The sequence below is a fragment of the Lactuca sativa genome, chromosome 8, assembly GCF_002870075.4.
Source record: "Lactuca sativa cultivar Salinas chromosome 8, Lsat_Salinas_v11, whole genome shotgun sequence".
NCBI lineage: Eukaryota > Viridiplantae > Streptophyta > Magnoliopsida > Asterales > Asteraceae > Lactuca > Lactuca sativa.
Genome location: NC_056630.2, coordinates 75,053,290 through 75,125,378, shown reverse-complemented (window position 1 = coordinate 75,125,378; position 72,089 = coordinate 75,053,290). Strand labels below are relative to the sequence as shown.

General features: G+C 35.5%; 3 protein-coding genes and 1 long non-coding RNA gene across 5 annotated transcripts; 1 reads left to right on the top strand and 3 right to left on the bottom strand.

Moving 5' to 3' along the window:
• Positions 1 to 6,484: 6,484 nt before the first annotated feature.
• On the bottom strand, positions 6,485 to 8,904 carry LOC111903120 (uncharacterized). The gene is made up of 7 exons (XM_023898909.2): positions 8,749 to 8,904; positions 8,134 to 8,201; positions 7,774 to 7,836; positions 7,612 to 7,659; positions 7,460 to 7,513; positions 7,292 to 7,352; positions 6,485 to 6,735 (listed from the first exon to the last, which is right to left on the bottom strand). The coding sequence occupies exons 2-7, from the start codon at positions 8,173 to 8,175 to the stop codon at positions 6,644 to 6,646; spliced, it is 360 nt and encodes a 119-aa protein (XP_023754677.1). The 5' UTR covers positions 8,176 to 8,201; positions 8,749 to 8,904; the 3' UTR covers positions 6,485 to 6,643.
• A 36,026-nt stretch (positions 8,905 to 44,930) lies between these two features.
• Positions 44,931 to 46,790, bottom strand: LOC111903107 (uncharacterized). Of its 2 annotated transcripts, XR_002854054.3 has the most exons (4): positions 46,682 to 46,790; positions 46,489 to 46,554; positions 46,074 to 46,118; positions 44,931 to 45,292 (listed from the first exon to the last, which is right to left on the bottom strand). It is a non-coding gene; the product is annotated as an uncharacterized LOC111903107 (long non-coding RNA). The 2 variants fall into 2 exon arrangements; XR_002854052.3 differs by lacking the exon at positions 46,682 to 46,790 and having other exon boundaries at positions 45,004 to 45,292; positions 46,489 to 46,675.
• A 3,787-nt stretch (positions 46,791 to 50,577) lies between these two features.
• On the top strand, positions 50,578 to 51,691 carry LOC111903090 (casparian strip membrane protein 1). The gene is made up of 2 exons (XM_023898879.2): positions 50,578 to 51,015; positions 51,325 to 51,691. Exons 1-2 carry the CDS (start codon positions 50,671 to 50,673, stop codon positions 51,556 to 51,558), a joined length of 579 nt encoding a protein of 192 aa, XP_023754647.1. The 5' UTR covers positions 50,578 to 50,670; the 3' UTR covers positions 51,559 to 51,691.
• LOC111903099 (photosynthetic NDH subunit of lumenal location 2, chloroplastic) lies at positions 51,661 to 52,445 on the bottom strand. The gene is made up of 2 exons (XM_023898888.3): positions 51,930 to 52,445; positions 51,661 to 51,842 (listed from the first exon to the last, which is right to left on the bottom strand). The coding sequence occupies exons 1-2, from the start codon at positions 52,401 to 52,403 to the stop codon at positions 51,744 to 51,746; spliced, it is 573 nt and encodes a 190-aa protein (XP_023754656.1). The 5' UTR covers positions 52,404 to 52,445; the 3' UTR covers positions 51,661 to 51,743.
• Positions 52,446 to 72,089: the final 19,644 nt, after the last annotated feature.

Below are 72,089 nucleotides of genomic sequence, written 5' to 3'. Positions count from 1 at the left end.
TAGCTAAAATGCTAGTTGTGACATTACATGAGAGTGGTATTATTATAGTACACATATGAGGACATGAACTTGTTACCTTGCTGTTGTTATGTCTTGATATATATATATATATATATATATATATATATATATATATATATATATATATATATATATATATATATATATATATATTATTTTATATTTTATATTTTATGATAAACTTTTGGATTTGAATTGGAATGTTACAATGAGTATGGACACCCTTTGACATATTGTTATATTTCCAACAAGTAAATTATTACTCTTTCATATAAAATGATCATATTCATGTTTATATTCTAATATTCTATAATAGCCATTTAAACGATGAGAGTTCCGACTTTCCTAAAGGCTAAAGGGTCATTTTCATTATAATGGAATAATCTTTGATTTCCACAAAGGGAAAGCCTCATAAATATGCCCAAATGACAAGGCCATTAGCGAGAGGGCACTTCTATTTTTAGAACTATAAGTTATTGATATTCTGGGTGTCATTAATCCGTATATACCTTGTTTTTTTTTTTTTTTTTTTCTGGGATGTCAAAAGTTTATTAGACTATTCTCTGTAGTAAGGTGTGTTAGAAAATGAGCATTATAAATTCAAAAGAGTAAGAATTATGTTGTACAACCAACCAATATAATTAACTTTACATTTGTTGTTTCTACTAAAAATCCAAAAAATAATCAACTAAAGCTCCCTCTTTATGGGAAACATATGTAACCTTAATAAAGAAAATATCATTATTATGATCAAACATGAGTCTTTTGTTTAAAACACTTTGTTAACATCCTAATTAGGTCAAAAGACAGAAGTCACTATTGGTTTATCTATCCAATGAGCAAGTTGTTTAGTTTGAAATTCATATGGTGTGACAACTCAAAAACTAATGAATCAAAGCATGTTAGAAAGAGGACCCTAGGTCATTCTTGGTCACATGGTTGTCCTTTCAACCTATTTAATCTGTCTCTTCCTTTTTTAAAGTATTAACACATTTTTATTGTGTATATATTTTTATTGTAAAATAGAAAATCCATGTGACTACAAATTCTATCATCTTTGTAATTGACCATGCCAATTTATTATAAGTATAATGTTTATTTCGTATAGATAACAATAAATTCATATTTCATAAAGTTTAATTGAACAAACAATAAATATCAAGATTAAAAACATAGAGCACTCTTACAAATGGGACCTTACCTCACATGGACTTGCATTAGCAAACTTAGTGCACTCATCTATCATTTAGGACTAAGTGCCCCCTTTTTTATTCTCTCTCTCTCTCTCTCTCCATTATAGTAAACCAATAAAAACCCATTCAAAAATAAACATTTTCTTGTAATTTAAAAGGTTTTAATTAAAATGCAGTTGTAAAAATATTTATTTTTGTTAACATTTAGATATAGGCTAACAATAATAAAATAATAAATCACTATCGAAAGATACATAACTAACAGATATATAAAATAAGCTTTTTTAACAAAGAAAAAACTATAACTTCAATCTTTACGTATTATTTTTCACTAATGAACATAATCTTCTTTCATACGTAATTATTATATCTACATACATATTGCAGTCAAATTTTCTAATGCCTTTTACACTTACCAAATATAGAAATACCAGTACAAAATGTGTGATCAAATCTTTGTTTTAACCAACAAAAAGAAAAAAAAATTCATTTTTAAGAACATTCAAGGCCACATTAGCTGGGCAATGTGCTTTTGACGATTTTAGTTTATAAAAAGAAAATCGAATTAAAAAAAAAACAAACAAACAAACTCTTAATTGGAAAAGAAATACTTCAAATAAATTTGAAAGTTTTAAGGCTTTTAACTATTTTTTATTTTTTACTTAACTCTATAAAAACTTCAGTTTCCAACTCCGAACTTTGAATTTGCAAACCCTTCCATAAATGGTATCATGATTCATCACACAAAATCCAAATATTTCAAGTTAAGCAATTATGGCAATCGTATTTATGGTCTTGTAACAAGTTAGGCATAATAATCATAAATGCAATGATAATTTATTACTTTGTACCATATGACTGTTTCATCATATACTGTGGGTAAGAACTTTGGTCCCACCCAAAATGAAGGGTAATGATAAGTGTTTTCAACCCCCCACATGTCTTAAAAAAGATGTTTGTAACAAGAATTAAATGTATAGTTTAGGTTGCATATTTATGAAGGGGATTCTTACAATGTTAGCAGAAAAAGTGTACCTATTATTTATTTCTTTGGTCCAACGTAGCACACCAATCGGGAGATGTCGGTGGTTGCATCAAACTGAAATTGAATTTGATGTCGGGTCAGTTCTGTTTTGGGTCTTTTACTTATGAGTTAATGTCATAAAATAATAACCGATAGTAGTAAATTTGTTTTTTTAAGTTATTTATGATTTAACTTTATCAAATAGACCTATATATAACTTTTTTGGGATCTCATTGCTCCATTTAGGGTAAATTTTATTCGGATAACCTAGTATTGAATCGTTCATGAAGTCTGGTGTATAACGTATTCACTTATGTTTCTTTGGTGCGGACTTAGCATTGTGTCATTCAATATGGTAGAGTTATCTGGTTGAAATTCATTCGAATGATTTAATGAGAACCAAAAAAATAATTTGTTATTATTTCACAGTATTAGATGTTAGTGGAAATGTATCATCCGGCCATAGATTGAGTGTTCGGACCATACTTGGGATGATAGGGTGGATGGAGCTGTGGTTGTGGCGGGGTAGACAGTCGGCGGTACTGCTGTGGCAATGGATCCGCTTAGCCATGATACCACCAAATGAAGACAATTATGGGTTAATTTAGACACAACTCTCTTTCTACTGTCTTTATGTTTTGGTTATTTTTACTTAATGCATTAAAAGTTGTATGGAAATATCTTTTTTGTTTTTAATTATTTTGTAAATTAGTTTTGTATGTTTTTAGTATTTTAGTGAATTAGTTTGGTATTTTTTTTTAATTAGTTTAAAATAAACATATAAAGTGGATTGGAATTGATGAAAAAAAATGAGTTTTCATAGTAGAATGAGATTGATGAAATTAAGAAGAAGAAAAAACTGATGTCACAATGATGTAAGTAAGTAGTGGATTGAAAGATATGAGAAAAATAGATACCTTCCACAACAATGATTTTTTTTTCTTATTAAAAAAAGAATATTCATTCGGTTTCTAAATTCAATAAGCAAAATAGCATCCACAATAACGAAGCTTATTATTAAGCTTTTTAATGATCCACAATATGAGAGATTTTTTCATCAAGTGACCATTAATATGTAATTATATTACTCTATTGTATTAGTATAAGTTTGTTATTTAATAATTTGTTGAAAATTATGGGTCCCACTGTAATGATTGTAAATAGCTCAGATCAAGAACTTATTAAATCTCATTCGGTTTGAAAAAAAAAAAAACTCGGAAATGAAGAAACTTGTAAAAAATACAGTTTTTAACTTTCGAGAGTTTATTTGACACGACAACCCATTGAAATAACAAATTTGATGAGTTTTGTTACATTACCTCAACCGTTATATCATGTTACTATGATTAAAATGCATTTGTTTGTATATATTTTATGCCAAGAGGCTTAAAATTGAGTTTGAACATTTCCATTTTGTAGTCGTTCTTATTGCAAAAATTAAATTTATCTGTGGGTAAGTTGTTTTGAGATGTTCCACTTTGTTATTTAGAAAAAACAAATTTGGAGTAGATTAATTTCTTTATCTTGGGCTTATATACATTTATATGTTATCGCTTTTCAGCATTTATTTTATGGGCTTATAACTAGTTGAAAGATGATGTTTGATGGGCAACAGTCGAAGAAACTGAAGGCCCACAACTCGTATGGTAGTATTATAAATTCATTACAGAAATTAAAATATATCTTTCTATTTAATAAAAATAGAAGGATATTTGATTTCTCAATTGATAATATTTAGTTTCTTACATTAAGTTCAAGGTTGCAAGCTAGTGTGGTATACTTTTCTTATATCCCTGATGTATATGTATTCATTTATTTTTATCTACACAAGTCTCCTAATAATAATTAATTGTCATTCTTAATATTTACATTTTTAGTTAGGCTTACACCCTTGGACTCTTAACCTCCATCAAATTTTACTAAATTTATAATATTAACATCCTTATACATATTCGTTTCGTAATGGTCAAACCTAAAATATGTAAATATTAAGAAACTTCTTAAATAAAATACTCTCCGAAAAAGTGGTGTTCCAAATGTTATTATCATTAGAAAGACAGAAGGACATGGATAAGATTTTTGACAAGATAAGGTGAGTGAAAAACATTTTTTAGATGAACAAGAGGGTGAGGTGGAGGAAAATTAGAATGTTCATAACCATGAATTAGAATTCGCGACCATTACCTACAATAATGTATTTGTTTAAGTTATTCGATTTGAAATATGGACATTGCGTATATAGCTTGGGCAATGTTGGTTGGAGAATATGAAAATGGCAAAGGTTTGTTCAATATTGTAGGCATATTGAGGTCGCAATTCAAGAAGTCTTGTATGGAGTAGATGGTTTGGTCCAAGATGTCGTTGCACAAAAGGCATCATCCATGGTGTTTGGGCCCAAGCCTATGGTGAAAATGGGCCCCAAGAAGGTTTGTTATGGGTGTTGGACAAAGATCCGCCTCCACAACAATAATCATCGTTTTGACCACCGTGGACTCGGGATTTTTTTCGTGGCAAAATTGTTGTGAGGGGTTAGGAAGAGGGGGTGCAAGAAGAAGGAAAAACGGAGGAGGTAAGGGGATGGTGGTTAGTAAAGTTGGGTAGCAACATAGGGCGATTGTTTCACCTTGTGAGTTTCTTTAAGAACCAGTGTGGATCCTCCATCATAGAAGTGTGGTAGAGGATCTGACCCTTGAGTGAGTGTGACCAACCATCATAATTTTCGTTGGAGAAATCAAATATTCTAATACCTTTTATTTCCACTAATCTTCCTACTCATTAGATTAAGACAAGTGTCAAAAGCAAGAAAGAAGATTAAGAGAAAAAATTAGTGAATTACACATGTCGTTATTTTATAAGAGTAGGAAGATAATTTGAACAAAATGTAAGAGGATATTTAATTTTTCTTTTCATTGAGACGGTAATGAGTTGTAAGACTAGCCACTGCACCAAAATTAGATAAATATTTATTTTCCTTATATATAGAGAGATCAGATTATGTATATATCGCAACATTGGGAGATCAAAAGAAATAAGATATATAATTATAGGGGTGTGCGTTTGGACCTCCGAATGGATGAATGTTGATTTACAAGAATTGGTCTGGTTATTGGTTCCTTTGAAAATGCAAATTCGGTATGGTTTTTTACCAATTCGGTCGGGTCGGTTTCGTGCATTGGAGAGGAATTTTAAAAGCCTCAATAGATTGTAATTTATGAAATTTTTAAAAAATGCATACATTATTCGTTTGAAGTCGGATTGACAAAATATTTTTTTTAGCATATAGTTTAGAGTTTGAACTTGAGTTTGGCTGCAGTTTCATCATTTTTTGTTTCATATTCAATGAGTCCCCCCCCCCCCCCCCCCCAACCCTACGGAAATCGGGATATCAAAATTGAAATATTTCAGTCTTTTAGTTGCTACTTCATGACTTGTACCATACACAACTAATATTGTACCAACTCAACGAACACAAGAACCGGAAAAACTGAACCACTACCGACATAGTATGCCTTCACACCTTCACAAGTCCATAATTTTTCCTCAAATGTTCAAGACCTGATTAGGATCAATCATAATGCTCACCCCTATATCACTAATACATATGCAAATTTTTAGAGTGTCTTTATTAAGCACATATTATTACAAGAGAAGCGTTTTCAGCAATTTTTGTTTTAAAAATTATTTGTACTTTTATTTAAATCCAATTATATAATATAATCGAAGATTTTGATTAATCTTCTAAATGGCAAAACACAAAAAATCCCAATGCTTTTTCAAAACTTTATCGATGAAGTTCTTCAACTTTGTTTTGGCATGACTAGCGTTTAAACCCTCAAGACTTTATTTGTCTTGTTCAAAAAAATATAAATGTTACCAACACAACCGGTTGTGTTAATAATCCTATTTCAACAATTCAAAGCATATATAAATCAACAATTCAAAACACATATAGGGCTTTAATCACTACAAAAAGAAAGTTAATGAACTAAATGAACAACGTGGTTTAGTGATAATTAATCATTTGAGATTTAAACACTCAAAATACAGTTTTCCAGTATTTGAATCTCACATGCTTGTAGTTCTAAAAAAAGATGGACAACATTATAAAAAGATACGTTTTGGTATATGAATGCAGTTTAATAGAATGAGAAATAAAATATCCAAAATGGAAAATCTTTGTATCAACTTGAATTAGAATCACCCTTTTACTAATGGATATAGCATGAAGCATAACAATAAAAAGCAATTCAAACAAAGATTAAGCAGCTTATTATTGCCTGATGGTAAAATTCTCGAACATACAACAATATGATATATAGTATCATCAACCTGACCAAATGTTTCCAAAGCACATATCTAGTAACATTATGCATCATACAATCGATCATAAAAATGACAAAGTCACTTAAATCGGTTGGTCTTCATCTTTAGTATCAGACTTTTCATCATTATCCATATCCTCCTCCGAGGCATTATGATTTCCATTACCACCATCCACTGTAAAAAAAAATGCAATTTGTTTAAAATGTTTAAACCGTTAGGGAGTTCTAGATTCAAAGCTCAACATATAAAGAGGTAAAAGAGACTGTGTTTAGCCGATGTGGGACACACCAACACACAGTTTGAGACGTAGGCTCGATGAGATTAGATTATATATGTTGAGCCTTGAGGTGTGCTAGACATATGCTCTGATACCATGTTAGATATGTATAGTTCTGGATTTTCTTTCTAAAAAAGCCCTTAAGAAGAGAGTGGAGACTCCAATATATTCAGATAGACAGATGGGACACAGTATGTGTCCCATCTGCCTCTATATATTAAAGTCTACCCTCTCTCCTTTTAGGGCTCTTTTGGAGAGAAAACCCAGGACTTTACATATCTAACATGGTATCAGAGCATATGTCTAGCACACCTCAAGGCTCAACATATATAATCTAATCTCATCGAGCCTCTGTCTCAAACTGTGTGTTAGCATGTCCCACATCGGTTAAACACAGTCTCATCTGCCTCTTTATATGTTGAGTCTACCCATTCAACATAAGGATCAACCAACCTTCTTCGCCTGCAGGGGCATAGGCAGATCGCCTTGAGCGGGATTGCTGTTGTGGTGTCGGCTGATAATAGAAGAAAAAATATTAGAGAATCACGTTTCTATATTAGGAAGTAATTTTTGGTTATTCTAGTTTTATAATTTCTAAGTTATTAAAAAAAATCAAAATACCTGCAATTTAGGGCGGAGTGCCTCTAAAGGTCCTTTGCTCTTCTGTGATCCTTGCTGTTGCACAAACAATAACCACATTTGGTTATTACTCCATAATTACTCGTGCTAAAAGATTATAAAATTAGAGTTGATAAATTTGATTAGTCAATTACCTTTCCCAATGCCCAATCAGCAGAATCGAAAAAAGCCCGGTCATGATCCTATCCAAGATTTGACCAAGAAAGATGTCAAAAATCAAAACTGAAACTTTATTACCCTTTTTTCTTCCCAATTTTTTTAAAAAAAAAATAGAAAGAAAAAAAGGAAACTTTTACCTTTGAGATCAAAGGGTTTTTCTTTGGCAACAATCCTCCGTACTTTTTCTTGATTACGGCTTCCTGCACAACACACAAATCTTGCTATAAATAGATTGTAAAATGTTACAATATCATCCGAATTCAAAGAAACTATTTATAAATGGATAGATTTTTCAAAATATAATGTTCTAATAAGGGAAAAATTGATTGTAAAATGTTACAATTCACAAGATTTTTCAAACTACAACGACTTGATAAGATAAAAAAAAATAATTAAAAACTACAAATGAAAGTAGGATGCTATAATACACATAAATAAAAGTACTTTGCTATTTCTTGAATTTACCCCTAACAAAAATCTAATGTGTGAGAACTTACCTCCTGCTCCTTTGAGGGCATGGGGTTGTTTGTTTCAGACATTTGAGCTTATCGAATTTGCCCAAGACCTATCATCAACATAAGCATTTAGCATCGATTAATGAAAAATAACATGAAACATGAAAGAATCCATGATTCCAAGTTTCTATAATCGATAGGACATTGTACGAAAACCAAGATCTATCTCATGAAAACAATATTTAAATTCTGATTTATGAATTAAGCTGCAATAATAAAGCACATACATCAAGAAAACACCAATCTTTCTCAAAAACGTAAGATCTACAAGTTTAAGCAACTTCGAGTAAGAATTTCTTCATAAATTAATTTACCCACAAAAAAGAATCACACGATAATTCCGAAGTTCGAATCTTTAAGTGAATTAAGTTGCCATTAATTCAATAGACGAAGCTCCCAGTTCACTGATTGCAAACATTAATCAAGAACAGACAGAAACAGAGACATGTATATGATTAAGAAAATCCCAAGTAGAAATACGAAACTAATTCAACTATATGGGTAAAGTTTGAAGTAATTACTACTAATCTGCTGACGGAATCTTGAAAATAAGTAGATTTGAGGAAGAAGATGATGATTTTATGTTTGACTTTTTACCTTAGTCGATGATCCGAAGGAAATTGGCAAAGGGAAATCGAGATTTCTTTGTTTTTTGAAGGGAGATCAAGATTTCAGACAAGGTCTTAAGAGTTTCGTTCCCAAGAAGTAAAATAAAGAATAGATTAAATTTTACTTGTTAATTGAATAAGTTGTTGTCACTTGTCAGACGAGATCAAGAAATATTTTAGCCCATCATCTTAAGTGGGCTAGGTGTCCATTTTTGGATAATGTGGGATCACATAGCAATCAAACATTTATTTGAAGCCAATTGAGATTTTATTTATTTGATTTATTTTTAGGGTGTGTTATGTTGAAAGTTTTTAAAAGTTTCATTTTATTTTTTTTAGAAAAATTTTGAAAAAAAATAAAGCTGCGTTGAAAGCATTATTTTTCATCTTTTATTTTAAACTATCCAAAAGCTACTTCAAATAACTTTTAGAGTAAATTACACGAATGGTCCCTATGGTTTGGGGTAATTTGCGCATTTGGTCCCTAACTTATTTTTTTAACTCGGAAGGTCCATACTGTTTGTTTTTGTTACGCGCTTGGTCTCTACTGTTTGTTTTTGTTACACGCTTGGTCCCTGTCTTACCTAAAAAGACTATTATTTAAATTGAGAAAAATGACGGGATAGGTAAGGTAAGGTGATAGGGTGGAGTTGGGGGTGTGCTTATTTAAAAAAATTAAAAAAATCAAGGGAAAAGTAGTCTTTTTAGGTAAGACATGGACCAAACACGTAACAAAAAGAAACAGTACGGACCTTCCGAGTTAAAAAAATAAGTTAGAGACCAAGCGCGCAAATTACTCTAACCATAGGGACCATTCGTGTAATTTACTCTAACTTTTACATATTTATAGTTTTTTAGAGCATAGTTTTTAATTAAGACAAAACTGCATTTTTGGTCCGTGTGGTTATCCAAAAAGTGTGGATAAGGTCCAAAATGTTTTCAACTTGCATCATTAGTCCAAAAACTGAAACTTTTTGTGGTTTTGGTCCATGAAAATTTTAAAATTACTTAAAAAGACTATTTTGTCATTCCATTTTGTTTATTCCATTTTTTTATGTATTTCAATAATTCAGTAGTTGAAAAAAAAAGCAAATAGAAAATATTATTAGCACCCCTCCCACCCCTACCTCTTACGCCGATAACCCTACCCCTCTCTTACTGATTTAATCCACAATCACACACCGATACACATACATAAACTATGAGCATAATGAAGTTCTGGGAAAAGATTCTGCAGATTCAACACATATGAGCACACATAATGAAGTTTTGGAAAAACTGATGTTGATTAAACACACATATGTACACACACATACCTCTCTCTCTCTCTCTTGTGTCTCTCATTCTCTCTTCCTGATTCAACAAACACACACATACACATACTGATAAACCAGATTCAGAACATTGATAAGCCAACACCTCATTCTGTTACTCTCTTTCTTGAGGCTCTCATTCCAGCAAAGGATTTTCACCATCGGAGAAACCTCCAAGAGCGAAGCGACCATCAGTTTATGTGTGTAGTTGTTAAGATCCGAGATTTTAGGGTTTTTAGATGCTCATGTGGTGTCAATTTCTGTGTTCATCAGTGTATTTATGTGATGAAGGTCTAATTTTTAAGCACTTGTTCAGAACCATTATTTCCATTTCTCAATTTCTTGAAGGCCCACTCTCCAGATTCTGATTCAATTTCTTGAAGGTGCAATATACAGATTCTGATTCCTTACAATGACTCAAGTTCACCACCAAAGTTGTTGCGGATATGGATTTTAACTCGTGGTTGTTTTTATGTGTGATGAACCCAATAGAGAAAGGGAGGGGTGGGGTTTACAAATTGGGAGGGTAGGTTAAGATGCTTTAGAAGATTGAAACCCCATTTTTCATGAGAACTGGTTTTTGGGGGAATTCCATGTGAGATAAAAAACTGCTCCAGTACTATGGAATCATTTCAATGACGATGGTAGCTTAAGGTTTTTTGAGGTGGGTCTAAAATTATGTTACCTGGTGTTTTTGTCCTTGAAGGGATGATGAAGACGATGAGGGAAAGAGGGTTCTTCAAGTAGAGAGAGAGAGAGAGAGAGTGTGTGTGTGTGTGTGTGTGTGAGGGAGAGAGGGAGGGGTTCCCGGTGGAGAGGGATGGATGGGTAAGGATTTTATTTTATTTTTTAAACATTTAAATACTAAATTAATAAAGAAAATAGAAAAAAACAAATCAAAAGGGTAAAAGAGTCATTTCAAATTGTTCAGGGACCAAATCCATGAAAGTTTATGATTTTGGACCAGTGGTTCAAGTTGGAAACTTTTTGGACTCCATCCACATTTTTTTGCTAACCACATGGACCAAATTTGCAGTTTAGTCTTTAATTAACTTTATACATTAAAAAACCGATTATTTTTATAGTTTTAATTAATTTTATATATTTATATTTTTTAGAACATAAATAATAGTTGCTAGTTACAACTTTCTGCTTCTGGCTATAAGTTACTAACTTGTAGTTTACAAGTAGTTGTGCTACACATGTCTTTATTTTTGTTTAAAAATATTTATGGAAAATTTAATCATACAGGGAAAATGCAAAATACAATATAGATAAAACTGTAAAATTGGTCTATGTGATATGTATTTTTTTGGGTTTTCGCCCAAAACTTGATTTTTTTTTTTTGCTTTGTTGTCATTTTATTATGTTTCTATGTGGAAATAATCATGTTAAACTTAAAATGACTAATATATCAATTTGTTTTCCTTATTTTCTTAAACACTTTTATCTTTTATTTTAATATTAATATTATGATAAATAAAGTGGGGTTCTCTCTCTCTCTCTCATCGAAATTTCTAATGAGATTCACTTCCATTTTCTCTATTTAAGTTTTTATCTTCGATCAATCCACTCCTAATAACACTGTAATACCCACTTATGATGAAATGTTATGTTAATATGTTATCAATTTCATCTTCGTGTTTTGATTTCTTTGTAAAAATGTTGTCTAGATCATTTTAATTTGCTCAATCTCAATGATAATTATTGTGTAAGCATCGCCCTCAGATCCTCAGAATCATGGCAGTTCACAAAATTCTATCGAGTGTCACCTCCGGTCATCAGATCGTGGTTATCAACAAATGGATATTTCAATACAACTCGTATTGACTCTGTAATACCTGTATTACATGACACTTTTATTCCATTACATGAAGAACCCTAGTAAAATTTATAAATAGGAAGTGCTTAAATGAAGCAGGTTTTCTGAGAAGTTCATTACTTGAATTTGTATACAGGTTGATGGTAGATGGAGATGAAGGGTTTAGTAGGGTTTTTTTTTTTGTTCAGTTGGGTTTTTTGTTTATGTGTATGTATGTTTTTTGTTTGGTTGAAAGATTTAAGCTTTTTGTTTCGATGAATTTTGGGTTCATGGAACAAATCAAAATGGTCAAAGCATTTAATCTAAAGAAAAGTTAAATTTGTCCTTCTGTTGAAAAAAATGTGAAGAACAATAAATTTTAGTGGAAATCAGATAAAAATGAGGGTGGAATGAAGAATGGGTGTTTGTTGAATGCCATATATGAAGTTTGTTGATGAACTTAATTCATATTCGATGTGGTACATGATGAATGAGAGAGAGAGAGACGGAGAGAGAGGGAGACTCACTTTATTTATTATTATATTAATATTAAAATAAAAGATACAAGTGTTTAAGAAAATGATGAAAACATATTAAAAGAGCATATTAGTCGTTTTATGTTTAACGAGGATCGTTTTCATATAGAAACATGATCAAAAAGACCACAAACCCAAAAAAATCGAGTTTTGGACGAAAATCCAGAAAAATACATACTACAGGGACCATTTTGTAGTTTTGTCTAAAATATAACTCTAATACGACATAAATTCTACTTATAAACGAACTTACCCTTAATTTTAAAAAAGAGAAATTAAATATCCTCCTACTTTTGTTCCTACAAATCCTCCTACCCAATTAAATGATGACATGTGTCATTTTATTATATTAAAATATCATTAAATGAACATTATATGTGACACATGTCATCATTTAATTGCGTAGGAAGATTTGTAGTAACAAAAAGTAGAAAGATATTTAATTTCTCTTTAAAAAATCATCAAAAAAAGAAAGTATTAAAAAAAGCGATATAACAATTTAATTAACTAGAAAAAAAAACTACAATATATGGTTTGATCTTGATTATAACATGATTTTATTTGGAAAAACCTCTTCAATGAATGATCTAATGCTATCTATGAATTCAACATACGAAACGTCATGTTTTTATTATTGTTGAAAACATACATTACATTGAGAAAACAAGAGAAATGCATATGTTAGGATACACCAAATTAAATTATGAGAACTATTCTAACTTTAATCTAATTACAGTAGCTTCTTAAATACATCGATTATGATATATATATATATATATATATATATATATATATATATATATATATATATATATATATATATATATATATATATATATATATATATATATATATATATATATATATATATATATATAGAGAGAGAGAGAGAGAGAGAGAGAGAGAGAGTTAGGTTCAAGATTTTCTACTATATATTGTGTGCATGTAGGATTGATTCTAAACCAATCATTTCATTTATTTTAAGAAATTAATTAATGCATATTAAATGCTGAATATTTAATTAATACTTATTATATCTTGAACATGTAATATGCATTAATTAGTTTCTTAAAATAATTAAAATGATTGGTCCAGAATCAATCCTACATACGCACAATAGATAGTTAGAACAAAATAACCTAACCCTATATATATATATATATATATATATATATATATATATATATATATATATATATATATATATATATATATAGAGGGGGGTAAGTTCACATATTTCTCACATCTATTGTGTGCTTGAATGCACCAATAGGAATTTAGTATTAATTATATGTATATTAAATGATATCCATATTTATAATTCATTTTTATGGAAACTAATTAAATTCGTCATTAATGTCAACAATAATATTCTTTCAGAATGAATTCATATCTAGAAAAATGAGAGTGTATTCTAGTAGAATACACTCTCGTTCTTCATATATATATATATATATATATATATATATATATATATATATATATATATATATATATAGAGAGAGAGAGAGAGAGAGAGAGAGAGAGATGATCGGATGAGGACTCATTTTAAAGTGAGGACTCGTGAGGACACCTTAAAAAAATTGGAAAAAAAAATCTAAAAAAATACAAATCATAAAATAGAGCATAGTTCTATGTAGGATGCTAGTTGTTTTTGTGATACTTGCATGGAAGAACGGGGTGTGACCTTGGCAAATATATGAAATATGAAGAGTTGACCCCTGATAATTGTATAAAAGACCACGATCTAGCCCTTGTTAAATGTATTTAACATCAGATCCTTACCCCTGACATCATGTAGGATGCTAGTTTTCTTTTTGATACTTGCATACAAGACCAGGTAGTGGCCCATTACACTTGTATGTAAGACCCATATCTAGCCCTTGACATTGCAAGGAAAGACCATGATTTGACCCATGACAAGAAGCAATTGTAAGATGTAACGCCCGTAGATCAGGACTAGTCAATTTAGAGACGATAAGCGTCAAAAATGACTTTTTTTTGGAAAGATTATTTAGAAGGAGTAATCTTAACTAAGATGTAGTTTATGTCACGAGGTTTTCGAATATATAAAGAACGTCGAAATCGGAGTTATAACGAAGAAGTTATGACCTGTCGAAGTTTCGCGACAGAACCGGCACGACACAGCGCGACGTAAATAGTGAATTTACGTTAGAGCGATATTTATACAAAACAATCTAAATGAGAATTGAAGATCTCATCGATAGTAGTGCAACGACGGAAAGACGGACGAAAACGGATGTCAGACGAAGGAGTTATGAGTTTATAACGGAGTTTTCCTGTCTCGGCCTACTAAAAATAATATATAAGTAATATAATTATAATATATTAAAAATAAAGTCAAAACTAGCCAATGGAGTCTAAACGAGAGTTGTAGAGCATAATCTCACCTTCGCGTCGATATAAAGAACGTCGAAAACGGAGTTCGTATGCGAAAGTTATGAATTTCTGAAGTTCGGGGCGCGAAACCCCAAAACTGTCAGATACCACGATGTGGCAAGCAGTGTCACGACGTGGCTAGTCTTCTGACACCTCCGGGAGTCCCCCAGATACAACTTGCGATGACGCATGTAGTGACGACTAAGCCCACGACGTGGAAAAAGGTGCCACGACGTGGCAAGGGCAGATTTTGCCCTATAAATAGATTTGAAGGGCCAGCCGAGTTTGGTTGCTCATTCTCTCATCTCTCACCTGTATTGCATCGATTTATGTGCAAAGAAGTACCCCCCGAAGCCCCGGTATCAACCCCGAAACCTGAAGATTCCGAGAAGAAAAGAGTTTCCGAGCCGCAACTCTGTCCGCAAGAAACCCGGTGTGTGAAGATATCCCGGTTTCATCGAAGAATATCTACTTGAAGAGTCGTAGTGTTGTCTGTGCATCGTCTAATCAAGTGAGTGTATAGTCCCTTTCATAAACACAATTTTAATACAAGTATTGTTTGAATGTATTAAGTGTATGTTTTGGGTGAGTGTGTGGTTACTTTCTTCTAACACATAAATATTTAAGTATTTGATGTGAAATATGTGCTATGTGTTTATACATTGTTTGCTTATTTGAGATGAGTGTGGAATGGATGTTTTATATAGTTTTTAAATGAGTTAAACTGTATATGTATTTTATATCTACAAATATGTTGGGTAGTACATGGGTAGATGAGAGAGTTGGTATGTGATAAAATGATGAGGTATGAAAGATGATTAAGAATGATATTGGCATATGCACCAATTAGAGAATGTCATAATACTAGCAGATGCGCTTAAGAATAATATCGGTAGATGCACCAAGTAGTGAATGTCCTAATCCTGGCAGATGCGCTTATAGGATAATGTCGGCAGATGCGCCAAATAGAGAATGTCATAATGCTAGCAGATGCGCTTAAGCATAATGTCGGCAGACGCGCCAAATAGAGAATGTCATAATGCTAGCAGATGCACTTAAGCATAACGTCGGCAGATGCACCAAATAGAGAATGTCATAATTCTAGCAGATGCACTTAAGCATAATGTCGGCAGACGCGCCAAATAGAGAATGTCATAATGCTAGCAGATGCGCTTAAGCATAACGTCGGCAGATGCGCCAAATAGAGAATGTCATAATACTAGCAGATGCGCTTATAGGATAATCCTGGCAGATGCGCTTATATGATAAGGTCGGCAGATGCGCCAAATAGTGAATGTCGTAATCATGGCAGATGCGCTTAAAGGATAATGTTAGCAGATGCGCCTAATAGTGAATGTCGTAATCCTGGCAGAGGCGCTTAAATGATAAAGTTGGTAGATGCGCCTTAAGTAATAGTGGAATTTGTGTCTATTTCTTAAAGTCAATCTTTAGGAATGAATGAATGAAGGATAGGTGATTCTTAGGGTAAAACCTTAAGAAATAAAGAAGATAACGGGGATGGGTAATTGAGTTGATTGTTTGATGATTAAATATAATAATTATATTATTTTGGGTTGAAAACCCTATATGCTCATCAGGCTCCCAAGCCTGACCCACTTAGTTTTCTTTGCATTACAGGTAATGACACAAGAGTATAAGTTGGGGGACTTGACAAGAGGTTTTGGATTATAGATCAGTAGTTATAAAGAATTGTTGTAAGGTCTATTTTATACTGTTTATGCTTTTGGTCTGTATCGGAACATGACATTCCGAGATTTTGTTATTTAATGAAAATACATTTCTTAAAAGAAATGCTTTGATAAATGCTTATCCTATTTTTTTGGGACAAATTCCGCAACTGTTTTCTTTAAAAGATAACTCTGATTTTAAAACAAAGCATAAACAAACCGGTCTTTTCTGACCGTGAAATTGGGGATGTCACATAAGACTATGACTTGGTCCATAGCATGCACTACTTATGTATGGGATGTGGTATTTTGGGGGACTCGCTAAGCTTTGTGGTTATGGTTTTGCTTTTTAAATCTTTTTAGGTACTCCCAGTTCCAAATGGAAGGTCTGAATTGACTGCACAGCATCCCCTGATGGATTTTTCAACACTGATTATTATTGTTTTTCTCTGATGTTGAAAGATACACTTTACTTTAAATGGGTTTGGAACATATGTTGTATGGTATTGATGGTTTAAAAAAATGAATAATTTTTATTGGTACTTTTAGGAGATTGCAAGTTGGTATCAAAGCCTTGGTTTGAGGGATTCGAACACACTCTCCAATGTGTTTGTACTCAAATTAAGTATTTTTATCTTTTTGAAAGAAAATAAATTTTCTAATTTTTTTAACAAAGAAAGGGGTGTGATGCTTGCAATAATCCGAGCTCAAGTAAGTGATTCCCAAAATACCCATACATGTTGATATGTTATATGTGTTATAGTATGATATGCATGTTAGGAGTGAGAATAAGGAGCTGCTTGGGATTGCATGCTAGAATGTCTGTTAGGAGAGATGCCTTATGCTGCCTTGCCTATTTAGTTTTGTTGCTCAAATGTTATATGCTTTGTGCTTTGTAGGACTTATATTGATGTTAGTTAACTATTAAATGAATATGTTAAGTTGCATGCCACAAAGGTTAAATAGTTTTAGAATGATTGATTTGGCTCTATTACGCAGCTCTCGTTTGATTCTAACTATTGTAGAGGTGGATCTTTTAGTCGAAAAATTATTTAAGTTTTATTGCATGTAATTGTATTCATGAAGTAGTTAGTTGACATTAGTAGGAGGCTTTTAGCATCTGGGGGCAGGGTGAGGTGGGAACCGTAGGAGAGCCTAAGAAGTGATTTAGTTCAAAGGGTGCGCTGTTTAGCGATTTTTTAGGGGGTGACTTAGAGGATTCATGAAAATTCTTAAGGAAAGTATGCATAGGTGTGGAAGGTATTATTGGGAACATACTACTAAAAGCACAAGATCCATACTCGAATCAAGGAAAGTCACAAGGATTCCAAGGGATGAGTTTCTAGCATAAGGGGTTGAAGGTAAGGTTTGCATCTTGCCTTCTGAGGGATGAAGCATGTGACTGGTGGGAGGAGGTTAGTCATGCCTTGGGATCTGAGGTCATGGTAACCATGTTTTGGAAATTCAAGGTGGAGGTTGCACCTGCCATTAAGGTACAATAGTTGGCGAGGGAGTTTCATGACCTTGGCCAAACGATGGAGACTATGGCGGAGATCACTGAAACGTTCATGGGAAAGGGCTTTTCTGTTTCCACAGTATGTTGTAGGTGAAGAGATGAAAAAGATGAGGTATCTTGATATGTTGAGGGATGACATACGGGAGTTTGTGAGCATGTCGAGTTGTTAGACCTTGGAGGATATGATTGCCAGAGACTTGGAGGGAGAGATTGAGTTGGAGCTTCGGACGAAGCGGAAGTCAGTTTCACTTCAGTCAATAGAGGGCTCAGCAAAGAAGCCCAATACTTTCGTTTCACAAGCTAGCAGCCAACATGGTCAGGGCCAGTACAACAAGAGCTAGAAACCGTACGTTGGAGCGTGTTAAGCAGTAGGTTTGAGCTGCTACAATTGCGGAGAGATTGGTCATATTGGCTGGGATTGCCCCCAGGGATCGAGTCTGATCTGTTTTCACTAAAACCAAGTGGGCCACAAGAAAGCCGACTGCCCGATACTAACAAGTGGAGAGATGAAGGCACCTGCTCCAGCTACATTGAGGATTACTGATGGCCGCTAGTGCAGGATTAGTTTTTGTTAGGATCATGCCTTTAGGGACACCAAAGATTAGGTTAAGAGATACTTGAGCCACTCAGGTCGAATGTCAGTTGAAGGGTTGGTTAGCTCGTTGTACCAACCATTATCTTTAGTAAGGAGAACAACGGTTGTTGATCCATCAACCAACTTTAGAGTTGGTATGGTTATTTTCATATGGGTTTTGTTCAGTAGACAGTGAACCATTTGATTGGTTATATGTCCATTTTCAGTAGTTGGTTAATTCATTTTGTCATCAATTGAGATTTTTTGAGGATTTTGGAGTTGTATCAATGGAAGGTGCTATGAATGCATCAATCTTTCATCAAGTTTTGTGCAGTACAATTTTTTTTCTTTTGATGCATGTGTACCCTTGATCGTATGGTCATGGAATCTTTATTCTTTCAAGATCGGGTTGGTGGAGGTCTTGAAAAGTAGAGTCCAGACGCTGCAGCGATATTGATCAAGGGATTCATCGGTATCTCTTGTGCCTAGTAATGTCAAGCGTAGATGTTAAGAATCAAGTAGTGAAATTCAGGTTAGCTTGGTAATTCGAATGGTTATAAATTTCTCAGGGTGTAGCTGAATCCAAGTGGGGTAGAATTGCATGGGATTAAAGGAAATATTCCAAGTGTGTTCCAATTTGAAGTTTCATATCCAAGGTCAAGCGGATTTTGGTTGAATTGAAGCTTATGCAAGGGATAATTAGTCAGCTGTAATTGGGGAAGCGGGTGTTGAAAAGTCAAAGTTATCTCGTCCGAAGACATGGAGCATCAACAACAATGCATTTTGGGTTAATGACTATGTTCAAGTGGAGGGTTGTCCAAGGGCCTCTCTGCTTGTTCTTGTCGGATTAAGGCTTGGGGTTCGAAACACAACTTGAGCGCCTAATAGGGTCTGTCAGGCTAGGGGATTCAGATCATGTTGATTTTGGCTAAGTATCCTTGTATGTTGTTGGCAAGACCATGGGGTTGGCCTGGTAATTGCAGGAGTGTTGTAAGACTACGATTTGGACGTAGAGTTCACTAGGATAAGATAGGCCGTTATGGGTGTGTTGTAAGACTATAGTTTAGTCTGTAGCATGTACTAGAATGAGATAGGCTATTGTAGGAGTGTTATAAGACTATGGCTTGGACTGTATCATTCATAAAGTTGAGATAGGCTATTACAAGAGTGGTTGTAAGAATGTGGGATGGCCACAACATTCATATAGTTGAGGTAGACCGTTGGCTGAGTTGGGTCGAGTGCGATGTAAGACTACAAGTTGGGTCGAGTGAAACAAACTTGTTGTTGATCATTTTTGGTTGGTCAGTCGTCCTTTGTTTGGAATAGAGGTCTATTGGAGTCGTGTTGAAAGATAGGCTAGGATAGACTTTTTAAGTTAGGCTCTTAGTTGGAGTTGTGTGGTGCGACTGTGTGTAAGGTTGCCAACTTTAGCAATTGGACAAGGATTTATGTGTTTCAATTTATTACTAAATCAACAAGGGACTAGGAAAGTCTTGAGCAGATCGAACATGTGAATTCTTCAATCAACATGATTGATGTATACGTTGGTGTAGCTCTAGTGGTTGGGACTCGTAATGGGAGTCGCCTTTATATTCAAGTTCATGGTTGCCGACATTGGCGGGTGGTCATGAAATTTGTTTACAATTATCAGAAGGACGACATAGGACCATGGAGGTTTTGGTCGGCTCAAATTGTGGATTGTGGTCAACATGGTTTCAGATCGGGTGGTTTCTGTACGTCTGGTGGTCGGGGATAATTTAGAGTTTTCATGTTTCGAGTGAAGTAGTTAGTCCTTCTCTTTATGGCTAATTATGGTTTGTTGGTGTTCGTTTCTTTGATAGTTTGCGTGTTTTCTACTAAGTTTTGGCTTGGTAGCAGTGTCGGAAGGTGCTTGTCTATGTGAGGTGTCTTTGTTTTTCAGTGTTAAAAGGGATTCTAGTAGTTCATGCATTGTCGAATCATGTTTTAGATTAAGGAGATACATGAAAGGAATCATTTAAAGGACAAAATCTAATTTTAGAGGGGGAGATTTGTAACACCCGTATCCCATAATGGATCAATGTATTGCATAAAGGAGTCAAAGGCACGGTTTTGAGGAAAACTATTGGTCATGGCGTGACAAGAAGACTGTCACGACGTAGCATAACAAATAGGTGAAAGTGTTTTTGGATGGATGTCATGGCATGACAAGAGTATGGTTACGATGTAATGATAGCCGCAGTCCAAGCCTATGATCTTGTAGGGTTTCCCCCATATTTAAACCCCTAACCTCAAATTTAGGGCATCATTTCCAACCTCCATCACCCTTAAGAACCTTAAAGCAAACCCTAACACCATCTTCTCCACTTTTTTAGCTTACCTTTGGTGATTTGGTGCATTTGGAAGGAAGACGAAGGCCCTTGTGGCATAGCTATGTTTTAAATCCATGCATGTGATTGTGGTTCCATTTTTCATCATTTTGACCATCGTAACCTCAAGAAATGTGTTGAACATGCATGTCTACAAAGCATCAATTTTTAGAATGTTTTGGGAGTAAGAAATCCCTTGGGAAAGTTGGAATGGATGGATTAAAGAATTAAGGGATTAATGCATTAAGTTTCCCTAAGGGTTTACCTTGTGTTGTTTATTTGGAGGTGTATAAAACACCCGTTCATTGGCTGAGAGAGTCGTTAAGTGTTGACTTCTTCTGCAAGGTGGGTCTTATCACTATACTATGTAGGATTGATATGTGTATTTATATATATATATATATTTTTATACATTAGATTTTAATATTTTGGCCTTTATTATTCTCTTTTAGAACTAAAAAGTAGTCATAATGCTTTGAATTATGTTTTGCAGCTATTCGTTGTCGATAAAGCACAAAAGAAAAGACTGGAGCGGAAATCGGGCCTAGAAGCTAAAAGAAAGGAAAATGTTGGAGGAACGATTACGCCCCGCGTAAGTTTCATGTACGCCAAGCGTAAAGGCTAAGACGAGTTACGCCCAGCGTAATTCTTGATTATGCCCCGCGTAATGGCTGGCATCGGATAACTCCAATCGCGTATAAATCCTTAGTACGCCCAGCGTAATCCGACTTACGCCCAGCGTACGTAAGTCGGCTACAAAGGTTATAAAAGTCGATTTTTAGCTAATTAGAAGGGGGATTCGACTTTCAACCTAATTTAGTCGATATTAAACTTCTGTTGAGCCGTTTTGAGGGTCTAGAAGGCGGCCGGAAGGCTGTTAAGCTAACGGGAGCGGAGATCGGAAGGGTTGGAGAGCTGATACATGTCGGTAATCATATGGGTTGTTAACGTGACCATGTTTAGCATTCCATTGTGTTACTATTATGTATTTAGTTTCTGATTTGGGTGTAAAAACCTTTTACTTTGCGTTTATGATTGAATGAAGCTTTGATTATTAGACTAATTGCTATATTGAATTGTTTGTTTGTGGTTAATTTATCTTGCCAAGCTTGTTAAAAGATCCTTACGTATTAATGATAATTATTTGCTGTTAATTGTTAAGTGAATTGAGTTGTATGAACATCTGCTTGATTGCTTGTCTCTTATGATTTTGATGACCATCGAGATTATAAGTCTAGGAATAACGAATGTGAAACTAGGATTAACTTGGGAATAAGTAAGTTAATGTGTGAGCCTTGTTTGATGACCATCAACAAGAGGTTAATTGAATAATCAATTTGATTAACTATATTTACAAGTCTTGCTTGATACGAATTGAACACTAGGAAGCATGTTAGTTTAACCAACTGATCACTGTGTGAATTGACTTGTTTGCTAAAGGATTAGTTATAGTGAACGTGAATCTAATCATTTTAGGAATCGGTTAACATAAATAAATGAATTTGTGTATGCAATTGTCTATGTTTTTAAGGTGTAATTTATCTAAATCAAAGTACCTGAAGAGATTTGTTTTCCTGTTAGTTTATCGAAAGTTGTTAATTAATTGTTAGTTTGAGATTTATTAAACTATTTCTTTATTATTTTCGTGTGACCTGTAACCTATAATCAAATATATTAAATCAATTCACCACCATTCCCTGTGATCGACATCCGACATACCTAAACTATACTGTAATCTGACTAGGTACATTGCCTATAAGTGCATAGATAGTTAAGTTTGTTAGGTTATAAATATTAAAATTAGTGAGTACTTTTGTGCACATCAAGTTTTTGGCGCCGTTGCCGGGGAACGGCTTGTCATTAATTTAGTTTATTTGATTATTCGTTATTTGTTTTTAGTTAGTTTTTATTTTGATTTTCGTTGATATCATTTCACTTGTCGGGAAGGTTCTTGTTGTTATTTGCAGGAATTTAGGATTGTACACATTGCTTGACTTTACTTTTTTGCATGGGTTTCGAGGATGAAAGCAATTAGAGAATTCTTGACCTGCTTAGCCTACTACTTTGTTGATTTGTCCAACTCAATCCATGAGGCGTAGTATAGCAAGGCGTATTGTGGTGGTTAAGTGGATTACCGAGCTCTTGCTGTTCTTGACTAGTTAGGTCACTTCTTGTTCCGCTTTTAGTTAAAGGTGCAAAGAAAACAAAGGAAATATTCTAACAGGTCCCGAAAGTGGGTGTTTTGCAAACCAATTCTTGCGTGCAAAGGTTTTTGATCAACTATTGTTGTTTGATCTTGACAAAGACAAGTGACTATGATGTCTCATTTTTTTTTCACTCATCGGAAAGTCATCAGTTGCTGAAGAAATTAAAAAGAAAAATAATTGTAATTATAAGTCCCTAAATTAATTAGTTAAAAGAATGGAATTTCAAATAAAGAAAAGGAAATATTTCATTTAAATTATGCCCAGCGTACATTTAATGTACGCCAAGCGTAATTCGACCACGGATCGCGGATGCTTCTTTCCGGAGATGGGGTTACGCCCAACGTAAGTCGACGACCAGGTTATATCTATTTACCCTTTGACTTTTTTGTTATTCTTTCAATTCTCTTCTACTCTCGCATACGCTATAACGACGAACTTCTTCACAAAGTCCCGATTCTTCTTCTTTTCTTGTAAAATTCGGCACACAAGTAAGTTTTTCGGTTACTCAATGTTTTGGATTTGTGTTTAAATCGATGGAATAAGCTGCAAAATGCCTTTGTTCGAAATCTAGGGTTTATAGGGTTCTTAAATTAGGGCCGATTTCACAAATGTAGGTTTTGATTAGAGCTTGAATGGACCGATTTCCATCTATGGACTAAACCCTAGGACTTAATTTGTCCTTAATCCCGTGATAGACCCATCAATTTTAGCTCGGGGACGGACGCCAAGCGTACGCCCTGTAAACTTCGATTTTTTACTGCCCCTATGAAGTTTCCCTATTAATTGTTTGTCAATCTTGAATAGATAAGGAACTAACAGGGGATTGATTTATCTTGTTGGACATAAGTTTAAAGGTGGTCCCGATTTTTTTTTCCTACTGCCTTGGACCACGCAGTTATATGTAAGATATGGTCCCGTTTTCTCTACTACACTGCCTGCGTATATGCATAAATTGAAAGCTTTGTCATGAGTATTGATTTTAGAACCAGCAGAACACAGGTTCGTGAACTCTGGACGTACGCCCATTGTACGCTGGATGTACGCCCATCGTACAGACCATACCCAGCACCATTTCTTTGGTTTAAAAAAATTGTTAATTCTGTGAAATTTTGTTTGGTTTTGTGTTTGTGTTTATTTGTGCAGATTATGGCCCGAAGAACTCAACGGACCAACCCACCCGAGGATGTGACCGATCACCGTTTCTTACAATTTCCGCAAACGCTAAACGATGCAACCCGGGCACGATATGTCAACAGTTTGAGTTTGCTGCTCACCAAGGAGATCGACATAGCACCCTCATTTGACTGGGACTTGGCGACTCGGACTGGACTTGCTGCACTGATTCAGGATTTTTTGCAATACACACACTCGGACGCGAGTAGAGTGGATTTGTTTGTATGTCAGGGATGGGCACGATTGTTCAGGATCCAGAAGCCTGTTTATCGGGAATTTTTGCTGGAGTTCTACGCTACAGTTTCCTATGATCCGAGGAAGGCACCCAATGATAGGACAGCTTTTGCCTTCAGACTGGGGGGAGTGAGTCGGGAGTGCAGTGTCATAGAGCTTGCAACTCGAGTGGGTATATACACAGCAGATGTGACGAGGAGTGTCCACTTCCCGGCATTCCTTGCTGATTGTCTTACGGAGCGGCCAAATGACTATAACGAGAACACTTTTTGGGCCGAGATTACAGGGGGAGTTTATACGCCATCTACTGCACAGGGTAGGATGATTCGGTCTACTACCTACAGACTGCTGCACCGGTTGATTTCCATGACTCTCACGCACCACAAGAACAGTGAGAGAGTGCCTTCGACAGACTTGTATTTCCTATGGGCACTTGTTACTCCAGGGAGGCACCTGAACCTTCCAGTTGCTTTAGCCGCATACTTGGGACGGAGGGCTAGGGGACTTCGGGAGGATAGCCCGATTTGCGGAGGGCATTTTATCACGCGGTTAGCCCGATCATATCAGTTGTTGACGCATGAGATCACGAGATCGATGGTGTTCCACGATATGAGGCCGATGGGCCTTCAGCTGTTGGAGTCGATGCGTGTACTCGAGCGGGGCGGAGATGGTGTCTTGCAGGTACGAGCAGATGATGTGGCGGACGAGGAGGGTGTAGCCGAGCCATAGCCGAGATGGGTCCAACGGCGTAGACCTGCTCCTCGGGGAGCGTAGTAGGGACCTGAGCCGGAGATTGATATGCGCTACCTAGCTCAGGGCATTGACCGTCTTGAAATGAGGGTTCAGAACCTTAGTGAGTATGTTGCACATGTGGACAGGCAACAACAGTGGTATGGGGATGCGTTGACCGCATTCTTTGCCCACCAGGGGTTTCAGTACTCGGTTCCCTACCCTCCACCATTCCAGCCACGACATGATGGGGCTGGTACTTCTGGGACACAGCAGCATGATGATGGAGATGATGAGTGATTTAGTTATCCTTTTTATTTTTATGTTATTTTTAGTTTATTTTTGTGTTTCTAGTTTTAGTTTTTTTTTTTAATTTTATTTGGTATGTAATTAAACTTTAATTTAGGGTGTTTTTACTTTTGTTTTCCATGTTAATGCTCTTTGGTTCTTTAGATCTCTGCAGAATTTTCGCCCTTAGAAAGCTGGCAGTAAGTTCAGCAGCTAGGTCCGATTGTTGCTAGAGAGAGCCGTGTGAGAGTTCGAAGATTATAGTCAAGACCCACAATTTGTCATAAGTGTGGGGTGCATATTGATTTTGTGAGCGATTATTTTGAAGATTGGCATTTTTATGATATTTTGACTCTTATGATATGGATGAGCTGTTCCTACACCATAGAGTTCTATTTCGACGCGAGGAAGACGTATCATCCCGGCTGCCACGACATGGTTGACACTTTCCTATGTTGTGGGGGATTTTTCATCGCGAGAAGAAGATGTCATTTTTGAAGACATGATGTGGTCGACACTTTCCACGTCATGGTTACTACACATTGCATTTGTTTGCAATCTTTTGCACCACATTTTTGAAGTCGGCAGTCTTGATTTTATTTTTCGACAAATTCAGAAGCAGCAGTTCCAGGTTTCAGTCTTTCAACGATATTTGGAGCAACTTGTAGCAGCCCCATTCGATCTCGCCACAACTACCCAGGGGAGTCTGTTCCTTTTTCTCCCTTTTTATGTTCCTAATTCGTTTTAGCATACAATGAGGGCATTGTATGAAATAAGTGTGGGGTAGGGGGTCGTTAATAGTAAATTATAAAAATAAAATAATAGTTACGAAATTGCTAGATTTAGGAAATTTAAAAATTTTAAAACTTGAAATAATAGTTTAATTTAGAAAAATCTAGTGATAATCTAAATTTTTGCTAATATTGTATGAAATGATCCGATGAGAACTCAAATGTTTAGTTGAGCCAATATACGTTATAGTGCATTTGTGGCCTCCCGTATTTTAGTGAAATCATGGAACAAAACATAACCCCGCTTAGTTTGAGGGATGCAATATGTTTAGCAGCCTAAACCTGAAATGTATCCAGGAAAATTATTATCATTAACCAATAAAGGTTGAGGTTGAGCGCCTCTGCTTAAGCATGTAGGTTTTGAGTGAAAAAAGTGAGGTACATGTAATATTAAAAAAAAAGAGAGAGAATTACGAGTAAAGTTTGAAGAATTTTGGAGCAAATAAAGTGAAGATCAAAAGATCAAAATTCTAAGAAATTCAAAAAGTTGAAGATACCAAAAATCAAAACAACAAAGGTGGTGAATTCAAAGAAATCAAAGATCAAATTATCAAGGAAGTGAAAAATTCTAAAAGAGCTCCATAGTGGTATCATAAATTGTAATTCTAGATTATGTATGTTTAGGTTGTTCAACTAAAAATACCTTGAGGATAAGGAGGTTTTCTGCGGATGGATTCGGAGGGGTACATAAAATGAGCATTGTTCGGAAAAAGTGGGCAAGTGTTTATGAAGATTGTGAGTATTTAAAGTATGGGGGTACTTTAGGAAAATTTTAGACACAAATGCATGCGTTGCGGTCTTGACATAATGGCTAAGTTCTAAATGGATTGTTTAATGCGATGTTGGTAAAATAAAATTAAAATTTGCTTGGGGGCAAGCAAAGGCTAAGTGTGGGGTATTTTGATATGTGTATTTATATATATATATATTTTTAAACATTATATCTTAATATTTTGGCCTTTATTATTCTCTTTTAGAACTAAAAAGTACTCATAATGCTTTGAATTATGTTTTGCAGCTATTCGTTGTCGATAAAGCACAAAAGAAAAGACTGAAGCGGAAATCGGGCCTAGAAGCTAAAAGAAAGGAAAATGTTGGAGGAACGATTACGCCCCGCGTAAGTTTCATGTACGCCAAGCGTAAAGGCTAAGACGAGTTACGCCCAGCGTAATTCTTGATTACGCCCCGCGTAATGGCTGGCATCAGATAACTCCAATCGCGTATAAATCCTTAGTACGCCCAGCGTACATAAGTCGGCTACAAAGGTTATAAAAGTCGATTTTCAGCTAACCAGAAGGGGGGGATTCGACTTTCAACCTAATTTAGTCGATATTAAACTTCTGTTAAGCCGTTTTGAGGGTCTAGAAGGCGGCCGGAAGGCTGTTAAGCTAACGGGAGCGGAGATCGGAAGGGTTGGAGAGAGGATACATGTCGGTAATCATATGGGTTGTTAACGTGACCATGTTTAGCATTCCATTGTGTTACTATTCTGTATTTAGTTTCTGATTTGGGTGTAAAAACCTTTTACTTTGCGTTTATGATTGAATGAAGCTTTGATTATTAGACTAATTGCTATATTGAATTGTTTGTTTGTGGTTAATTTATCTTTCCAAGCTTGTTAAAAGATCCTTACGTATTAATGATAATTATTTGCTGTTAATTGTTAAGTGAATTGAGTTGTATGAACATCTGCTTGATTGCTTGTCTCTTATGATTTTGATGACCATCGAGATTATAAGTCTAGGAATAACGAATGTGAAACTAGGATTAACTTAGGAATAAGTAAGTTAATGTGTGAGCCTTGTTTGATGACCATCAACAAGAGGTTAATTGAATAATCAATTTGATTAACTATATTTACAAGTCTTGCTTGATACGAATTGAACACTAGGAAGCATGTTAGTTTAACCAACTGATCACTGTGTGAATTGACTTGTTTGCTAAAGGATTAGTTATAGTGAACGTGAATCTAATCATTTTAGGAATCGGTTAACATAAATAAATGAATTTGTGTATGCAATTGTCTATGTTTTTAAGGTGTAATTTATCTAAATCAAAGTACCTGAAGAGATTTGTTTTCCTGTTAGTTTATCGAAAGTTGTTAATTAATTGTTAGTTTGAGATTTATTAAACTATTTCTTTATTATTTTCGTGTGACCTGTAACCTATAATCAAATATATTAAATCAATTCACCACCATTCCCTGTGATCGACACCCGACATACCTAAACTATACTGTAATCTGACTAGGTACATTGCCTATAAGTGCATAGATAGTTAAGTTTGTTAGGTTATAAATATTAAAATTAGTGAGTACTTTTGTGCACATCAAGGATGCTAGTTGTCTTTGTGACACTTGCATGGAAGAACAAGGTGTAGCCCTTGGCAATTATATGAAAGACTAAGATCTAGCCCCTAAAAATTATATGAAAGACTAGGATCTAGCCCTGGCAATTGTATGTAAGACTAGGGTCTGGCCCTTAGCATTTGTATTTAGGATGTTATTTATCTTTGTGATACTTGCATGGAAGATAAGGTGGTGGCCCCTGACACTTGTATGTAAGACTCGGATCTAGCCCTCGACATTGCAAAGAAAGACCATGATTTGGCCCATGGCAAGAAGCGCCTGTAAGACTATGAATTGACCCATAGCATGCACTATCATATGTATGGTATGTGGTATTTTGGGTGACCCATTAAGCTTTGTGCTTATGGTTTTATGGTTTAAATATTTTTAGGTATTTTTAGTTCCAAAGGAAAGGGTTCGACTATGAATGGTTTTGGAACAAATCTTGTATGGTTTTGATGGTTTAATAAATTGATGATTTTTTATTGGTATTTTTGGGACGTTACAATTTCCGCTCCTGCTTGGTCCTGTTGATATCCCTAAGTATGTTGCATATGTTGAGTGGTATGTAGCTTGATACATTGCAACTATAGAATAAGCCTGGACAATATGATAGAAGTTAATGAAGGTTAAAAATCTTCATGCCGCTAGAGCATGACCACACATTATACCACGATTGTTCCATTTTCCTCATGTACATGTTCGAAGCCGAAGATTTACAACATAAGTATTCCACGAATATGTTATTTAAAGCATGTTGGATGACATATATCTTGCCTGCCACTAGGTAGACATGTGCATCCTCCTTTGACGCATTAAATCTACATGCGGGGTAGGTGGGTACACCAGAGAACCCTTTACAAAGCAAATATTATAATTTTGATCATTGTACAACTACATACTATTTTGTTATGTATATACTATTTACCTCTTAAGTCATTATGTTGAATATAAATCTGTTGAGTGTACTCACATACTACCTCAATAAGCATCGCTATCAGTAAATTACGTTCATGAATCGATAACAAGTTTATGGCCTAAGAAATATCAAGGTTGATGACATTCCAAAAGATGGTAGGTAAATAGGGTCTTGCCTATTTCACATCACCAATATTGGAAAGTCAGTCACGTGTGGTACCTAATCATACATGTTGTAGTCAAACAAAGTTTTCTTCAAAATTAGACACTGTACATAATTTTCATATACACCAGAACAAAAGATCAAATGTCCTATTTCGACCAAATCTAGAGGGCAAAACAACAACCATACTCTTACAACAATACCCATGATATAAATATGTAACGCCCACGTTTCCAGGCTAGGCATTTTCGTTGATGTAATAGTCTAGGTTAACCTTTGTAATCCGTTTTGAAATAATAGAAGTATATTATTTGAGTATTATGTGTTTTGTGCTTAACTGCTTAATTATGTGATTTGATTAAATAAGAATAAAATGAGCGTCAAAATTTAAGTGTAAAATAAACTTGATATCTTTGGATAATGTTATAGTAGTTGAAACGAGGTTTCCGAATATATAAAGAACGCCCAAATCTGACTTCGTATGAGGAAGTTATGATTTTCTGAAGTTTCGACTTAGCGGTATGCAGCCCGAAATACTCGATTTGAGATCAAGCGGTTTTTAGTCGAATCGATCTAAACGAGAATCGAAGATCTCGTTATTGGTATCGAAGCGATGAAAAGTTAGGCGAGAACGGACGTCAAACGAAGAAGTTATGAATTTATAACGAAGTTTTTCTGTCCCGGCCTACTAAAAATAATTAATAAAATTAAAGTCAAAATTAGCCGACGGAGTCTAAACGAGAGTTGTAGAGCGTAGTCTCACCTACGCGTGGATATAAAGAAACTCGAAAACGGAGTTCGTATGAAGAAGATATGAATTTACGAAGTTTATTAAATAATTAGTATTTAAATTTAATCTTTAATTCAGATGTATATCCGAAGGAGTCACCGATCTGATCCAAAGTACGCCCAGCGTACCGCGAAGCATGACGCACCTCGCACTCGATTTCTTCGGATGACGCATGCAGTGACGCATTCGGAGGCCTACGCCCCGCGTAAGGCAGTACGCCCAGCGTACTGCGAGGCCTCAGCCTCCTATAAATAGGATGCGAGGGTTCTGGGTATTTTTGCTCATTTCTTCTCCTTTTTGTGCCGAAGCTCTGCGCGTAAACCCCTGAAGCCATCCCGAAACCCCGGATCTCATATCCAAATTAAGAAGGAAGTTTCACGCTCCCGGGATCCCGAGAAGTGCGATTCCCGAGCCGAAGCTGTGCCCGCGAGAAGTTTGATTTTTGTAGAGATCTTCCAGATCTGCTGAGGATTACTACTTCTACAAGCCGCAGTGCTGTCCGATCATCTTTTGATCAAGTGAGTGTATACTACCTTTCATAAACATGATAATAATACAAGTATGGTTTGAGTGTATTAAGTATATTGTTGTTTATATGTGTAAGTGTGTGGTTACTTTCTTCTAACGCATAATTATAAAGTATTTTATACGAAATACGTGTTATGTGTATAATTTTGTGGTTATGTGTGTGAATGTGTATTCACTTTCTTCTATCTCATAGATATGATTTATCTCTATGAAATACGTGTTATGTGTGTGTGCCTCATCTGTTATGTGGAATACGTATTGATTAAAGCATGCTATACAGGTTTTTAAACTATGTATAAAAATGTATATTTTTATCTACTAATATGTTGGGTAGAACATGGGTAGATAGTTGGTGTGTAATAAACAGATGAGAGGCCTCATTGTTGTTTTGATTCAGTCATCTAGCGGAGTTTAGATGATGACCACAAATTATTCTAGACAGTCATGTGGAACACTAGCAGGTTCGCCACCTGTAGGTGTTAATGAACTTGGGTGTTCATTCGCTATACTCCATCCCCCTCATGGTTGCCTTATTTGACTTATATGGCTGAGGAACCCCCGAAGCATGTGTTGTCGCCCCGATGAAATATTCTTAGACTAGGTCCCTTATGTCAGTTGTCTTAGGGATGTAAAGTGAGAATAACGGGAATGGGTAATTGGGTTATTGTTGGTTGGTGGAATTAAATATGATTATTTATTGTGGGTTGAAAACCCTATATCCTCACCAGGCTCCCAAGCCTGACCCACTCAGTTTTATTTGTATTACAGGAAGTGGCGCAAGGGCATAATATGGATGAACCATCAAGTTGTTTTGTTTACAAGTCTGTATATGTATATATTTGTTGAATGACTTGTAATGGTAACGTTTATGCTTTATGGTCTGTATCGGAACATGACATCCCGAGTTTTGATTATATAATGAAAATACATTTCTTTTATGAAATGCTTTGGTAAACATTGTTTTATCACGTTTTGTTTTTGGGAACAAATTCCGCAACTCTTTCAAATCAAAAGGATTTACTCTGAATTTATTTTAAAAGCATAAATGAAAATCGGTCTTTTCTGGCCGAGATTTTGGGGATGTCACAGTTGGTATCAGAGCATTAGTTTAAGCGAACTAGGAATTTGTAGGATTTCTAGACTTAAACTTAGAATGCTAAGTGGAATTTTGAGATTTGTGTCTGTGATATTTTAGACATGAGCACTAGTTTATTTTAGGAAAGTTGCCTAAAATGCTTTATGTGCTAAATGTTATATGTTGTCATATATGATATTATTTGTTCGAATCTATGGTCTGTTGCCGACCGGATCTAGAAACTTTTTGTGTGTAGGATTCTAAGCGTATGTCTACGATATTAGAACTAGCATGTAAACGTTTCGGAGTGATAAGGATGATTTGAATATCTATCGTGAATGAGGATCTAGTTTCACCTTATTCGATGTATAGATCAAAAATGGTGAGAACAAGAAGTGGAGTTGGAAATGCTGATTAAAATAGCAATCAACCACCAGTGATTGAGCAAATACATGTCGTAGCAGCGGCACCTAAGCCAATAACCATGGCTGGTGTGCAAATGATGATTCAAACAATGTTGGATCGTCAGATGGATGAAACTAGGCGGTTGCTTCAACAGAATCGTGAAGAACTGTCAATTCGTGTGGAAGAGCCCGAATTAAATGAAGGGCACTTGGAAGGTGGAAACTTTAGTGGGTCTATTGGTCAAGCCAACCCACCGATAGTTAGGCAAAACAACCATGATGGAAGGAATGATGGAATGGGATGCAAGTACAAGGATTTTCTAACTTGCAAACCATCGACCTTCAATGGAAAGGAGGATCCGGTTGGAGTTATGGATTGGATCTCCGAAATGGAGTTAGCCTTCATGACTTGTGGCTGCAGAGGCAAGTTGCAGACTATCTATGCAGTGCGTCAGTTTCGAGGTGGAGCCGTTCGTTGGTGGAACACTCTAGGGAAAACTTTAAGCCCTAATGAGCCACTGCAATTGACATGGGCAGAGTACTTGGTGTAGTTCAACCGCAAGTTCTGCTCGGCTCAAAATCTGTTGGAGTTGGAGAATAAGTTTTTGGCATTGACGCAAGGCAGCATGTCAGTTGATGAATACACCAATAACTTCACCGATAAGATGGAGTTTGCCTTGCGTATCGTCCCAGATGAGTTGACAAAGGTGGACCGGTATGCGAAGGGACTCCCATGGGAGTACGAGGTGCCAGTACGTCAGGCACATACTCTAGAGGCAGCTATCTGGGCTGCCAAGTCTGTTGAGAACATGATTAAGGGGAGAACCACCGACAAGGTTTAGGTTGGTGAGAAGAGAAAGTTTGAGGGAACATCTGGTTCTAGTAAGAAAAGCAGATTTTCGAAATCTGATTCGAAAAAGTGTGGTGGAGGAAAAGGAGGCGAAGCAAAATGGTGTGATAAGTGTAAGAAAAAGCACTTTGGGAAATGTAGTGAGGATGTAACCTGCTACAAGTGCAGAAAAATTGGGCATTTTGCCAATGAGTGTCCGAACAACAAAAGGATGTGTTTTGGTTGCAATGAAGAGGGGCACATTTTGAAAGACTGTCCGAAGAAGAAGGAGGCAGCTAAGCCCAACATTCCACCAAAGCCAAAGGCGAGAGCCTTCCAGATGACACTCGAAGCTACGAAAGATGAAGCTGATGTCGCTTCAGGTACCTTTCTCGTAAACGAATTACCTGCTCAAATTTTGGTTGATTCTGGAGCCAACTACTCCTTTATTTCGCATGAGTTTGGTAGAAAACTAGCTTTGCCTGTTGATAGACTAGATAATGCTTTATTAGTCGAAGTTGCGAGTGGCAAGTTTGTACCTGTTAGCCATCGTATGAAAAACATCTTAATCGACCTTAATGGGAATAAGTTTCACGAGGAATTATTGTCTATCGAACTTAATGGTTTCGACATCGTGCTAGGAATGGATTGGCTTAGCGCCAATGATGCCGAAATTTTATGCAAGAAGAAGATAGTTAAAGTAAACCCGCCTGGGAAGGATTCATTTATGGTGTATGGGGACAAACGCAGAGTAAATTCTGGAATCATTTCCCTAATGAAAGCCATAAAGTGTTTGACCAAGGGGTGTACATCATATTTAGCATTCGCGATCGATGCTAAGAAGGAAAAGAAGGTGATGTAGAGTATACCAGTGGTGTGTGATTATCCGGGAGTATTTCCCGAAGATCTTCCTGGATTACCGCCTGATCGACAAGTGGAATTCTGTATTGACTTGTTACCAGGAACCACGCCAATAGCAAAAGCACCTTATCGATTAGCACCGACGGAGATGAAGGAGCTGATGATGCAACTTCAGGAGTTATTGGACAAAGATTTCATTAGACCTAGTTCATCACCCTGGGGAGCTCCGGTGTAATTTGTGAAGAAGAAAGATGGAAGTATGAGAATGTGCATTGATTACAGAGAGCTGAACAAGGCAACAATATAGAATAGATACCCGTTGCCAAGGATTGATGACCTATTTGATCAATTGCAAGGTTCGAGCTATTTCTCGAAGATCGATCTAAGGTCAGGATATCATCAGCTAAAAGTAAGAGAGCAAAATATCGAGAAGACTGCATTCAGAACTAGATATGGACACTACGAGTTCTTGGTTAAGTCGTTTGGACTAACCAATGCTCCGGCAGCATTCATGGATTTAATGAATAGGGTTTGTAATCCGTTCCTTGATAAATCCATGATAGTGTTCATAGACGACATTCTGATTTATTTGAAAAGCCAAGAGGAGCATGTCAGACACTTGCGAGAAGTGTTAGAAGTCTTGAAGAAGGAGAAGCTGTATGCAAAGTTCTCTAAGTGTGATTTTTGGATTCGTGAAGTCCAATTCTTGGGTCACGTGGTCAACCAAGAAGGGATAATGGTTGATCCAACAAAGATTGAAGCTGTAATGAAGTGGGAACAACCGAAAAGTCCCACAGAGATTTGAAGCTTTTTAGGATTAGCCGGATATTACTGAAGGTTTATCCAAGGCTTTTCTTCGATTGCTACTCCATTGACAGCTTTGACCCACAAAGGAGCTATTTATGCTTGGAGTGATAAGCATAAAGAAGCATTTGAGAAGCTAAAGAAGAAACTATGCGAGGCACCGATACTTTCTTTACCCGATGGATTTGAAGACTTTGCTATTTATAGCGATGCGTCTGGGGTTGGATTGGGTTGTGTTTTGACCCAAAGAGAAAAGGTGATAGCATATGCGTCTCGACAGCTGAAGGAGCATGAAAAGAATTACCCGACTCATGATTTGGAGTTGGCAGCGGTAGTTTTCGCTCTGAAAATATGGAGGCATTACCTCTATGGCACGAAGTGCAAACTTTTCACTGATCATAAGAGTCTCCAATATCTCTTTAATCAGAAAGAATTGAATATGAGGCAACGACGCTGGCTAGAGTTACTCAAGGACTACGACTGTGAGATACTTTACCATCCCGGTAAAGCTAATGTTGTTGCTGATGCTCTCAGTCGGAAGGTCAATCTTGAAAGGAAAAGGCCAAGAGCATTGGGAATTGAAGTTGTCTCGACTATTTTGGAAAGTATAAAGAAAGCTCAAAGCGAAGCTTCTGAGAAGAATGACCGAAAGGAGGAACGTTTGGGCAAAACGTTGGTGTTCGGTGTAAACAGTCATGGACTGAAGGTGTTCCAAGATCGGATTTGGATACCTAAGACAGGAGGAGTCAGAGATCTTCTGATGGAAGAAGCTCACAAAACCATATACTCGATTCATCCTGGTAGCACTAAAATGTATAGGGACCTAAAACCCTACTACTGGTGGCCGACGATGAAGCTTGATGTTGCAAAGTATGTGGATGAGTGTGTGACTTGTGTGAGTGTAACATCCCGAAATATCAAGAGTAGAGTAGAAGGGATAAAAGAGTAAATTGGGAAAGAGTGACTCGGCGAGTCCATGGGTGGACTCGGCGAGTCCATGGGTGGACTCGGCGAGTAGAGTCGCGACTGGGTTGCGTGTTAAGTAGCCGACTCGGCGAGTCAGTAAGATGGACTCGGCGAGTAGGCGCTGGGTGGAGAAAACCCTAATTCTCGGGGTTGAGCCCTATATAAAGAACATAACAGCTCTCTCTCAGCCTCTTTATTCATCCTCAAATCCAGAAACCCTTAGCCTTCGTATGTGAATGATCATATCTCATTTGGGAGCTTGAAGGAGGTGTTTGTTGAAGGAATTTTGGGAGTTTGAAGGCTTGGAGCAAGGGGCTTTGCTTGGGTTCAAGTTTCATTGCATTTGGGGCATTCTTTGGAGGTAATATCTCGTTCTTGGGTTGTTGCTATGTTGTTTCTTCATTTTGGGGTTTGTGGGGAACTTGTCTTTGGATGTAATTGGAGTCTAGAGGTTAGATCTGAGGTTGCTACCTCAGATCTGGAATGGAGAAGGATCAAAGAACATGAAAGTCCCTGTGTTAGAGTGTTTTGTGGAGCCATCATGTCCCAAACCCTAGCCCAATGTGCAAATGGCCTAGATCTCTAATGGATTCACGTAAAGTTTGCCACTTTACGTGATGGATGGGTTGTAGGAGGCTAGATCTATGTTTTGGAGCAATTGCATGGCCTGGAATGCTTCAGAATGGATTCAGACCGGTGGTACTCGGCGAGTCACAGGGGTGTACTCGACGAGTTGCTTGAAGATGAGCTGGGACTCGACGAGTTGGAAGAACAACTCGGCGAGTTGGATGAAGATGGCCTGGAACTCGACGAGTTGTATGAACAACTCGGCGAGTAGGTTGAAGATAGCCTTAGACTCGGCGAGTCTGTTCTTGGGCTCGGCGAGTCTTGTCGAAGAGTTCCAATAATTGCTGGTCGAGTCGGGAATCGGTGAGTCAAGGGATGACTCGGTGAGTTGTGTGCGAGTGGACTCAGAGTTGTTGAACTCGACGAGTCTCGGGGTGACTCGGCGAGTTAGGTCGCGGATTGAGGGAAGTTCTGAGTATGGGGACTCGGCGAGTCATCGGGTTGACTCGGCGAGTAGAGTCAGTCAGGGGTTGACTTTGACCTTGTCTTTGACCAAGAGTTGACCAGTGGTTTCCAGGGGCATTTTGGTAATTGTTGATTATTGTTTTGAGTTCAGTGCATTGGTGGTTGTCCAGCGGTGGAGATCGTATCAGGGATCGGAGCAGCTTGGTGATCTGCTAAGTCGGCAGTTTCGAGGTGAGTTATCCTCACTATATCAATAGGGTTTAAGGAACCAAGGCCGACCCTTTATCGGATGGAAATCCGGGTAGTTGTCTGTTGTTATGATATTGCGGGATATGGGCCAGAAAGCATTATGATATGGGCCGGAAGGCAATATGTTAGGGGCCGGAAGGCAACATGATATGGGCCGGAAGGCAATACGATTTGGACCGGAAGGTCGTGGTCTGGAAAGACGTATGTGCGTAATTAGTATGTTGGCTGAGTCGTAGGGTGATGTTATGCTAGTGATCGGCTAGGTCGGTATCCTGGTTAGGGTGATCATATGCTATGTGATCTGTTTGATCAATTTGCTGACTGTGAACTGTTATATGACTATATGTTATGTGCACACGGTTGCTTGGACTGGATTTTGATCCGATATGCATGGCTGTTCTATGTTCTGTATGCTTTTTATGTTATGGGCCAGAAGGCAATATGTTAGGGGCCGGAAGGCAACATGATATGGGCCGGAAGGCAATATGATTTGGACCGGAATGTCGTGGCCTGGAAAGGCGTATGTGTGGTTGGTATTTTGGGGATATCTCACTAAGCTTTCGGGCTTACAGTTGTGGTTTCATGTTTTTTTCAGGTTCTTCAGGAGTTCGTGGCAAGGCGAAGGCGTGATCGTACCGCTCCTCATGATTTCATAGTATTGTGATTCTGGGAAAAACGTTAAATGTTTTGTATTGAAAACCTTTTTGTAAAGAATTAATGGAATCGAGATGTTTTTGAAAAAGTTAAAATTGGTTATATTTTTCGGTCGTTTCAGCGAGAGTAAAGACACAACATCAGAAACTGTACGGGAGTTTAGAACCATTGCTTGTGCCTATGGGTAAGTGGGAAGACATTGCTATGGATTTTGTCACTAAATTGCCCAGAACAAAGAATGGTCACGACATGATTTGGGTGGTCGTTGATCGATTCACTAAGAGTGCGCATTTCATAGCAGCCAAGGAGAAATGGTCTATGGAGAAGCTTGCAAATTCTTACGTGAAGGAAATTATGAGGCTTCACGGTGTTCCGTTAACGATTGTGTCGGATCGTGATAGCCGTTTCACCTCGAGGTTTTGGAAAAGTCTATCAAACCGCTGTTGGCTTGAGGCTGGAGAAAAGCAGTTTATGGGTCCCGAGATGGTCCATCAAACCGCTGAAAAGTTGAAAATAATTAGAGAAAGAATGTTAGCAGCTCAAGATCGTCAAAAGAGCTATGCTAACAAGAAGCGAAGGACAATGACCTTCGAAATTGGAGATTCGGTTTTGCTTAAAGTCTCGCCGTGGAAGGGACTTATAAGATTTGGTAAAAAGGGAAAGTTGAGTCCAAGGTTTATTGGACCGTTTAAAGTTCTTCAGAGGATTGGGAACCAAGCTTACAAGCTTGAACTACCAGAGGAACTGAATGGAATTCACAACACTTTTCATGTGTGTTATTTGAGGAAGTTCACGGGAGAAGTTCCCGATATAATTCCAATTTCTGAATTGAGAATTGATGAAAACAAGAGGTTAATTGAAGAACCTGAGGCAATTGTTGACCGAAAGACTAAGAAGCTTCGATGCAAGATGGTCGAATTAGTGCTTGTTCGTTGGAAACATTCGAATGGGTCAAATCTCACCTGGGAAACGGAGAGTGACATGTTGAGTCGCTATCCGCATTTGTTTGTTGATGTGTGATTCCGGGGACAGAATCATCCTAAGGGGGAGAGAATTGTAACGCCCACGTTTCCAGGCTAGGCATTTTCGTTGATGTAATAGTCTAGGTTAACCTTTGTAACCCGTTTTGAAATAATAGAAGTATATTATTTGAGTATTATGTGTTTTGTGCTTAACTGCTTAATTATGTGATTTAATTAATTAAGAATAAAATGAGCGTCAAAATTTAAGTGTAAAATAAACTTGATATCTTTGGATAATGTTGTAGTAGTTGAAACGAGGTTTCCGAATATATAAAGAACGCCCAAATCTGACTTCGTATGAGGAAGTTATGATTTTCTGAAGTTTCGACTTAGCGGTATGGAGCCCGAAATACTCGATTTGAGATCGAGTGGTTTTTAGTCGAATCGATCTAAACTAGAATCGAAGATCTCGTTGTTGGTATTGAAGCGATGAAAAGTTAGGCGAGAACGGACGTCAAACGAAGAACTTATGAATTTATAACGAAGTTTTTCTGTCCCGGCCTACTAAAAATAATTAATAAAATTAAAGTCAAAATTAGCCGACGGAGTCTAAGCGAGAGTTGTAGAGCGTAGTCTCACCTACGTGTGGATATAAAGAACGTCGAAAACGGAGTTCGTATGAAGAAGATATGAATTTCCGAAGTTTATTAAATAATTTGTATTTAAATTTAATCTTTAATTCGGATGTATATCCGAAGGAGTCACCGATCTGATCCGAAGTACGCCCAGCGTATTGGCGTACGCCCAACGTACCGCGAAGCATGACGCACCTCGCACTCGAGTTCTTCGGATGACGCATGCAGTGATGCATTCAGAGGCCTACGCCCCGCGTAAGGCAGTACGCCCAGCGTACTGCGAGGCCTCAGCCTCCTATAAATAGGATGCGAGGGTTCCGGGTATTTTTGCTCATTTCTTCTCCTTTTTGTGCCGAAGCTCTGCGCGTAAACCCCCAAAGCCATCCCGACACCCCGGATCTCATATCCAAATTAAGAAGGAAGTTTCACGCTCCCGGGATCCCGAGAAGTGCGATTCCCGAGCCGAAGCTGTGCCCGCGAGAAGTTTGATTTTTGTAGAGATCTTCCAGATCTGCTGAGGATTACTACTTCTGCAAGCCACAGTGCTGTCCGATCATCTTCTGATCAAGTGAGTGTATACTACCTTTCATAAACATGATAATAATACAAGTATGGTTTGAGTGTATTAAGTATATTGTTGTTTATATGTGTAAGTGTGTGGTTACTTTCTTCTAACGCATAATTATAAAGTATTTTATACGAAATACGTGTTATGTGTATAATTTTGTGGTTATGTGTGTGAATGTGTATTCACTTTCTTCTATCTCATAGATATGATTTATCTCTATGAAATACGTGTTATGTGTGTGTGCCTCATCTGTTATGTGGAATACGTATTGATTAAAGCATGCTATACAAGTTTTTAAACTATGTATAAAAATGTATATTTTTATCTACTAATATGTTGGGTAGAACATGGGTAGATAGTTGGTGTGTAATAAACAGATGAGAGGCCTCATTGTTGTTTTGATTTAGTCATCTAGCGGAGTTTAGATGATGACCACAAACTATTCTAGACAGTCATGTGGAACACTAGCAGGTTCGCCACCTGTAGGTGTTAATGAACTTGGGCGTTCATTCGCTGTACTCCATCCCCCTCATGGTTGCCTTACTTGACTTATATTGCTGAGGAACCCCCGAAGCATGTGTTTTAGCCCCGATGAAATATTCTTAGACTAGGTCCCTTATGTCAGTTGTCTTAGGGATGTAAAGTGAGAATAACGAGAATGTGTAATTGGGTTATTGTTGGTTGGTTGAATTAAATATGATTATTTATTGTGGGTTGAAAACCCTATATGCTCACCAGGCTCCCAAGCCTGACCCACTCAGTTTTATTTGTATTACAGGAAGTGTCGCAAGGGCATAAGATGGATGAACCATCAAGTTGTTTTGTTTACAAGTCTGTATATGTATATATTTGTTGAATGACTTGTAATGTTAACGTTTATGCTTTATGGTCTGTATCGGAACATGACATCCCGAGTTTTGATTATATAATGAAAATACATTTCTTTTATGAAATGCTTTGGTAAACATTGTTTTATCACGTTTTGTTTTTGGGAACAAATTCCGCAACTCTTTCAAATCAAAAGGATTTACTCTGAAATTATTTTAAAAGCATAAATGAAAATCGGTCTTTTCTGGCCGAGATTTTGGGGATGTCACAAAATATGGGAAAACCTAACTTACAGAAAAAAAAGTTATCACATCGTCTGTATTTGTTATGAACACTACTTCCCTAGCGTCCCAAAGAGCTTTCTCCGAACTCATGAGGAACCAGGTAGAAGAGTCGACATTATTTGTCACACCTATACAAAATGCCATTGTTATGGTATGGTTGTTTCTGTTTATATCAACCACCATGAACATTGAATGTATATAGTCCATGGGTAGTAATTATCGATCCAAACCATAACATACATGTACCGGACACGAAAATAAACAGGTTTGGGTTGAGATTGCTGACCCGCTAACTCGATTATTTCATAGGTTAGGTTCGGGTTGTGTATTTGGATTCATGGGTCAACCCGAATATATATATATATATATATATATATATATATATATATATATATATATATATATATATATATATATATATATATATATATTGTATTTAAAAATTTTATTTATGAAATGTAAGGACTTAGTGAGTTAGTGTGTATAGTGTACCCTAATCCAAAATAAAGCACAAAGACTTGATCTGAGACAAGAGTGTTGGAGGCTTCCATACTCGAAAGTCCTCATCCATCACTCCTTAATCCTCACTTGCTCACTACCGGTTAGCAGCTCTCGTTGGCATAATGCACCACCAATCGACCATAGCAAACCCACCGCACGTCCCTCTTATGCTCCAGCTTGAAATCACCACCTTCATCCTCCGATAAGTAACATATAAAGATTCGGATTTTAGATTTCTTCCTAATGTGGTTAGGAATCATATGAATCCTAGTTTATATTCTTAGGGCCTGTTTGATAAGATCCAGATTTTTAAGATCTAAATTTTTAAGTGGATTAAATTTTTAAGAGTGCTGAAATTTTTAAGATCTGAATTTTAACATGTTGTTTGGTTGGAACCTTTGAATTGTTGTGTTGAATGATAAAAATGACCATTTTACCATTATGTATCATTTCTTTCAGTTGCAACATCATACATTTGGGAAAAAAGTTCCATCAAAGTTGGATGCTAAAAATGAATATCATACATGTGAAATATTTTTTTATCATCAAAGTAGGATGCTAAATATAAACATTACACCCGATATTACAAAAAAGTACAATGTAAACTAAACAATCAAAGATCGAAAACAAAAATCAACAAAATCACCAAGATCAACAACAGATTCCATGAAATGATACTAAAATCCAAAAAAAGCAAATTCACAAATAGCAAAAATATGATAATTTGAAATCAGAATATATGAGATTGTTCAATTACCTAAAAAATATAATCTGAAATAAGAAGATACATACAAATTCAATCAACAACTTAACATTTAATAAGACAAATTGAACTATAGTCAAATGTTTGAGTTGGAAAGTAGGATAAGAACTAAAAAGCATTCAAACTAAAAGCATCTATTCACCTCAATTCCATTCTGGTGCTTGTTATTCCCATCATATCCTTCATTCAAATCATCTTTACAATCATGGCCATGATGTTGGTGATCATGGTTATCATCAGATGACTTCAATTCATGACCACTTATCCTTTTTTATCCTTTTGGATGTTTGTGCAACAAAATTAAATGTGGTTTAACAACCCTAGCAACCAACCAGTCTTCAAAATCATGTATCAAAGCTAACAACGAATTAGGGAAAAACGATTTCATGTTTAGACTTTACGACAAATTTTATAGAAATCGATTTTAGAAAATTAGGGAAAAACAAACTTGGTCCGTCATGGCAGTTCAATGGAGGTTGTTGGTGCTTTCCAGGGCGAAGACCAACACTATCAACAGTGGCGTTGTCAACGATTAGTGTCGGCGTTCTGACCATGAAGGTAAGAGTGAATATCCGAAGCTGTCGGAAACTCATGTGTATGTGTGAGGTCAAAGACGCACTACAAGAAATCTAGGTCTTTACCCACACATCTTATGTGTTGGTAGAATCCTATTATATGTTAGTAATTGTCTTTACACACACATAAATGAAGTGTAACCATGTGTTGGCTCATGACTGTAGATATAGATATTTATCTACACATAGGTTATGTGTGGATATATAGCTACTTATACCTACACTTACATGTGTGGCTAAAACTAATAAATATGTGTGGATAAAAGTATTCTAAGTTATTTGAAAGATGACTTGGAAAATGACTTGGTCAATGACATGGATAATGATGTGGCCGATGACATGGACTACATGGCATGACATGGACAATGTTGTGTCAAGTTATGTGGCATGTCCATATAAAAAATGTTGGTGACACGTGTCAATAAATATGTGTAGGTAAAGATATTTGTATGTGTATATAAAACAATTATGTATGGTTTACATGTGTAGGGAAACTTAAATATAAAATACACAATTATCCAAGGGCGGACGCAGGAATAAGTAGTAGTAGGTGCACAAAAAAAATTCCGATCAAATATAACCAAAAAAAGTTACGAGTGCATTAAACATAACAAATTTCTGTAGACAAACTTCGTGAAGGGAAAACTGTTCTTTTCATGGGCAGGTTCCTGGTCTCGTGGAGCTTGTTTCCGTTTTGGTTGTGGTCGTACAAAGTTTTGAAGGCTTATTACCAAAATTTCATTCCAAATTAATGCATTTTTATAAGTTCAATTGTTTAGAGCAATATATATTATACAAATGCCAACTAATAAATACATTTGTATAATTTCGATACATTTTGCTTGACAAAACAAACGAATCAATTCAAAATGTAGAATGAGACATGAATTGAGTTAACCTAAATTTTAATAATTATGAAGAGAAGCAGTTGTTTAGTTTGAAACATATGTAATGCATCTATACACATATGTGTGCAATGTGTATGAAACCTTACATATAGAACATATTAAAATTACATAGTTTCAATCCATGAATATATCGACAAATTAACGTTTTTTAAACATAAAACTATTCTCACAAAATTTTCATATTATTGTATTATTGTTTTATCGTGGTTTTTTTTTATTTTTTTATTTTTTGTGATGTAAAAGTTATTACGTCGAAAAGAAATTAAATAGAAAATTATGAAAGATCATGGGTCACAAAGAATTTGTATGTAGCTCTAACATATACAATTGTGTGTAAAAATATATATTAAATACAAAGAAGGTTGAAATGATTTTTAGTTCGTGGGAGCATATGTTTGCTAATGAAAAGAAATGAATTTTTACTAAATGGTTGTCAAGTTAATGAAAAAACAAACGATTAAGATATGAATTTTAAACGACGAGGAAAATGATTTAATTGAGTTTTACTGAAAACGACTTAAGTTTTAACAAGCTATATTCAGGAAGCCCTTTTTGTTGGCTAGATATTATTGGGGGCTAATAACAAATTGTACATAAAAGTAGAAGTAAATGTATAAATAAATAAATAAAATTTGCCGTGGGGCAAGGAAAAGTGAATGTAAGAATAAATAAAATAAAAAAAAAAAAACTTGTTTCGGTGAGGATTCGTACTTGAGCCATTTCCCAAAGGAAAAATTTAATCTGCACCTTTGACCAACTTAATCATCCTAACTTTTGCTAATATGTGCGAATTGCAATAATAATAAACACGTTTCTTTATAGGTGCATAATAATAAAAAAATCTTTTTTTTTTACATTATTACGAAAAAATCTAGTAGTTGTCGGTGCAACCCCGTGCACCATTATAGATCCGCCCCTGCAATTATCAAACACAAATTAGATATAAATTACGATAAATAATAAAATAACGACAAATAACAAATGTTACATTTTTGCTACGCATTGGAAACATCAACAAAGATGTCTGCATAATTCAACTGTTTTACATACAAAGTACACAAACATTGAATCTATAAAAGAATAATATCTTATAGGAAAATCTCTCATTGCAAGTCTTGTAAACATTTGAACTCATAGTAATTAGGTGTACTGACTTGATTAAGTACCAACAAAATCTGCAACACAATCTTCTCATGACATTCAGTTAAGGTTTTCTTCTTCGTATTCAGAGATGTTTTGCTTTTGAATATTCAGCATTGCGCAATGACATGTTACTGAATTAACTTGAGACCTGAAGATTTCAAAATATCCATTCAATAAACCAAAAATTGTAATAGTTACTTTTGTAATTAGTGACCGATTATAGTTTTTTGACATAAGTATTCGTGAAGTGGTCTAAAATAAATAAATGTGTATGCATATGGCTAATTAATTGACAAGCCTCAACGTGCTAAAATGTTGGCCTTACAACTTCAAATGACCATGCATCCACTTAAGTACAACAAAAATGGGGAAATAAAAAGTTAAGACTACTATTGCTATAAAGAAGTTTTTATATTTTGTAAGCATATTATCTTCCAAAATTAGGTAAATAAGAACAATTGGCAATGACTTGTGTAGGGTAAAAAAGAACAATTGACAATTGCTCCTGCAGAAACGAATTCGAGAGGATAACAACTTTAAAAAAATAACAACCGGAACTTGAACCATTCTAAATTGGTTAATAACCGTGGAACGGGAACCGGAACCAAAAATATCAAATTTGGTTCTAGAACGATTCTAAAAGCAACAGTTGAGGACCGGCTCCAATTTCGGTTCCAAATACCCGGTCCGGATGCTTATATATATATATATATATATATATATATATATATATATATATATATATATATATATATATATATATATATATATATATATATATATATATATATATATATATATATATATATATATATATACACACATTGGGATTTTAGGCTTATAACAACAATTAGTAGCTACATAAACACATTATTCACAAGGGATACCTAAAAGTAAATATACCAACAAAATTATGAATAAGCTCTTACCATTCTTACGTCACTCTTGGCAACTCTTTGCGCACTTTTTAGAACCTATAAAAAAGTAGAGTATAGCAACCATCAATACATACATAATATTGGAAAGTGGAAACCCTTAGAAAGATTATGCATCACTATTTGTCATCAAACTTGTAGAGTGATTCATGGACATACAATCGGACAAAAAAAATTGGTTTCATCTACGTCTAGAGGATCCAAGACAATTTAAAGGTTTAAATGATATTAATCTTTAATATCTAATTATTCTCAAAAATCAAAATAGAAAAAGACGATACAAATCTTAGAAAATTAGAAGAAAGCAAGGCTAGAGGAGGAAGTTAAATACAATCTGAAATTATAATGATGTAGGTCTAAAATCTGAAATTATAATGATGGATTTAAGAGAATGAGAAGAAATATATACAAAAATTCAACTTTAGTTCTGGATTCACCATCATGGAAGCATATTCGTCTTGAATCTCTCTGCACACTTTAAACAAACAAGCAAACAAAAGGCAAATCGAATGGTTTAATCAGATAACATATTAATTTAAAATATATGGTTGAAAACTAAAGAAAATACAAGCTAACTGTAGTTATAGAGGCGAAGGAGATACACGGGAAAGCGATGGAGAACATGATCGGTAAGGTGAGGCGTGGTAATGCTAGGGTTCACATGGGACATCATGGGAATGGATTTTGGATTTAATTGTATGAAATATCTAAAATAAATATGGAGAATTAGTTGGAGCCTAGAGGGAATTAAAAAACGTAAAAATTAAGTGGGAAAAGATGGAAGGAAAATAAAATTGAAAAATAATTTAAACAGAGTGAATGAGTAGGATCATATCTTAATCCGCCATGTAAATTTCAAAATCCTAATCTAATATGTTTCAAATTTCTACGTCATTTTCTCTATTTTAATAAAGTTAAATCATTTTTACCTTATGCGTAGGTTATATATATATATATATATATATATATATATATATATATATATATATATATATATATATATATATATATATATATATATATATATATATATATATATATATATATATATATATATATATATATATATATATATATATATATATTATACTTTTAAATATCAAATATATGTGAATTAAACTACACTCGTCAAAATATAGTTAGATCAAATTTTGGTTATCTTACGTATTTCGTTAACATGTAAATGTAAATATTATATATTGGTGAAAAACTTAATGATGTTTCCAACCATACATTTAATTTTCAAATATGTATCGGTAGTAAATATTCCACGTCATTTTTAGAAAAATAAAATAATTATTATTATTTTATTTAATTACACATTCATATAGAGAAATAATATGTGTTGGTGAAAGTTAACAAATTATCAACACATACATTGATTTTTTAAGTTTGTGTGGGTAATTTACCTCCACGTTAATAAAATTTGTTACATGTGTGGGTAAAAAACTTGTTACAGATGACCATTTTTTAGTAAACTTTACACACCAAAATAGAAGTGTTAGATAAAAAGTATTATCTACACAATGTAAGTGTTAGATAATCACTAAAAATTATTATTTTCAATTACCTACACATATAAAAATATGTGTGGGTATTTTCCCACACATTAACATGTGTGGGTAACTTATGTGTAGATAAATACCTTAATTTCTTGTAGTCACGGGGGTGACTATGTTGTGCAAGGTCAATGATAGGAGGAGGTCGGGGGAGGTGGTCGACGATGGGAGGAGATGATCAGTGTTGGATTTAGTCGGATGTGGGAGACGACCAGATGGATGCTGAAAGTGGGTGTGTGTTTGATGGACAAATGCATATAAGGGCAATAGAGGGAAGACCATGTTTCTTTTCTTTTCAAATATAAGAGCATCCACAATGACGAGTTTAATAGGAGAGTTGAATGAGATGGTAAGTCTATGTGTCATTCAATGAATGAAACTATACTAATGTGAGATGCCACTAAAAATTATTATTTTCAATTACCTACACATATAAAAATATGTGTGGGTATTTTCCCACACATTAACATGTGTGGGTAACTTATGTGTAGATAAATACCTTAATTTCTTGTAGTCACGGGGGTGACTATGTTGTGCAAGGTCAATGATAGGAGGAGGTCGGGGGAGGTGGTCGACGATGGGAGGAGATGATCAGTGTTGGATTTAGTCGGATGTGGGGGACGACCAGATGGATGCTGAAAGTGGGTGTGTGTTTGATGGACAAATGCATATAAGGGCAATAGAGGGAAGACCATGTTTCTTTTCTTTTCAAATATAAGAGCATCCACAATGACGAGTTTAATAGGAGAGTTGAATGAGATGGTAAGTCTATGTGTCATTCAATGAATGAAACTATACTAATGTGAGATGCCACCTTGACATTCCATGAATTTGGAGTTCAATGGCCATTGAACTCTTCAATGGAAAAAGGAAAGTTTTTAATTCTTAAATATTTACTATAAATTACATCTTTGTAACATTCTATTGAACTTTGTAGAGTTCAAAGCATTGTAGAAAAAAAATGATAGAGTTGTATGGATTGTAGAAAGATAATGTGACAATCCATTGAACTCTATGAAGTTCAATGCATTGTGGATGTCCTACGCTCAAGTCTGGAAGTTTAAGAGGCTTTTAAAAGATTATGAGGCTTTAATTTTTAGGATACTAAACACTCTTAATCTGAATTATTAAGAGGTTAACTCATAATTTGTCAATTAAGAGGCTACCAAACAGCCCCTTAGTTCTTACCCTTGTATTAACCCCACAATTACTCTGTAACTCAATAGCATCATCAATTCTTCATTCGGTTCTCCAAGGGAAAGAATGGGTTTTGGGGAGATAGTTTTTGTATCATCTTATTAACACCGTCAACGGTATCAAAATTTCAACTTAAAAAAAATATCAATCTAATATGCTATCATTGTTATGAACCATATGCTACTTAAATGAGTTATGTGGGTTCGATTGGGTTGATGTTTCCAGCTCACCAACCTGAATACATATATAGGTTGAGTTAGATCAATGTATTATTAATAGTCAACCCGCAACCTCTCCAACCGAATCAGACCCAAATGCCATGCCACTCCTAGAGGAACATTACCTATAAACATAACCAATATATTTTCAACAAAATTAAACACTTAGTTGTTATGAATTTAATAAAATAAAATAAAAAATGGAAAAAATTATCTTACCACGCGTCCAAGAGCCACAAAACATAAATGAAAACAACCCATAACATTTGTTATGTTGTTGGTGTAACTATGGATGTTCGTTTTTCCAAGGTTATGCAAGTAAAAACAGACAACTTGACAATTTTTTTTTCATGATCACAATTTGCATTTTGAAATATATCTAAAACACAATTACGAGTATATAGTTGGTGTCTGGAATGTAAACTGGACAATCTATAATTGTATAAAGCCAGTTCGGAACGCTGACACATAGTTTGAAATATATGTTCAAAATGTACGGTCGTCCGATATTAACTACGTCAATCTAGAATGTACGATCGCCAGATTTTCCTAACATCATATCTCGCCAACCACCATGTGGAACGACCTTTACTACTCCGGAATATGGTATTTTAGAGGTGGTGTTAATTTTGCAAAATTTGAAAAAAATTTGGTCATTTTTATGAAAACACTCGTGAATATTGGTTAGTTTATCAATTTCACCTAAAGATAAAATAAACACTTAATATATACTACACTTAGTATATTAAGTATGATCAATGAAAAAAACATATATTCTAATGGCGGTGAACGATCGAAATAGTAATTAGTTTAAAAAATCCCAATTAAAAATGCTCCAACTCTTCATGTCATGTAAGAACCATTTACCTGATCACACCAACTCATAAATGGCAACGAGGAAGTGACCTCATAACATGCTAAATAGCGAAATTCTATTAGATAAAAAATGTCGACCCCTTATGCCCCCAAAAAAAATTGGGTGGCGAAATTGAAAAACATGATAAAATATACTGGTTTTCTATTATTTGCCTTAAATGAAATATAGAATTAGATAAAAATTAAAGCGCAAGAAATTATGAATATATAATGAAGCGATAAAGTGAAAGAGTTGAACATAAATGTTTTCATAATTTCTTCCATTAAAATTTATCTATTTGATTAAGTTCTCTTCTATTCATCGTTTTTTCCCAGTAAAATATATGGTACTGTGTGCCAATTAATTTGCACTTAACATTATATAATTTTATATAAATAAAATCAATAAAATCATTTTTAATCGAAAATCAGATCATGAATGGATAAAAAATTTGATAATCTGAAAGTTTATAATGAAATTCTTGAAAATCCAGCAAAAAGTTCAAGAATTGATGATTGATGGAGTAGGAAGTTGGTACTCAAAGTTGAGCAGGTTAAAGGGCAGCGACCAAAGCCAAAAAGAAACCCTCGTTGACAACTAACACATCCATTTCTATACCAACTCAACTATGTTTCTGTTATATAAATACACACATTTCTCTTTCATTTTATCTCAAACTATTTCAACACCACCTTACACAACTTCTTTCCCTGCCAACTCTTTAGCCTTTCCAATTGTTAAAAAGTCCCCAAAACCAAAAAATGACAAAATCCGTACGATTGGAAGAAGGCGATGCCTCTAAGGTCTTGGTGCCCGTGGGATCAAACAAAGGGGTTTCGGTGATGGATCTTGTTTTGCGTTTGGTTGGCATTGCGGGTACTTTAGGTGCTGCAATTGCCATGGGAACCAATGAACAAACCCTACCTTTCTTCACTCGGTTTGTGGTTTTCAATGCAGAATACGATGATTTTCGGTCATTCAGATTGTTTGTGATTGTGAACGCGATAGTATGTGCGTATTTCGTTCTCACCATCCCGTTATCCATCGTTCACATCATGAGGAGTGCGGCAAGAGGAAGCAGGATTCTCTTGATCATCATGGACACGGTAACAAGACACTAATATAGTGAATAAGTGTTTAGGTTCTGACTAGTAATGATCAGAACCTAGACATAATAAAGATACAATAGTTTTTCAATATTATATCATTATAGCTCTCGCTATAATGATATTACACTATAACTATATTACACATCATTTACCCTTACATGTCTAGATGCTTACTAGACTGATGTAATGGTAGAATGACACGTAATTTAAACTATAAGATTTATCCTATAACTTTATGTTTCTTAATCGAGGAGCAAAGACATGTAATAGTGATCGATTGTTAATGGTGTAAATTTGATTTTGAAGGTCATGCTAGCTCTTCTCACTGCGGGCGCATCGGCTGCAGCCTCAATCGTGTATTTGGCTCACAATGGAAACACTTCCACAAATTGGTTGCCGGTGTGTCAACAATATGGGGACTTTTGTCAAGGCGCATCTGGTTCGCTCATCGGATCATTTGGAGCAGTGGTTGTGTTTATCCTGATAATCTTGCTTGGTGCTATCGCGCTGTCTCGACATGCAAAACGCGTGGTGCTCTAATGTTAATTTGATTTCACATTTGAAACTAAATTGTTCCTTTTGGGCTACAATTACTATATATGTGTGTTTTCACCTTGTGTTTGTTTGTGTGAAATATTTGAATGAAATATAACAAAGTTTGAACTTTCTATTACTTATATGTTCACTTTTACATCATATAAACAAAATCAAACGCGTGCAATTCACTATGCTAGTATAGCAACAAGATTGTCAATCGACTTCAATGTCTTCTCATAGTATAAGTAAGATTCGTACACCTTTGGTGACCGAATATAAGTATCAAACTGCAATATAGATTACAGATAAAAAAAATGTTATATTTTTTTGAGAGAAAAGTTAAATTAGACAAGTAATGGAGCAAGTGAAGATACCTCAGACATGTTATTGACCAGCTCATTAGCAGCTTTAACGTAGGAACTTTTTCTGGGTTCTGGTACTATTGACATCGCATTCTTCAAGTCCTGATTTAAATAAGCCGCTTTTAATCTTATATAAAACAGCACATACCTCCACGACATAGTCTCCAACATGTTCCTAATGCTGTGCAGTCCCTCCCTCGTCTGCCGGATTCGAGCCACCGCATCCTCCGGCGACAACCCCGGCTCAAAAAATCGTTCCTTTATGAACGATCTTGTGCCCCAGCTCTCGGCTGATGCTACCTGGACATTAAGGTTGTTTAATGCAAGTAGTGAAATGGAGGTGGTTATGATGAATTTCCGGCGGTGGGTTTGGGCTTCTTCACCAGAGAATGTGGCTTTTATAGGTGGGAGTGGGTGACTGTGGCGGCGGTGGGAGATGGTGATTTGGGGGTGGAAGAGGGTTGTGGGGTTTGTAATGGTGTTCATGGTGTTTGGATATGGTGTGATGAAAATTCTTGGTATTGCATGATGATGAGTGAATTACGGGCAGGTACATGTTGCTGCCCGTTAATCCAATCTGGACCTTGTTTTTTGATGACGTGGCATTCATTATCTTCTTGAGTAAATTTCATGATGGACCTTTCTTCCCGAGGACGTTGTTAAATTGTGGGTGCATATGTAAACTGTAAAGTTTTCTAAGCTTGTCAAAACTTATGTTTTCGTCATGCTAGTTTTAATGTTGATAAAATAGTTACTATAAAGCTTGAACACTTGCAATTTGTATAGGGACTATTCATTTAAACAAATATATTTGAGTGATTCCACCCTACACTTGTTACTTTGTTATATTTATTCATCAAATCAAATCTAGTTGGATTTTTATGTGTTCAGATTATTCAGATTTTTGCAAAAATAGGTCAGTTCGTAAAAAAAAAATTAATAATAATAATAATAATAAAAGTAGGGTGTTTTGAGATTCATTTGTATGAATGGGATGATGGTTCCACTTTGTATCAATAAATATCCAAAAAATTATATAAATAAAGTTGCAAAAATAGTTATGGTTGTCAAAATTTTGTAGTTTTGGTCCAATAAATTTTGAAGGTGCACCAATGGTTTAAAATTGGATCTTTTTATTGATTTTGGTCTCTATCAACTTAAAAAGACTATTATACCCCTTAGATTTTTTATATATCTATGTTAATATTTTTAATTAATTAAAAATAAAAAATGACTCAACTACCCACCCCTTTTTTCTCTCTCACCCCCTCTCTAAATATATCTATATGGTTTTATTCTCCAAAACACAAACATACTCAATAAAATACACATACACGCATTCAAGAACATACCAACTCAAGCCACCACTATCACCACCGTCTATCACTATCACCACAGGTTGCTACTAAATACATCACCGGTTAACACCGTTGCCACCACCACTCTACATCTGAACTCCGACGAGCTCTTATCTGGGCTGAGAAAGCTACACGCTATAACTCGAGTTCTTCGCACTCTGACGAGAAGATATCTTCAGACCGACTTTCGGAGTTCTACCCCTTCCTCATTTGTTGCTTTCACCGGAAATAGTCATCTGGTTCAAGGGTTTTATATCAGATCTTTGTTTCAAACCATTACTAGGGGAAGGCTTCCATACAGTGTTATGGTTAGAGTTTTTCACATGGTGGTGGCGTCGGTCTGTTCTACAAACGAGATTTGGAAATCTTCAAAAGCATCGATGGTAATAGTGACATTGATGAGGTTCACATTGATGTCCAAATTTGATCCATCAAATAAGAGTCGAAATTCGATGGGTCAGGAAAGAATGGCAACGTGTTCGTCGAGAACGTAGCCGTGTCCAGTGGCGAATCTAGAACAAAATATCACGTGGTTTCCAAATAAGTGAAGCCGATCAAAAAATCAATAACACTTGTGAGGGGTCGGGTCGTGTACAATTTAATGAAATATAACTGAAAAAACGATCAGCCACCACTAATTAATGGAAAAACTGAACGATTTCATGGAAAATTAGTTGATTATTAGTATATTGATACCTTATTGTTTGATAAAAACTATATAGTATATCTAACTCTATGTATTTAACAGCACAAATGTCTCATATAACTTATTTTTTGCCCCTTTTAAAATAGCTTTTTAAAACATTTTTTAGAAAAACAAACTCAAGGTAGGTCCTTTATTTTTTTTAAGATAATTCTTAATTTTTGTGGTATATATATTATAAATGAAATTCAAATTTTAGGTAGGTCCTAGGACCTACCTTCTTATATGTTAAATAATCCCCTGGCCATGTCTGCAAGAACGTTGGCGACTCCTAAGGTTCACTGGTGGTGGTGATTATGGAGTTCCCTTTTTGTGAAAATAACTAAAATAAATCCTACCTAATAAATGAAAATTTTCTGTCACATATCACTTTCTTATTGATTTCGCCACATATCATTTTTCTAGGAATTATAGAATTAATTTTTTCCATTTGTAAGTTATGATGTTTTCCATTTTCATTTAATTTCCACATCACTATATTAATTATGAGAATTAGAATGGAAATATCAATGTCAACTATAATTTCATTAATTTCTTTTTTAGTTTGCTAAATGTCATCACTATTTAAGGAGTTCATGCTTTTTAATTATAATGATATATAAGTTTAAATTAAATTAAAATCAAGTTATAATTAGATGAATACCAAAATAATAGTTATTCTATTTACATGATAAAATACGATTATATTATACTTGTGTGTTACAATGTCTATATTATTTATATTATTACATGACATTTAGTTACTATATATTTTTAATATACATGTAATACAATTAAAAAATCATGAATTAGCATTTTAGGCTTTGTACATGTAAATTCAAAATTTTCATATAGTAACATCATTTTTAGTTATATATACATTTTACTTTGTAATATCTCCATTTTACTAAGTTAATTGGTAAAACAAATTAATACTTTTTCATTACAGTTATATTAAAATAATTAATATTGTTTTATAGATTCCAATACAAAATGGATTCACCCGACCCTAAGCACATAAGAAAACAAAGAAAATTACTTATGGATAATAGAAAATTCAATGTTATGTCTATCATTGAAATTGGTAATTGTTTCTCTGCAAGTAAAATTAATTTTATTGTCATTCATTTTTTAAATTTATGTTTTCTTATAAAAATATTGTTTTATATCGTATCAACTTTTCATGTTTAGTAACAAATACATTTTCTTATTCATTATTGCTACTTTTATATAGCATATGTAGTTTATTGTCAGCAACATTTAAGATAATCAAATAATTCTACGTATCTTGTCAGTGACAAAATGTCAACCCAAATTATTTCATATGGATATCAATATACACATTTCCAATCTATTTTCAATTTTAATATCATAGTTCCATTATCTAACGATATTAAAGAGAAAAGAAAACTTAAAAAATTATATTTGGATAACAAAAGATTATGTCCACCACACCAAGCAATATTTTTTTTTATCATGCAATTTATTTGAGTTTTCATCGGTAACTTTGTGTTACATATTTCTAGTTAGTTAATTGCTTAATTTATTATGTGTAGCTTCTAATATATATTTGTATTAAATATTGTTATTATTTCATAATTAATGCTTATCATGATCACATTGATTTCAATCTATTTCTATTTTTTATTTAATAAATCCGTTATATATCAGTTCCAATGATATCATTTCATTTGTTTTATTTTTTTTTCTTAATATATATGTTAAGTTACAAATAGTTTTTATTTTTAGTGTAACTTATATCTTGTAATTTTTTAGACAACGATGGTAAACTTAGCAATAAGACATCTAATTTTGTATTTAAATAAGTTTTGGAAATTTGTGATACATAACAATTATTTACAATATATCAATAGTTTTTTTTTATTAGTATAGATTCAGTTACTTACTGATTCATCAATTCGTTTAAACTTATTTCAAAAGTTTACTTTAAAAAATGTTTAATGTTGACATCTTCATATTCAAAACAATTATTTAGAATACGTCAATAGTTTTTTTTATTAGTATAGACTGAATTACTTACTTATTCATAATTTCGTTTTAATTATGTAAAAGTAGTACTTTAAGTTTGTATTTATGTAAAAATAGTACTTTAGGTTTAAACACTTAATATCTAAACTTTTATATCATTATATTTTTAATAAACTCGTATAATACACAAGTCTCACACCTAGTATTATCAACATAGCAGGAGAGAGAGAGAGAGAGAGAGAGAGAGAGAGAGAGAGAGAGAGAGAGAGAGAGAGAGAGAGAGAGAGAGAGAGAGAGAGAGAGAGTAACATTTTTTTTCTTTTTTTTATTGAAAATAATAAAAACTAATTAAGAAATTAAAAGAAAATTATTTAAAGGTATTTTTGTCATTTCAAGTTGGATTTGGACCAAAACCACAAAAAAATACCAATTATAGGGACCAAAACCACAGAAAAATATCAATTATAGGGACCAAATTCACACAACATATCTAAAAATAGACCATTGATGCACCATCAAACTTTTTTATACCAAAACCATAGAATTTTGCCAACCATAAAGACCATTTTTACAATATTATCAATTATATATTTCACCATTTAATTTTTCTTTACAGCCATCCAACTTACATAATACAATATACTTACATCCATCTTATTACAAATTTATCGTATCTATCTATTATATTTAATACATAAACTTGTTTAATCAAAATATATAATTAAGATAAATATATTATTTTAAACCAATCAGATCATTAAAAATAATTTGTTAAGAACATCTACAACAGATTAATCAAAACTACTTGGGTTGAGGTGATTTGGTAAAACATATGAAAGATATGGTGGATAACCTATTGACTCGTGTTCAAATCTTGACACTATTAAACCCTTGTGGTCATGGAGGTTCATCTGCAGTGACATGAAACATAACCTTATGTTTGCACCGGGGAATTAGTCGGTGTGTGAAAACTAGCCCGGAACTCTCGTTAGGTAAGTTCCATTTCCAAAACAATACAATAGATTAATCAAAGGTCATCATAAAACTCTCTACTGTTAGAAATCATTAATTGTTGTTCTTGCTAATTTTCAAAATAAATAAATATAACATATGTTATGATGAAGATTCCATAAACACATAACAGGATATGACACTTAAAGATATGAAGAAAATAAAGATCATAAGAAATTAATGTGGATTAATCAACGGACGAACTCGAAAATGTATTATTAACTGTAGTAATCAACCAAACGTTTTCTGCTTAGGCTTACAAAGGTACAAGACGATCTATTTATAATGACATATTGACCTAAAAACTGCTCTTGGTCAACCCTAAAAAAATGTCATCAATGTTGTAGAAGTTTTTTATGGATCCTATATGCCTCTTGATATTGCGCCAATATTTGATCCAATATGCATAAAATAAATAACATGAAAAGGGCTAACTTTCTCGTTGGTGACCACTTTCAGAAGTTGTTCACCCACACCGACATGTTAAGGAAAACCAACAAAACTTTCAGCACCATGCGAGATGAAAAATTATTCTTAGTGATCACTCTCACTACTTATCTACATTCCATCTTAAATTTCTTGGCATATTCACGACCAATGGACCATTATTGTTTAGTGGCAGTTACGTTTCAATAAATCAGAAATAGAATCTCACATTTTTTAGCGTTTTTGCATATGCCTACATCCATAGTGTTGCCTTTATAACATCTGATTATGCCTATATGGCTACCAACTCCACTCCTCTTCAAGTTGTTTATGCTCCTCATGTTTCAGCAGTTACTGTTGATTACTTAGTTCTTCCAGCTTCATCGCCTCCTTTCCATGCTATGATTGTTCTTAATGATGTTAAAAAGGAGAATAATGTAGAAGAGGACTCTTTATCTAAGAGGGAATATAATCTAAGGATGAAGACGGATTTTTTTGGCATGTATCATTCGTTCATTAAAGCTAAACCTATACATGCCATTCTTGTCTACATGCTTTAACCAAAACACCAACAAGCACCATTTGATTGGGAGCCATTATCTATGAGTGATTCATCTAAGGATAAAGACTCTGATCATATCAACTCTATATATTAAAAAGGAAGGATACATCAAGTTGATACTCATTTAGCCTAATAGCCAAGTAAAAAGCACATTGCACCACCTTTAGTTGGGCAAATGGTAAAAGAATTAGGGATCATGATAGATGAAACATGGTAATTTTCTAAAAGACGTAACAACATTCTGCTTCATAAAAAGATCAAAAAGATTGGAAAATTTGTTGTTAAGGAGTTGGCTATAAAAGAAGGGATGTTAGAGGAACAACAAAAAGTGATTAACCAACATTATAAGTTTATATCCAAAATAGAGAAGCTAGTCAAGCTAAATTACAAGATAAACATGCATAAGTTTTCTTATGTGCTGAAAAGGAGGTACTTACCATGAGAGATTATTCAAATTAGATGTATAATTCACAATCATTATAAGATCTTAAACATGTATCTAACTAGAAAGACAAATCATTAAACAATGGCTAATGAAATTATGATATATGACTTGATAAATTTTGGGTTTAGTAAAGTATTGAAATCATGAAGTTGATTTTTGCTTTACAATGAACTAAGACTCGTTTTATTAGATCTTATAATTAAAGTGTGCAACATTGATACCATTCCCTAGGATAAATGGAGGTAGGAAAACCAAAGGAAAGTCGCTTTAAGTGTTGTTACCTTACAGTAAGAGTGAGTAAAACCGAACCCCAAAACTGAAAAAACGAGAGAAATCAAAATAGAAATCGACGGTTTGGGGTTTAGTTTTTTTAAAACCGAAATATTGGGCTCGATTTCGGTTTTAGGAAATGTAAAACCGAGAAAAAACAAATTGAACCAAATTTTATATGTGTTTTGCGAATTATATTTATATATATAAGTGTTCCATGGGTTAAAAACACAAATGGAAGTGTTGTTTGGTGGTTAAAGCTATGAGGTATTATACAAGATGGCATAAGTTCGAAAATGGTTGCCTACATTTCAATCCTACATTTAAATTATTGTATCATATTAAACTAGTGAAGAGACCCATGTTTCGCGTGGGTCGGAAGGTATTTTCTTAGATTTGTTTGTTTACAAAAGACTGTAGCTACCTGCTAAAGTTTTGTATTCTTATTCTTTGGTGTCAATGACATTCACTATTTCTAATGATGCATGCAATTTTTTAATATTTTTTGATAGAATTAAATGATATGCTATAATTGTAAATCATAAGCACCGAAATTGTAATTTAATCTTGTTTGGTATTTGTTTACATCAAAAGTGGTGCTTGATAATTCTACATTTATAGATACAAAAGTTGCAAACTTTCGATGGTTTAGTAGGTAGATATTTACATCAAAAGACTTGGTTTTTGAAGATAGCATCTGAATATCAGTCCGCGTAGCATTTGCCTTTTCTCGGTTTTTGTGTAGTGTCATTGTGCATGACCTTCTACATTTTTTATGTTCGTGACAATTTATATATCATTGCTTTGATGGCAATGTCATCAAGATCTACTTTATCATTTATGAGAATGACAAACATAAAGAAATGAGAGATTACCAATTGTTGGGCATGGAGTAGCCTGGATGGCTTCTAAAATAAAAATCCAACCTACATTCCCTTTCCCTTTCTCTATATGCTACTTTACATGCAAAATAACATCAAATTCAAATTGATGGTTTGATTATGTAATATGCATACATTAATCACTGTTACTAAAGATAAAAGAGAATGGGATTGGTTTAGGAGGTTATTTACCAAGTTTTTTCATTAAAAATAACATGATCTTCAGAGCAAATGACACGTTTAATTGTTCTGATTTCACCCTATCTTGTTCCCTAATAATCATTACATGTAATTAAATAAAGAAAAACCATTTACACTTACACATGAGCAAGAAAAAAGCAACAATAAAAGTGGAAAAGCAGTTTTTTTCTATTTCTTATACATTATCCCCTCTCAAAACTTTCTAATGGTGTATGAGCTTTTGAGATGCTTTCCATCCCATTCTGTGCTACTAATAGAAGATGTTTCTTCATTATAGTTTATAGTGAATTATTATATTTTTTTATAATTTAATAATGTATACCAATTTATTTAGTAGCATATAACAATATTCTGTTGAAGTTCGATGATTAGGTTTTAGTTGGTGCAGGTGGAGATGTTGAATTTCTAGAAGATTAGCAACTGGTGAAGAAGAAACCCAAATGGAAAGAGGCGGTGCAGGGGTCTGTGGCGGAGGCGGTGTCACCGAAGATGGATATCAGAAAATAAGAACACAAGGAGTATGGTAGGGTGAAGAAGAGAAGAAAATAGATGCACAAGAAAGTCCATTAGTGACTCTAATAGGAGAAGAATGTAGAAATACCCATAAACAAAAGTAGTGGTTGGTCGGTGGTTACTATCGGGAAGTATTGACCAGGGATTAAACTAACCCCGAGAAAGTATTAAAGGTCGATGGGTAAAGGTGGAAGGATCCTGTCAGGATTGAGGGTGAGTAAGCAAGGAGATGTAGAAGAAATAAAAGGGAAGAAGCCACATATCTTGAAGTCGGAGGTGGTGGAACAAAGAAGCGTTCTAGAAGTTGGTACCAGGCATAAAACGGAGAAATTTAAAAAAATGGACAAATCAATACCAAAAACTGCTAATAAGGGGAGTTCTTTTTCATATATATATATATATATATATATATATATATATATATATATATATATATATATAGAGAGAGAGAGAGAGAGAGAGAGAGAGAAGAGAGAGAGAGAGAGAGAGAGAGAGAGAGAGAGAGAGAGAGAGAGAGAATTGTAAAAATGGTCCTTGTGGTATGCATTTTTTGGGTTTTTTGGCCAAACCACAATTTTTTTAGATTGGTGGTCCTTTTGAGGTGGTTTTTCTATGATTTTGGTCCGTCGGTAAATTGAAATGACTGTAAATTTTTATGTTTTTTCTATTTAATTTAAATGAAAAATAAAATAAATAATAAAGTTGGGCCCACCTCTCTCTCTCTCTCTTCTTCTTCTTCTTCGTTTGGATTGTTTGGAAGGGAATGGTGAGAGTTTGACAAACAATGGGGATTCGGGGAAATAAGTGGTACTAGTGGTGGTTCGGGTTCGGTGCCGGAATTAGTGGTGTTGGAAACTTGTTCCTCTTTTGGATCGATCAATTCATCGATTTCAGCTTCGAATTTGACCTAAATTGGGGTTAACAACGACGATAATGGAGTTGGTGGATAAGCAGGTTAAGGTATCTGCTGCTTTGGTTCGATTGAAAGGTAATGAGAACGAATCTCAAATGATTCCTGAATCCGAGAGTATAATCTACAATCCTTCATCCACGATTCAAATGCAAACGAGTATGATAATGACCTTGTGTATGCTCAGATTTACAAGATCCAACCTTCTGTGCCTCCATTTTCGCCCCAAAAGTTTGAAATCATGAAGAAAATGGAAGCAGTGGCGTTGTGTGATTCCTCTACACAAATCAATGATTCACAACAATAACAGTGTGGCCCAGTTTCTTTAATTGCGTGCTTGTGGTTTAAATAATGTTTATATAGTGTAAACATTATTTAAACTAACAACTAAACTTAAAAATAATACAAATTTATATAAATAACCAGTGATCGGTAGATATATTTTATATTCTAACATTCTAACCATGTTAATGAAATTCTCTATTTCGTTTGGCTGCTTTGACATTTTACCAATAATATGAATTTATTTACTTATAAGAAACAAATGAAAATAATTGTTTATTCAATAAACTAAAAGTTGTCTTTTTTTTTTTAGTTTTTAGACTTTAGCATGTTTCTCATCTTTGAGATAGATAGATGGTTAGAAAGACAGAAAAAAGGGGGAGACTAATGGTAACTAGTAAGAGAAAGACAGAAAAAAGGGGGAGACTAACCGCACCACAATTAAAATTAACCACAAAAACTGCATAAACCGCAAACGATTAACCGCAACAAAAACCAATGGTGATGTTTTTTTTCAAAAAACCGCAAATTTGCGGTGCGGTGCGGCTATTAGTTTTCAAAAACCGCAAAAAAAAACGCACCGCACCGCATATATTATATACATTTTTTATTATTAATTATTAATATATTAAATATTAAAAATAATACAAGTGTGGTTAAAAACCACACAAAATAATCACACCAAATCCATGCGGTTAATAACCGAAACACAAAAAAACAAAACTATACCGCAAAAATAACCGCCTAACCACACCGCAAAAATAACCGCACCAAGCGGTTTTGAAAAAGGATTAACCGCATTTGCGGTTAGTTGTAAGGTTTTGGCCAATAACCGCACCGCGCTCACCCCTAACACGTTCACCTTCTTATGTGCACCATAGGAGTGTTATAGTGCACAAAACTCAACAGTGGTATCAGAGCCTAGGACTGTTTTCTATTATATTTGATGCTTACTAGTTTTTCAAAGCTGAAAAAGTAGAAATTTTGGCCTCTGACTGGTGAACTCGCTGAGTCCACTCAATAACAGAGCAACTCGTTGAGTCCAGTTCTTGCACTCAACGAGTTGAAGGCTCTGTTTGTCGAATTTCGAGTTTCTTGGCCTAGTTTGGATTGAGAACACTACCACAAACTGTTTTGGATCATTGAAAATGTTTTTTATGATATGGTAGTGCTTGTACTCATCCAACCATAAGATAATTGTCAAAGTTTTAAAATAATTGTTGTTTTTATATGATAAACAAAATTGCTTTCAAATTGTTGACTTGAAATTATCTTGATTATGAGTTTAGTTAGATCATAGATTATGTGATAATTTTAGTTTTTATAAAAATGATCTAGATGAATTTTAATAACCTCCATAACTTGTCCTCAAGTTATGGAAAATGAAAGGTCTCATACATTAAAATCTTATTAAACACATAAGTTATGAATGTGAAGAGTTTTGACAACTTTCAAAACTTGCCCTCAAGTTTTGCAATTTGTAAAGTCTCATCAATGAAACTTTAATTCCAAACCCTAGAGTTTTAAAAGTTAAAATTCAACCCTTATACTTTATAATACTATAAGTTATATATATATATATATATATATATATATATATATATATATATATATATATATATAAGCCTAGTCAGTCTTATCATTAGTAGGCCTCATTCACGAAGCCGGTCTATAAGGGGGGTATAAGGTTACTACATATAAAATGGTGGTTTAATGGGTGTCCACTCTCACCCACCGCTTCCTTGACTGGTGGATGGTCGTTAGCCGAACGGGTAGGATAGGACATTAATTCTCCCTCATTAAAAGTATAATGATAAATATAAAATAACTAGATTTTTTTTATTAAATTCTCAATCTTAGTTAGTTCAGGAAAAATGTGAAAATTATGCTAATCCATGAAATTACACTTTGCACCTTGTTAAGTCGTTAGTGGAGCGTGTGTGGTTAACCGACACACTAATCTGGAACTGACAATGTGTGGCAAAGGGTAGCTTGATTTTAATCATAGATTAATGGAGCGTGTGTGGTTAACCGACACATTGATTAGGTGATCTGTAACATTGGGTGTACCAAGTTAATTTGCATGGTTACTCACTCCTTTTTTTGTGATACTCGGCATCCTAGTCACAAACTTGAAGGGCACAATCGACATTTAAAACATGCCATTGAAAAGTTCAATGAATGTTAAAGATCTATGAATTTCAAACCAATTAAAACTTAATAATCTATTTTGTTTTTCATGGTGGAAATTGGTAAATCGTCATTTACGTACCTTCAAATATTTTACAATTGGATTACGGCATCCTTCTTCGCAATTGTAGAATATTGTTTTCGGTCCTAGCCTTAATATTTCATGTTGGGTGTAATATTAAGGATTATCATCTAACCTAAACTTTATTCTTCTTCTTTTCAGATGTCTATTCTAACCAATGCTTCTACACCAATTCCTTCAGACTCTTTCTCCCTCATGAACCTATGTGGGGGGTCATTTTCGATGGTTCGAACTTTAATGACTGGATTCGTAACATCATAATGGCTATTCGCTATGAGGACAAAGAATATGTCCTGGATAAAGAGCTTAAGGAGATTGATGTAACCACTGCCACTCTTGAGCAAATCGTTGAACACATTACTCATGAGAGGGATGCGACAAAGGTGTCGTGTCTAATGATTGCTACCATGACTGCTGAGCTACAGAAGTCCTATGAGGACTACTATCCCTATGAAATGTATCATGATTTGATGGAAAGATACCATCAAAGTGCTCGTCAGGAGAGGTATGAGATCATTGCCTCCATGATCACAACCAAAATGAAGGATGGTGAACCCATCATGGCCTACTTGCAGAAAATGCAAAGATATGTGGACCACTTGCTTAAATTGAATGTCAATTTTGATGAAGAGTTGGCCATAGATATAATTCTACACTCTTTACCCTCTTATTATGATTAGTTTCGTATGACTTATCATATGAATAAGGAGGAGGTCACTCTCAGCAAGCTTCAAGGCCTTTTAAGGACTGCAGAGAGCAACCTTAAAGTCAAGTCGGTTGTGTCTAGTACTCCTACTACTACTACTTCTGCCCTTGTTCTGGCAATAGGACATGGAAAGGGAAAGAATAGGAAGGCTCCTTCCAAGAGCCGCAAGGAAAAGTCTCTTGATAGATCCTCTTCTAGTGGGACCAAAGCTGGTTCTGCTAATTCCTCTTCCAATCCAAAGGAAGCTGATTGCTTCCATTGTCATGAAAATGGGCACTAGAAATGAAGCTGCCCCAAGTACTTGCAAGACATAAAGGATGGGAATATCAAACCCTCCTTTGCAGGTATTTACACTATTCAATCTAATAACTCATCGCATGCTAATTCTTGGATCCTTGATACAGGTTGTGGATTTCACATTTGTTCTGATTTACAGGGACTAAAAAGAAGTAGGGATATGGAGCACAGAAGATAAACTTAATCATGGGAAATAGGAAAATGTCGCATGTGACCAAGATTGGAGTTTATTCTTTATTGCTTAGTAATGGTTTAAATTTAGATTTGAATAATTATTGTTACTCGGCTGATATGGCAAGAAATATTATTTCCTTTCACAGTTTGTACAAACAAGGTTTTACAGTTTCTTTTAATAATGAAATTGGTGGTATTAATGCTTATTACAATTGTGTATTTTATTTTCAAGCATTACCTTGCAATGATGTGTATGGAACTGTGAATGTTGTAGATAACCTAGGAAATAATGTGTTACACATTGATTCTTCCAATAATTTGAATAAGGCATGCTTGTGGCATTTTCGTCTTGGACATCTCAACAAGAAGCGCATAGCCCAACTCCAAAATGATGGAGTTCTAGAGTCATTCGACTTAAGTTCAGATGACACTTGCGAATCTTGTTTACTTGGAAAGATGACAAAGTCACCCTTCACTGGTACTTGTGAAAGGGGTGAAGGTTTGTTGGATATCATACACACTGATGTGTGTGGACCATTCAGAACCGCCAAAAGGGATGCTAACCGCTTCTATGTGACTTTTACTGATGATTATAGTAGGTATGGCTATATCTACTTAATCAAGCATAAGTCAGAAACCTTACAAAATTTCAAAGAGTTTAAGCAAGAAGTGGAGAATAAATTGGGCAGGAAGATAAAGATTTTGCGATCCAATCGAGGAGAAGAGTATCTTAGTATCGAGTTCTTTGACTATCTTAAGGAATTTGCAATTGTTTCACAATTGACGCCACCTAGAATACCACAGTTTAATGGTGTGGATGAGAGGTGCAATAGAACCTTGCTAGATATGGTTCGTTCCATGATGAGTTAAGCATCGTTACCTATCTTATTTTGGGGGTATGCCTTAGAGACTGCCACCCATATCCTTAATCTAGTCCCTACCAAAAAGGTTCCCCAAACACCTCACAAGATGTGGACAGGGAAGGTTCACTCGTTAGACCACATCAAAGTTTGGGGTTGCGAGGCTTTGTGAGATGCAAGACTCATGCCAAGCTCGAACCTCAGAGTGAGCGATGTATTTTCATCAGCTACCCGCATAAGTCCTTTGGATATCTTTTTTATAGACCAAATGACAATGTTGTCTTCGTTGCAAGGAGAGGAGTCTTTCGTGATAGAGAACTCATATGCCAAGGGGGAAGTGGGAGGCAAATTGACCTTGAAGAGCTTCAAGAGTCAAGCGGTAAAGAAATCTCAAACACTAGCAATCAAACTGAGGAAGAAACTTCGGTTGAGCCAAATGATGATTTCATACCTCTCAGGCGTTCCACTAGAGTTAGTGTTCCACCTGTGTTATATGGTTTTCATATAAAAGTTGAAGGTGATACATTTATCATTGATAGCACACTGGTAAATTTGGATGAACCTAATAACTACAGGGAAGCCATGGCAGGCCCCGAGTCTGCAAAATGGAAAGAGGCTATGGATAGCGAGATTCAGTCCATGTATGATAATCAAGTTTGGAACTTGGTTGACAATGTACCGGGTCGTAAGACAGTCGGGTGCAAATGGATCTTCAAGAAGAAGACCGACATGGGTGGGAAGGTACACACATATAAGGCACGACTGGTTGCGAAGAGCTTTACTCAAACTCCGGGAGTTGACTATGATGAGACCTTCTCACCAGGATCGAAGATTAAATCTATAAGGGTTATGCTAGCCATAGCTGCATTTCATTACTATGAAATATGGCAAATGGATGTCAAAACCTCTTTCCTTAATGGATAGTTGGCTGAAGATGTTTACATGAGTCAACCGGAGGGTTTTGTCAATGCAAAGTACCCTAATAGAGTATGTAAGCTTGAGAAATCCATTTATGGATTAAAACAAGCATCTCGCAAATGGAATCTTTGTTTTGATGAGAAAGTCAAAGAGTTTGGATTTTCAAGAAGCGAGGACGAGTCTTGCGTATATGTCAAAGCTATTGGGAGTATAGTAAGCTTTATGGTATTGTATGTAGATGCATACTGCTCATAGGAAATGACATCCCAACCTTGAAGGAGGTTAAGTCCTGGCTTGGGAAGTGTTTCACTATGAAGGACCTCAGAGAAGCTGCTTACATCCTATGGATAAGGATATTGAGAGATAGGAGTAAAAGACTAATAGGACTTAGTCAAAGTACCTACTTGGACAAGGTGTTGAAAGGTTTCGGCATGAGAACTCCAAGAAAGGTGACTTACCTATCCAAGGCAATACCAAACTGAGTAAGACTCAAATTCCGAGTACAGAGGCTGAGATAGCAGAAACGAGTCATATACCATATGCTTCTGTAGTTGGTTCGATCATGTATGCTATGACTTGTACTCGCCTTGATGTGGCCTTTACTTTGAGCATGGTCAGCAGATATCAAGGGAACCCTGGTAAAGCTCATTGGACTGCGGTTAAGAACATTCTTAAGTACCTAAGAAGCACTAAGGACTAGGTCCTTACTCTTGGTGGGAGTGATGACTTGAGAGTAACGGGGTATAGCGACGCGAGCTTTCAAACCGAAAGAGATAATTTCCACTCTCAGTTGGGCTGGATATTTACCCTGAATGGAGGAGCAGTGACATGGAAAAGTTCCAAGCAGGAGACTGTAGTTGATTCAATGTGTAAATCAGAGTACATAGCAGCAAGCGAAGCATCGAAGGAGGCGATATGGTTGAAAAACTTCGTCGGAGACCTTGGAGTCATTCCATCCATAAAGTAGCTTATGGAGATTTTTTGCAATAATGAAGGGGCGGTTGCCTTAACTAAGGAACCAAGAGATCATGGAAGATCCAAGCATATCGACAGAAAATACCACTTCATAAGACATCAAGTAGAAGAAGGACACATTGTGGTGAAGAGGATATCGTCAAAGGACAACCAAACAGATCCCCTTACAAAGGGACTAACTAGGGTTAAGCACTTGCAGCATGTAAGGGGCATTAGGCTAACAGACGGTATTATTTTTAGTGATTAGATAAACCGAAACTTGTAATAGCTAAATTGTAATTGACATTTTATGATTGAATAAAAGGAGTTTTATTTATAAGTAAAGTTACTGTCTTGTGTCAATCATTTACTATTGTTTCACTTTGCATGTTTTGACTTCCAGAATAATAAGATTTATTCAAACTATCCACAGTCGATCATACGTTGGAAGTAAGTATGAAATAAGACTGTCATGAGTTGGCTTGTAGATTGTCTAAGGCGTTAGGCATAGCAACAATTAGCTACATTATTTATGAGTACTTCTGAAATAAGATTTGAGTATTGGATTGTAACATCCCGTTTTAAGGAAAGTAATTAGATAATAAATCAGGAACCATCGGAAATAATAATAATTATTATTATTCTATATTATTTGAGCCTAAAATCGAATGATAGTTAATAAAGTGTTGGTTTCGGGAAGTCAAATGACAAGATTTGAACTCCAGGGGTTAAAAGTGTATTTGTAGGACTTAATTTGTAAGGAATTTATGGAAGTGGGGGTTAAAAAGTAAATTATGGACCTAAGATGAAAGGATATTGGAAAGGAGGGGACTAAATGGTAAATTTGGGATTAGTTTTGAAAGAACTTGGGGATGGAGGGACTAATCTTGTTAATATGGGGGAATTTCTTTAAACCCTAACCCTAAGAGAAAGGTGCAGGCGCCACCCTTATGCCTCCTTCTCACCTTCAACCGCCGCCACCTCTCTTCTCATCTTTCCGATCAGCTAATGGCACCAGGGAAAAGCTGTCGTTAACCTCCATTCTTCCCACGTCGTGATAGCTCGAGATCGCTGTGAAGAGGTGGGTCACGGACGTCACTGTTCCATTGAGCACTAGTATCAGTCTCGTTCGTCGCCTTCTGCCAACCCACTCCACTGTTGTATTGTTGTTCCTACTGCTGACGACGACGACGAAGAACCGAGAAGTGAAACCATCACGTTGCGAGGGCTGGAGGAACATAACCGTGGTTGTCACTGTTTCAGTTCTCGAGTGAAGACACATAGATCCCTTTCTCTTCTCCTATCTGATTCAGTCGTGGCTGTGACCACCGAAACCCATCTGCCGCCGTTAGCCATCGCTGCATCGCTGGGCTGTTGTTGTCGTCACCGTGAACCACCAGGTGGGTGGTGGTGTTACTGTTCTGGCGGCTGTGTGGGTTAATTTAGTGTGTGCGTGTTTTCTTTGATCTTAGGTGTGTGTGTGGTTTGTGTAAATTAGAAGCAAATATGAGCCACCACCACCACCGTAAGGTGGTGGCTAGCACCTCCGACTACCACCTGCCGCCACAGTGTAGCTGTGTGTGTGTGTATTATTTAGGAGCGTGTAGCTTCATGTGTGTTTGTATTGAGTTGTAATTTGTAAATGGTTCCCTGGAATAGTAATAGAAAATCCATAACCACCACCGTGAGGTGGTGCCTGCCGCCACCGGCCGCCATGTCAGGTGGCAGTGTGCTTGCCTCGTTAAGTTTGATACGTTTAGGGTGCTTGAAACTCTAATAGGCCTCGTAAACCCTAATGGACTCTAATGGATCCCAATAAAACCCTAATGGGCTTAATGATATTTTAGTGGGCCTAATAGGCCCAATAAAGCCCTAATTGACCTAAAAGCCCAACAAATAATTAATGGGCTAGTATTTGTGTTGGAAACCCTAATTAGGGTTTTGAAAACCCTAATGCCAATAAAATCCTAATATTGAGATTCATTGGAACACTCACACGGGAATTATTTAATAAGTTGAAATATTAAATAATAATCATTGGCAACAATTAATCTAAGCAATATTGGACTTAATGGATTAAGTCCTTAATGGGTTAAGTAGGAAACTTAACCCTAATCATCATTTCATTAGAAAACCCTAATTTCACTTGGGCCTTAAGTTGGGCTTTTTATTGGGCTTTGGTGATTGGACTATGGATGGGCTATTCAAGAACAAGTAAATGGACCTGAATAATTTATTGGGCTTTAGGGTAAGGCCTATATGAGGGTTTGGGCCCAATTTGGAAAATTGGGGCGTAGATGGGCCATAATTTGGGCCTTGATGATTATATGATATTAGGTCATTGGAAATGCCAAATGTTTGGACTGGACTAAGTAGTTGGGCCTTTAATTATGACCATGTAAAGGTTTGGGCCCAATTTGGAAAATTAGGCCATATGTTGGGCTTTGGCCCATTACTTGACTTTTGGGCCTTTAGAGTGTGAGTTGGACCTTGGGCTTGGAACCCACTTGTTAATTGGGTGTTGTTTGATGTTGGCAGTTTGGGAATCTGTCAACCAGCAGCTAGGGTTTCATCTGCGGGACTTCAGCAGTGCCAGGTGAGTTCTCCTCACTATATCAACAGGGTCTACGGCACCAAGGCCGACCTTTTATGATTTACATCCTGGTTTAGGATGGTTGCTATGTTATTGATATTCTAGATTACATCTTGGTTTAGGATGGTTGCTATGTTATTAATATGCTAGATTTCATCCTGGTTTAGGATGGTTGCTATGCTAGATTTTAGTTAGATCGGTATCCTAGTTATAGGATGTTGTTATGCTATTTGATCCGTTAGATCGGTTTGACTGTTATGAATGCTAGCGTATGATATTTATGTGCACATGTTTGTTTGATTGGGGGTTAGGTTGAGGCGGTCCTACTGTGTGTTGTAGGCTAACATACCCAGGGCGGTCCAGATAGACTATAGACCCAGGAGGGTATGTCAGTCAGACCGAAGGCCTAGCGAGCGGTCCGGACAGGCTGTAGGCCCTGCAAGGCGGTCCAGACATGCCAAAGGCTCGGGAGCGGTCCAGATAGGCTGTAGGCCCTGGTGAGGGCGGTCCAGTCAGGCTGAAGGCTCACTATACATGTTGTTTCGTTATATGATATGACGAGCGGTCCGGATAGGCTGAAGGCCCCGAGGAGGGCGGTCCAGACGTGCCAAGGGCTCGGAGAGCCGTCCAGATAGACTGAGGACCGGGATTCGGTCCAGTCAGACTGATGGCTCATTATGCATGATGTTTGCTTATATGTTTATATGATTGGGTTAAATCTGTATGGCATTGGTATTTTGGGGGTAACTCACTAAGCCTTCGAGCTTACATTTATCGATTATTGTTTCAGGTACTTCAGATGATCTCGGGAAGGCAAAGGCGTGCTCGTGCACCTCCTCATGTTTTATGATTTGGTTCTGGGAAACTTTGATATTAAACCATTTTTAGAAATACATTTGTGATGATTATCAGTTTTAAAAAAGTTTTAAATTAGCTTGATTTTTATGGGTGTTACATGGATCAACCCGCGCTTACTTAAATCACTTCATGGAATTTATCACGAGTGATCGTGAGACGATAATATCATATAAGTCTTCAAAGCTGGATATATGAGCTGTTGACTATGAATTAGTTGTGCATTGATGATACGAAAACACATCAGTAACTTGATGTTATAAAACATATCGTTGTGCATGATTTAATGAGTAGTTGGTATATACAAGCATATAATGTTGAAGTTTATTTGTTCCTTTTTATCCTAAGAGGATTAAAAGCCATATCTTGGGCCCCTCGATGATTCTGTTTTGACTTATGTGACGGGCCTGGTCAGAACTAAATTGACGTGTTCAGTTATGTTCTATGTCAGACGAATTAGAAATCGGGAAACAAACTGCTGGACAATAAGCATGACATTGTTCCATGTATTTGTCCAGCTGATATCTTGAGAACAAAGGATTATATGATACCTTATCTAAAGGATGTGTCACTGACTGGGTCAGAGTTGACAGCGGCTTTTGAAAGCTTACGATTGCTAAGTTGGATCCTGAAGTTACATTGGCAGCTATAGTTATTAGACTTATCCAAGTGGGAGACTTTTGGATTTGGTGTCTAAGCCCATAACTATAATTGGGATGTACTTGACCCGATAGTAGCATGGTCCTTTTGGGTTGCCTTCACCAGTGCAATTTGATAGGATGGACTTTTGAGAATAAGGTTATTTATGATTTATTAATATATTACAAGTATAATAATTATTAATATCATATTATTTAATTAGTATTGATCAAGAATTAATTTGGAATTAATTTTGAGGTCAAAAGAGACTAATTGAATATATGAGGATTGTAAATCAATGTTTTTTTAGTGTGGGCCAATGATCCATGATTATGTAGATGGGCTAAACCAATAAGTTAATCCATGGATAGTCC

Coding starts and splice junctions, on each gene's coding strand:
- LOC111903090 (XM_023898879.2), top strand. CDS start 50,671: ATGACAAAATCCGTACGATTGGAAGAAGGCGATGCCTCTAAGGTCTTG. Junction 51,016..51,324: donor TCTTGATCATCATGGACACG/GTAACAAGACAC, acceptor TTGATTTTGAAG/GTCATGCTAGCTCTTCTCAC.
- LOC111903120 (XM_023898909.2), bottom strand. CDS start 8,175: ATGTCTGAAACAAACAACCCCATGCCCTCAAAGGAGCAGGAG. Junction 7,353..7,459: donor CACTCCGCCCTAAATTGCAG/GTATTTTGATTT, acceptor TTCTATTATCAG/CCGACACCACAACAGCAATC. Junction 6,736..7,291: donor TGCCCCTGCAGGCGAAGAAG/GTTGGTTGATCC, acceptor TTTTTTTTACAG/TGGATGGTGGTAATGGAAAT.
- LOC111903099 (XM_023898888.3), bottom strand. CDS start 52,403: ATGAACACCATTACAAACCCCACAACCCTCTTCCACCCCCAAATCACC. Junction 51,843..51,929: donor TGGTCAATAACATGTCTGAG/GTATCTTCACTT, acceptor TCTATATTGCAG/TTTGATACTTATATTCGGTC.